Here is a 71,844-nt window from a genome sequence, read left to right as displayed (position 1 = left end):
TCATTGTTATGTTTGATGTCCACAGGCATCTCACCTGGTACGTCACTCATTTGCTCCTTTGTCTAGTACTAGTAACGTAGTCTACTTAAGAGCATCGAGTGGTGGGCTTACTAGAATCTCACCGAGATTGTCTTTAAGCTTTGAAACCATAACCCAATGGAAATTAGAGTTCCCTCAAACTTAAATGTCTATTTTGTAAATTTCTGTGTTATTTGTATAGTCCGGATTCAAGAGTTGTACGCTTGATCACATACATGGGAGAGGAAGCAAATCCGAAACAAAAACGCATTTTATGTATGAACAAAGTTGATTTGGTTGAGAAGAAGAAAGATCTCTTAAAGGTTGCTGAGGAGTTCCAAAATCTCCCTGCATATGAAAGGTACATAGATTCATTTGACAGGGGAAGTCTCTTGAATTGCAACTGAAAGTATACGGTTGTAGGTACTTCATGATATCAGGGCTTAAGGGATCTGGAGTTAAGGATCTCAGCCAGTATTTAATGGATCAGGCAGTAAAGAAGCCATGGGAGGAAGATCCATTCACCATGAGTGAAGAAGTCATGAAGAACATCTCTCTTGAAGTTGTTAGGGAGAGATTACTAGACCATGTTCATCAGGTAATGATACTAATAATAGTCTAACCTCTTCTTGCATATCAGTTTCTAAATCACACGACTGTAAACAAACCATAGGAAGTACCATATGGCGTGGAGCACCGTCTAGTGGACTGGAGAGAGCAGCGAGACGGGTCTTTGAGGATTGAACAGCATCTCATCACTCCTAAACTTAGCCAACGCAAGATTCTTGTGGGCAAGGGAGGTGCTAAAGTCGGGTAAGAGCAAACAAGATCACTGGCTAGTTCAACTAATCTCATGACTGATCTTTTTGTGTTGGTGTGGTAATTTTGCAGGAGGATAGGAATAGAGGCAAACGAAGAACTTAGGAGAATAATGAACCGCAAAGTTCATCTCATTCTCAAGGTGTTGCTCAAGTGAAAACCGTTCTCTGAAGACCTTTAGTTTTTTGAGTTTTGATTGGTTTACAGAAATCGTTTGTACACGGTTTTGATATCTGTCTGTATATTTGATGTTGTCAAAGATTAGACATTGACATTAGAAATATAATCTTATACAAACAGGCAGGTATCCCATGAATGAAATGAAGCAGCAGAATTTTGAAAGAAAGAACAGCAAGCAGTCTTAACGCCACAAGTGGAAACACGTTGTCCATCTCCTAAACGTTTAAATGATCTGAGAATATGGATAGTGTGATTATGTGAAAGACCAACTGGATTCTTACCACGGTTCCTAATCCACAAACTATATAGTATAAAGACATGTATTTAGTTTGTGGATTAGGAACCGTGGAATATGTCTATTAGATAAATTATTGTAGAAAAGCAACTTGAAAAAAAGAAATTATAACATCATATTTGTATCAAGCACCCAAAGAATCATAACATGAAATAAATCATCTTCATGTGAGATACTCTTGTGGTGATGTAGGATTAGCTTCAATTTGCTCAACTTTTGGTTGAGAATTCCTATTTATCATCATATAAAAACATATCCATCCATGAGACTCTGACCATGTTAATGTGTCAACACAGTGTATGCTTTCATATGTTCCAAAGCCTTCAGCATCATAAATCTAATGGTGCAAATGTCTGACATTGGTGAAGAGAAGAGAGCCTCCATACTTGTTGCATCAATTAATGGCGTCTTGATCTCTCATACACCCTCCTATTTTAGTTTCATTCCGTGAAACAGTTGAAGCTTTTGTCTTTTGGGGTTCAGTTTTCTGAGTTTTGAGCTAAACAGCCGTCTCCAACTTGTCTGAGCGATAGATTCCCTTAGATCATTCCAATCCTGGGAGTGTGACATGTAATTCCTCAGCCTCAACTCAATTGGCTCCTTGAGAAGCTTATTCAGGGAATCAAGAGAAGTGTGTAAAACGTTATGATACTATTTAGAGCAAAACCTAAAATGCATTAACTGAATATGATTCATGTTTTCTTTCATGGTGACTGATCTGTGAACACCTCAAAGTGACCAAACACATAACAGCCAAACATATAATCTCGTTAGTAAACATGACATTTTCTATCAAATACAAGTAAAGCTGTAAGACTAGGAAATGAAGAAAAGTAACCAAAGCTTCCAGAGTTACACTCAAGACATAAATCATTCTCTATCTCTCTTTTTTTTTTCTCTAGCGTTCTCCTTGCAGCAATAACGAACGTAATCTCATATATGATCTCAAATTACTTAGGTTCTTCGATTTAAAACATCAAAATTTATTCATGACAAAAAGACCATACTCTGTTTCATTTATACCAAAGTCCCAACCAATTTTTTCAGTTATTTACAGATGACCAAAGAGACCCCTTGTTGTTCACACTTTCAATACAAACTTCCTTTCAAAATGTAACCTTGTAAATTTCTTAAGCATATATTTATCTACAACAACGGAAAGAGTAGGGTAAAGGGTAAACATGACCAAAAGCGAAGTCGGTTTTTTTTTTTTTTGAGGATAAACAATAAGAAGTAAAGAAGAAAATAAATTTTTTTCTTTAGCTTTTGAATAAGACTTTCCTTGAGGTTGTCGCAACAGCAAATTAGCTTTTAAACAAAAGTGAAAAATGAATTTTAGGCTGCAGAAGTTAATCTCAGTTGTTGAGATTCACCAGTCATTGGATCAGTAGTGTTTTGGCTCTCCAATGGCATGTACTGAGACATAATCGCCATGATTTCTGAATCCATGTAAGACTGCATTTTGGTGTTTTCACACACATAAAAAGAATTATCATCAGAGAGATCATTATGTTTATGAATTTAAATATTTAATAAGAGAAGCAAACGTGTAAAACATACCCTGAGACGATACTTGTAGAACACGTAGCCCCCTACACAGATACCTCCAACTGCAGCTAGTATCACAAATGTAAAGAACCATCCAATTCCTGATCCGCTTTTCTCTGAAAAAAAAAAACGAAAAACAAAATAAGAATACGATTAAGGTTTTAGATCATGATTGTTTGTTTAGTCATTTTACCGATACAAGTGTCCGGTTCTTTCATGTAGAGACGATTGCCAGAGCATTTGCATTCGAAGCTTCCCCATTTGTTGTTACACTTGCATCCATCACACTGACAAGCTGATTTCTCCTTACATTCATCAATGTCTAGTAGATATATTATGTATACAGAGCCAAAGATGAATCAGTTTAAGAAAACAAGATGAGATAATATAAACATTATAGACTTATAGTGGGTGAAAAGTTTTCACCTTCACATTTAAGACCATCTCCTTTGAAACCTGAAGGGCAACGACATCCAGATGTCTCGGTGTTCTGAATTCAACAATAGGAAAAAATGGTAAGAAACAATGTGAAATTTGGATGTAAAGTTTCAAACTTTATAACATTATTACCGAACAAGCAGAGAAGGTTAGGCCCTTTTTGGTTTCAGACCAGCAGCCTCCTTGATTCATTGAACATCTCGCAGGTCCATAAGCTGTTAATAACATTCAAGCAAAGATGTATTTTTCAAACCAGAACACAAAATGTTTTTTTTTTTCAAACGATATAGAAGTTGAAGAACATACGTTCACATGAAGTATAGCCATCTCCTTTATACTGCACACCATTCACAACAGGGCATTCACAGACTCTTCCCCTAAATGTGTCCTGATATAATCCAATTTTGGTGAAAATCCCATCAATATATATGAGAAAAATAATTAAATAATCAGGTAAAACTAACATTTTATCGGTATATAATTAAGTACCTTGCAAGCTGTTACATTAGATTTCTTGTCTTGCCAACATCCTCCATTTGCTTCAAGACATTCATTTGTTTCTATATCTGTTTCAAAAGTGTATATAATATTTCTTTTAGTATTCTATTACCAGAAGATGGCCAGGTCAGTTTACAAGGGAAAGTGGTTTAACCTCCACTTAGACAGATCCCGGGTTCGGTTCTCTCCTTGAAACCTGAACATATAGCCTTTAGTACCGAACTACTCTCGAGTTTACCTGAGCAATGAATCAGATTAACAACTTTAGAATTTGTAACATTATCTCAACATATTGTTCTAAACAAACATGTTACAATAAGAAGGAATGAAACAAACCGCGGTATTGAGCATTGTTGATGATCAATGTTGGCAAGATTGTGACATCCCCACGGTCTCCCTGTCCAACCTGAAGTGCTTGCTCACCTTTTAAAACCTCATTCTCCACATCAGCTGCAGGATCACCCATACATTTCTTGATCTTGTCAAGTGGCAAACCTGAGAATAAGATAGTTTTATACGACCCGGAAATGTGAAGAAAGGGATAATGAAAACGATTGTAATCATGTCTTTTACCTAGAGATTCCACAACACTCTCTGCACATTCTTTAGTATACTTCTTCTCCTTCATGGAACACCTGATGTGAAAATCAGTCACATAGTCCCACCAAACCCAAGACTTGTTAATCTCTTTCCCTACTCTATGAACACATAACTGTCTCAAGTTCTCGAAAACAATGTCTTTCCCATCGTATCCATCTCCAAAGTCTTGTTCAGGGTCAGGAGCACAATACCTCCCTTGGTTTATACACTGAGACTTACACTGATTGCTTGAAACATAATCTTTAGGACAAAACCATGTAATGTAATGAGGTGTGAACAAAGAGTATCCTCCTTTCTCAAGAATCTGCGCGTGCCCTTTAAAGTTTTTTACAAAATTCATCTGCTCATCGCACCGCGCACCACACTCATCGTTCGTGTTAGTCCATAGCTCATACTCAACTCTCTCATCCGGATGAGGCAGTGACTCGCTCCAGTCTATCTTGAGGACTACTTCCTCTCCTTTCTTGAGAGCTTGCTTGAGGGTGTTTGCGAAAGAAAGGTCGATTAAAGCAGATGGAATGGTGAGTTTCTCTATGAAGTCATCAGCTTCTTTTGATTCTTCAGGTGAATCCATTGTTATCAGTGACTCGTCTACGTTATCTGCTATTAGAACTGCTGCTGCACCGGATTTTTGACCGTTCCATACCTTTAATGCAAAGTAGCACTCTAATGCAAAAAAAAAAACAAACCACAAAAACAAATCAAAACCGAATCTTTCCCATCCATAATTCTTCAGTGTTCAGTATGCCAAAGTAAACCTAACAAATATCAGTTCGGTATTCAATTAGTTTAGTTAATGAAAAATTTACCAAACTTAACTGAAGTGTTTGTTTTGGTTTAATCTCTCTTATAGATTTGGTTATAGTAGTTCAAAATTTTGCTAGTTCGGTTTAAAATTTTGGTTAAAATTAGTATTGTAGTGATTTTTTAAAATGAAGTTTGGCTGAACAATTTTTTTTTTAATATGGCCAAATTGAATCGAATTATAACCAAACTTGAACCGAAAATTTCAGTTTGCTTCGGGTCAAAATGGCAAAAAAAAATGTGGAAGTTGGACCGTTCTCAAATTGTAGAGCGGTTAGGATAAAAAAAACGAGATAACAAGTCTCACGGAAATGAAATAGTTACCTCCACGATCGATGATCAAGATGGTAGGACGAGGGAATTTGGGTTTGAAAGACTTGTCAAAGGAATCGCATCCAAAAGCTCCTTGACCGGCGTAGACGACCGAGCCGATCATGTAACCACCGTAGTTAGGCACACCGAAGTTAGCGATGGCTGCGTCGTGTTTCGACCGCATTGCCAAAGGGCTTAAGATCGTGACGCTGCTCTTCTCAACGATGAATCTCCCGAAAACGCCGTTGAACACCATGGTCAACGCTAGAAACAGAGCCAAGGTGGCTCCTTTATTGATCAAAGACATTTGTTTCTGATTAGACAAACAAAAAAAACAGAGTTTCCAAATTATTTTGTTTTGTTTCCCTTAGAAAGTGAAACTGAGTCGGGAAGTAATGACTTTTCGCAAATGGTGTCTCTGTTTTTCGTTTTTTTTTGAAGATTTTCCAGAGAAAACAAGATGTTAAAGAGAATTAGGTGATGCTAACTGTTTATTTTCTGTGTGTTTCCATGGGAAATTAGAGAAAGGCTTAGCTTTGATGGGAAAAAAAGTTCAAGACGGAAAAGAATTGAGTTTGCAGGAAAGTGGATGTCTCTGTTTTCTGGAGGAAGAAAGAGATCTTAACGTAAAGTAAACGAGAGAGAAGATGACTTGACAGAGTCAGCAGAACTAACCATGTCTCTGCAACTACTGTTTCAACCAACTTCTCTCTTTCATTCTTTCTTTTATTTTATATAATTTCTAAATTATTGACCAAAAAAAAAAAAAGATTTGACGTTAACTTAGAACGTAAGGCAAACGTGAGATCCTATCATCTTTTCAAAGCTCTAATCTTTAAGCTTAATCAAAGTGGAGAACGTTACAAAAACTAATCTAGTGGAGAACGTTACAAGAATATGGTAGCTCAAGTCTACAAGTTTTCAATCTTTATCTACGACAATAACTTTTCAGTACTCAATGATTTACAAAAATCAAGACCATTGCATACTTCATTGACTTTTGAGAAATATTGAAGTGCCATATGGGTTAAGTTAGAGAATCATCCGAATCACCGATGTGACAATTACTAGGAGACATGAATTATTGCATAATCGACATTAACTTGTTTAATTAAATGTCCAACCTAATTGTTAGCTTTACCATTATTTCAAAATTATTTAAGGCAGACCTTCAATATGATGTGTGTTTGTTTATAGGTCATCATGACGTGTTTGTGTTTTTAATGAATTCGGAGAAATGGCAACAAACATGTATTTTTATTTAGCAAGAAAAAGTCTCTGATATATATTAAGGCTATTTACAAAAAGAAAGTCTGATATAAAAAGAATGATTAGAGAGACTAGTTACAAGAATATTTTATATGTGGTAGGAGAGAAAATGTCAATCCATGATTTAAAATTGTCCCATTTGCGGAATCTCTCATGCCAGTTTCTTTCATATGCAGAAACAAGAAAATTGTTTCTTTTTCAAAACAAATATTAGTTGCCACAAGCACATAATAATATAGAAGAGAAATTGGTAAAAAGAAGTAGAAATAAACTTAAACAATAATGTTCAAAATGACACTTTCTTTCTTCACCACATTCATATGAATAGATCAACCTGCATTGCCAATAAATGTTCAGATTCTGCTACAAGTACCAAGAAGAATTCACAACAAAAACCGTATATTGCAACAACAAAAAAAGAACACATATTCAAAAAGGCTAATCAACACTAATGTTACCAAACCATACCAAAAGAGGGAACTGGACCAAGGCTAAAAACAGCAGGAGGTACTGATGTTTGCTCGAATCATAAGACCTTACCTGAGCAAACAAAACATGTTTTATCGTCTTCAAGGGATGTTAAAACGGGGACCCGGCCTGCTTATGTCCGACCTGTTTATTGTATATGTTCCTTTGTGTTGTTCACCAAGAATATCCCAGTGCACAAACACGTCAATGGCATCAACACATAATAAGAGTACCCCCACATAGGGGATTTTCGTTTCTCCATGCAGATGTGGATGAAGACGAGAGTTTTGTTCGTTTAAGCATTAAAAGTACAAGTCATCTGGATGGCTCGTCTGAATGAGTTATGAAAATTTAGGCTTAATTTTGAAAATCAGTTGGCTAATCTAAATTGGATCATCTTGATGAAGATGAGTTTTCAAAATGGTATAATGTCTATTATACCCTCATGTAATTAACAAATTATAAACTTAAACCTAATATCATTTTGTCACTCATGAAAAATGACAAAACTACAAAAACGCATTTTTCCACCAAAACCACAAAAATGCATTTTCCCACCAAAATCACAAACAACATTTTTCGCTAAAATCGTAATTTTCTCGTAAAAATGAACTTTCTCGCCAAAACAGATTTTCCCGTCAAAATCACAAAAATGCACTCACATCAAAACATGTTTTTGCGCAAAAACTGCAAAACACATTTTTCCGTTAAAACCGCAAAAACGCAAAACACGTTTTCCCGCCAAAACCGTAAAACCGCGGATTTAAAAAAAAAAACGTATTTTCCCGCAAAAATCGCAAAATGTATTTTCCCACAAAACCATAAAAATATGTTTTCCTGCCAAAATCGTAAAATTGCGTTTTTCCGCAAAAACTGCAAAAACACGTTTTTCCGCCAAAACCGCAAAACGCGTTTTCTTGCCAAAACCACAAAAACGTGTTTTCCCGCCAAAACCGTAAAAACATGGTTTCTCGCCAAAACCGCAAAACGCATTTTCCCGCCAAAACTGTAAAATTACGTTTTCCCGCCAAAACCGCTAAAACGCATTTTCCCGCCAAAACTGTAAAATTAAGTTTTTCCGCCAAAACTGCAAAAACACGTTTTCCTGCCAAAACAGTGAAAAAGCATTTTCCCGCCAAAACCGCAAAAGCGCATTTTCCCGCCAAAACTGTAAAATTACGTTTTTCCGCCAAAACCGTAAAAAACGCGTTTTCCCGCCAAAATCACAAAAACGTATTTTTCACCAAAATCGCAAAAGCGCATTTTTCCGCAAACCGTATAACGCATTTTTCCGCCAAAATCGCAAAACGTGTTTTCCCGCCAAAATCTTAAAACATGTTTTCCCGCCAAAATGGCAAAAACATATTTTTCGCTGAAACTGCAAAATTTGAGTACATCATGCTCTTACCATTGCTTTCATCTTTCAAATTTTAGTTTTATTATGAGTTTTATTAAAAGTTATAGTTGTAGTTAATTTTAATGCAAATTTAAATAAAAATAAATAAATTTATATGAAATAAAAATTTATAAATGTCAAAATGCTAATTTTAAAATAATTTCAGTGTAAATATATTTTAGACTAAATAAAAAATTTAGTATAGTTAAAATTAATATCAAACATATAAGTAGATCAAACAAGGGTATATTTGTAATTTGTTTATTACACTCATCTGAAAGGAAATGAAAAACAAGAAACGAACATAAAATCCATCCAAATGATTCATTTAGATGGTTCGTCTGGATAGAGAAACGAACAGCTCCTAAAATCTGAATTGATCATCTAGATAGATCACATAGATGGAACAGCTGAATGGAGATGAGTAACAGAGAAACGAACAGGCCCATAGTCTTGGAAAAACCCGCAAACCCGCAAAAACATACATAGCTTCGAGATATGCCACAATGTCTACCAAGTGATAGAATAGAAGGATTACTTTTAGGAGCATCACTTATTTGGGCCTATAAATATTATTAACGGGCCATTAAGAAAAGATTCTTAGGATATGGGCCATACAACTGGACAGGATACAGCTATTCTTGTAACCAAACAAAATACGAGCAAATTTTCCTCAATTAGGTTTAGACGATATAACCCAATCCGACACCCAAATCTCATAGTCCCTTCTCCGCCAAAACCCTAATTTCTCATCACCTGGAACTTTGATTACAATGGCGAAGTCAATGAGATGCAAGAGGGTGAAGAGATTGAGAGCTATTAGAAGAGAAATAGTAGAGAAAGAAGCATTCACTCTAACGAGAGACGACGCCAAATCCGCCGCCATCGAAGCCGCACTCGCCGCCCCCAAATTACCTGTTCGTCAGCCACCTCCTTCTCCGTTCATGGAAGTTGCGGCGCCGACTCCTGAGTCTATCTCTGCCTCCGGCACTATCGTCAACGATATGGGTACGTTCGATTTCTACTGTAGGTAGCTTCAAGGTTCTCAATGTAGGCTTAATTTGTATGGGTTGATGGAACCGCTATTTAATTAGAGTTTGCTATGTCTGTTATCTTTGAAAGTGTTGGTAAAAACGTAGGTATGTTTTGTAATTGTTATTGTCGTTTGTTTTTGCAGATATGGAAATGGATGGTGAAAAGCATAGCAAGTCTCTTAAACCCATCGGGAGGAAGTTGAAGAAGAGGTTTAAGATGGGCATGAAGAATCGTCGCAGCAAGGGTTTCCTTCGAGGCAAGCGAGTCTAAGTTCCCAAGTTGCTTTTTTTTTACTTCTAGTTGCTCTAAATTTTGGTCAATATCTCATAACTATGTTCCCTAAATATTTCTTAATCGTCTTTGAAAATGTCTTGTTTTGTACTTTTATTTTTAGCTACTTTATTATAGACCTAAAAAGACATGATTTCGATTTGAAACTAAGGATGTCTGATTATGCCTCCCATGTTTAATTTTCTTGCACCAAGCATTGCAGCTAATTTACTTGGCTAGATAGTTAACATTTTAGGATTCAATCAACTTTGTAAACCTTTTGACATCTTGATTTCGAGCCGAATGCAAATCACAAACACGAATCTTAGATAACTTTTAACATAACAATAATTCTCAGTATAAATCAAGATTCACCTATTTTTGTTGTTCAGACAACGTATCATAAAATTAAAATTGAAACAACAAGAAATTATTTGTCAAGAAAGATTCGTTTACAAACTCAGCACCGTTTGTTTTTATTTTTGAAAAAAGAATCAGTAACGTTTAGAGTTAGATTTGCTACAAACCCTCCTGATCTCTCCAGTACGATCTTCACCAGTGATGACGCCAACATTGACCAGCTTAGCCATTGACACACCAAACTGATGTCTGAACATCTGAGGCGGCTGCTCCGCGAAAGCTTTTACAAGTGGAGCGGTCCTCGGGTCCTTCACAAGCTCCGCATCAGTCGTCAAAACTCCCATATTCTTCTGAAGATTAATGTAATACTGATTATCGAATACCACCGGAGTCACGGCGTCTAGGTAAACCGTCTCTGAGGCCCAACGACACTTGCGGCGCAAGAAATCTGCGTATTTGGGGTCAATAGACGGATCAGTTCCGTGGGTCGCGTTGAAATTGTAAAGCCTTGACTGGATGGTTCCACAGTAGGCTTTTCCGATGGTGTGGGCTCCGGAAAGGACGACAAGGTCGAGAATATTGAGTCCGTAAGACTGAAACGTTTCGAGGAGGCCGGTGATGTCACGGCGGCCTGAAGGGACTTTCTCGACGTCTCTAGCGTAAGAGTTGGTGGAGTCACGACGTCCGTAGGCGTTGGGCCAGTAAGGACCACCTAGTTGGTAGGTTGCACTGCGGCTAGCTGAGGTTAGGATGTCGGCACATGAGACTAAACCGGGGCAGGACTTCTCGATCTCAGACTTGATATCGTCGATTAGCTCGAAGCCTCTTAGGGTTTTGCTTGCTGGAGATCTTCTCTCCGATCCTTTGTGGTCTAGAAGAACCGATGCATCACATCCCTGAAAGATGTTACCCATTCACACACACAAAAAAAATTATCTTCTCATTTCAAATGTACTATATAGATATTGACATGACAATAAGTGGGTTATGCATAACCTAAAGAAAATGGGAAGAACAGTTCCTACCTAGCAAGCAATACATCATTTTGGTTAACCATCAAGTACAGATTTTGTAAAATAAGAAAGGTTTAGGTGGTTTACTAATCACATGATTAGGCTGATCACTACTATATTCATCAATTCATCAAAAGAAAATAAAACTTGTCAAAAATGGATTTTCATCTATATATCAAGTTTTTCCTTTTTCTTTCGGTTTTTTCCATCTAAATCAAGTTTTTCGATTTGTTGGTTTTGCCATTGTATTCCGTATATTTTATTTTATTTTATTGGATCCTAAATTGTTACCAACACAAACGCTAAGTTATTAGAAGAGCGATTTTCAAAACTATGTAAAATATACACTATATTTCCTCCGTTTCAAAAAAAAATGTATGCTCTAGTAAAAAAAATTGCTTCAAAAGTATACATTTTTTATATTTTCAAAGCAATTTTTATTAACTAATAATGAAAAATTATGAAGTTCAAAAACATTAATTGCATTTTTAAAAGTTTTATTGGTTTAAAAATATAAGAAATATAAAATTACAAAAAAAATTATGCATTTATAGCTAAGTTTTAATATGTTTTATTAAAAAGTGCGAAAATTCTAAAATATGCATTATTTTGAAATAGATGTGTATATTTGAACAAAAACATTTGGCTATAACATGGAGCTATGAGGTTAATATGTATGCTCTGAAATTGAACGATTTATGTAATAAATATCTAAGGAAAGAAGGTATAATTGCAATACCGTGACACCGCAATCGTGGAAGAGAAGACGGAGGAGGGCTGGACCAAGGGAAGGATCAGTCTTTGTCCATTCCCTCACTTTTGTATCGACGATTTTCTCAAAATTTGGACAAATCTTATCATAGTAACTCAACGATAACTGATTGTCCAAAGGAAACCATGTCTTTGTGTCCTCTTCCTCATCGTCGCCTCCGTATCCTCCCGCTCCTGGCAAGTCTTTCCGGTCAGCCGATACTGGCCAGGCCACAAGAATCACGAGTAGGACGACTGAGACCACGGCCGACTTCATTATTTTGCCTTTTTATATCTTTCTTGAATTTGTTTGATATAGTCGAGAGATGTCTGCGAGTACTTTATATATGGGGTTTGGAAATGAACGTGATGGTTTTACGTGGGATGCACACCTTTAGTATTTTAATGATTCAAAATGACTTGCTTGCATGTCGTCTATGTGATGTTTTTGATATATAATATATATATGCCCCCTTTTTATAAGAGAAAACAAGAATTTGAATATAGTGATCTTGACATTATTGAAATCGGCCTTTTGACTTATTGGGATTAGATTGTTATTATAATTTTTTCTTCAGCTTGAACTGGGCTATTTTATCTCGTTCATTGGTCGGTTATCACTTATATTGATATAATTTTTATAATGTCCATCTATAAAACTATGGCTATGCTTGTTAGTTCGGACAAGTATCTCCTTGTTGGTAAGGTGAAATTGGCGATCTTGAAGAGAACAAGGTCCATAACTCACATTCATTAAAAAAAAAAGGGGGTCTATAACTCGCATACCTCCTATATGTAAACCCGAATTATGATACGGTTGCGGTATCTTAGATTCGTAATGAGTAATCTGTAAACCGGTGAAGCAATAATGTGAGAAAATTAACAATTTCATTGCACAATCATTTATGGGCTTAGTAACCCTCGTTAATCGTGGGTCAATTTTGGTAAGATGCTTATTAAAGGGCAACGTCTATTGAGCCCTACCAAAATTATACCTTTTTTTTGGGTGCAACTACCAAAATCTCCTATATATATTAATCCTATAACATTACAACATATTTTCGTAGTTACGTGTCATGAATAATTCTTAGAATCTTTAGAAAAATAAGTTGATCCATACAAATATATATTATATTTTTTATTAAACTAACTATCAAATTGGTTAGTAGTGTAAATTCTTTCCTTAAATAAAAACTACAACATTACCTAATATGGTTAACATATATATATGATAATTGATAATTATGAATAATACATATTTGATAACAATTTTTGTATCATCTCTCTTTTTTTATTTAATTTTATATTATTAAAAGAAATTAAACAATCATATTAAGCATATAATAAAAAAATTTAGATTTTTTCTTATCTATTATATTTTGAATTTTTCAAAATGATTATAAATTATTAAAAATGAAAAAAATTTCACATTGAAAATATTGTGATCAATGGTTTAACTTTTCTTTTGTTCAAACAAGATACAAATGATCATGAATCATATTAATATGAAGTCTCATTAAAAAATATTCATATATATATATATATATATATATATATATATATGTGTGTGTATATATATATCATTTAAATTAAATTATATACTATATAAAAATATATAAATATGTTAATTTCAAAATTTGCATCGAAAAATTATTGAGATCTTAATATTTTAATTTTGAAATTTGTATTGATAAATCCCACATTAAAAGTTTTGTGATTAACAGGTTAAATTTTTGTTACAACAAATATACAAATGTTAATAAAATCATATGAGTAGTAAGTGTCAATAATAAATATTTATATTAAAATATACTTTATATATATATGTCAATATCATTAAAGTTTAGTTATATATCATATTAAGTAAATAAAATGATTGTTTTGATTTATTTAAAACATAATTGTAAATTAACAAAATGTATTAGTTTTGATTTATGTGTTTACTCTAATGTATATACTTTTATGTATACAGATTATTTTTTAAATATGTGGTTTCTAATATGTTATTTAATCCTCACAACCCCAGAAATACACTTTTTCAAATTGAAGTGATTTTTAATATTGGAAGCAATATATATATCATTTCATTTAGATTAAATATTTTAATCTTGATTTTTATTCCTAAAAAGCTCTTAATGAAATATCATGACAAGATTCCAATCACCTCCTTTTGAGTTTATTTGAAAAATGAGAGATTTGACCATTCGTCTAATATTTGTTTCTCCTTAATACACTATCTAGCTATTATAATTGTAAGAATGATAGATTTAAACTATTTATTATAAATTTTCTGGTTTATCATTTAATAAATTAAATAGTTCTTACTTTATTCATAGTTTACATATACTAGAATGGTAAAGTATTATATATATTTTTTTATCGGTATACTCTTAAGTAAATAAACCTCAAAAGCATAGGTTAATAAAATAAGTAATTTGTTTTGTTGTTCGAGAATTTGATGATTTTTAGAGCGAACTGGTGAATATATACTAGGCAGACATTTTATTTCGAGTATGCATTTATATTCTATGACAGCTTGATATATCAGATTTTAACACTAACCTGTGAATAGAGTTTGCCGGTGATTTTCTTCAAAAATTTGATTGTTAGATATGTATCTGGAGTGGAACTAATTTTTACAGATATCCATATTTTTAAATTGACATTTATGTAATTCACCGAATTCAGAAAAGAAGTTAAAAAAAAGAAACAAAACTCATATCAGTGAAACAAAAACAAGAACGAAAGCACAATTTTATATAAGTAGAAAATGAAATCACTTATGGAGAGTTAATAGTAAACAAACCGAAAGCAGAAAACGTAATCCTATTTCGTCATTTTACAATCAATGTTGCTTATCTGGTTTTTGTGATTTGCGTCAGCGGCAAAACTTAATTGTATTTTGTGCATATGAAGTCTTAAAAATAATTAAAATGAGCGGTAATACGTTAACTTTTCACCAATAATGATATATTTAATAGACCAACATTTGTTTTCGTCATTTTACAATCGATAAATATTGTAGTGTTGCAAAAAATTAAAATCATTTAATGAACAAAGATTAATATGAAAAAGTTAAAATCATCCGCGTATGCGCGCAGGTTGTCACCTAGGTCTATTAGTAAGCCACGACCAGTGAAAACTCTCTCTGTCTCTTTATAAAATGTATGGCTGATTCCAGTCTTCCTCATTAATTTTAGCTGTGGATTATAAAGTTTTGGCTTCAACTCTTTCAAACTCTAATAAGAAAATTTATAATTTATAAAACAATATTTTCACAAGAAGACATATTTATAGGACAAAATAGCAAATAATATACCATCATATGTTCAAGCAGTCACAAATTTCACCATCACCATACTGATATCAAAATACAATTTCAACAAACTTTCTACATATTCCAATTTTTTTTTACTTATTTTAATCTTAATCTATCACTTTATTTATCCTTTTATATTTCCAGATTAATATAGAAATAATATAACATTTTTATGTCTTTCTGATAGGTATATCCTCATCCTAAAACTGGATTTTTAATATAAAATAAGCATATATGTAATGCATGTGATTTTTGAAAATTATTTTCTGTTTCTTTCTAAAAAAAATTTAATGTATTATTTTTTCTATTTTTATAAATTTTTTAAAACTGTTATCAAATTTATCTACAATTTTCATCTGTCCAAAAATATTTTTAAATGATTAATAAAATTTATTTTTAATTTATATACCAAAAGTTATATTTCAAGTAAGTGAAAATTTGATATAAACCTAACAAATATATGCTATAATTATAACAAATATATGTATCCCAAAAAATTAAACTGCTAATAAAAGCATGGTAGACATGGACCGGACGGCATGACAACTCTTTTTTTCCAACACTCTTGGCATATTGTTAAGAAGGATTTGGTAGATATGGTGAATAATTTTTTGGTTTCCGGAATAATGGACACAAGGTTAAATATTACTAATATTTTTATGATTCCAAAGACGGAGATGCCTACAAGGATGACAAAACTGAGGCCAATCAGTCTATGTAATGTTGGGTATAAAATTATCTCGAAGGTTTTGTGTCAACGATTGAAAATATGCTTACCCTCTCTCATATCAGAAACTCAATCAGTATTTGTGCCAAGATGGTTGATTTCTGATAATATTCTTATAGCTCAGGAAATGTTTCATGGATTACAGACTAATAAAGCATGTTAAGAAAAATATATGACAATTAAAACGGACATGAGCAAAGCGTATGATAGAGTGGAATGAGATTTTATGGAGGCCCTACTACAGAAGATGGGTTTTCATCTTTATTGGATTAAATTAATGATGGAGAGTATATCATCGGTTCAATATCGGGTTCTACTAAATGGTCAATCAAGTGGCCTCATTGTTCCACATAGGGCTTACACCAAGGAGATCTTTTATATCTTTATTTATTTATTCTGTGTATTAAGGCTTAAATTGTAAACATTAAAAAGGCGGAGAGAGGGCAGCAACTAACGGGAATGAAGGTAGCCAGAGGATGTCCATCGATATGTCATTTGCTTTTTGTAGATGATAGCCTTTTCTTTTACAAAGTTCAAAAAGAATAGTGTCAAATCATTCTCAGAATTTTAAGGGAATACGAAGTAGTCTCAGGTCAACTTATAAATTTTGATAAGTCTTCGATTCAATTTAGGCACAAGATTGAGGAATCTGCCAGATAAGAGTTAAGAGATATTTTGGGCATCCATAATTTTGGAGGAATGGAATCTTACTTAGCTTTGTGCAGGACCAGCTAGATAATAGGGTTTACGGTTGGACTTTTAAGTTTTTCACAAAAAGAGGAAAAGAAGTAATCATAAAATCAGTGGTTACGGCATTACCAAACCATGTGATGTCTTGCTATCGTATACTAAGGCAACCGCAAAAAAATGACAACCGCGGTCGCACAATTCTGGTGGAGTCATGGGGGAAGCACAAGAGGCATGCACTGGAAATCATGAGACAAAGTATGTGTAAATAAAGATGAAAGAGGGTTGAGATTTAAAGATATCATTGATTTCAATACAGCGATGTTTGGTAAATAGTTATGGCATCTGATAGAAAAGTCAAATACTTTATTTTCTTGATTTTTCAAAAGTCGGTATTTTAGGAACGCCTCACCCCTGGAACCAATTCATTTATATTCTCCGTCATATGGCTGGCGGAGTATCGTTTCTGCTAGATTTCTGGTAAGCAAATGACTAATCAAAAGGATGAGATCAGGATCATCTATATCTGTATGGAACAATCCATGGCTCCCAACCACTCGCCCGAGACCAGCAAATAAAAATCAACACGATTTCAACCCAAACCTCACAGTGGGTTCTCTAATTGATTCTACTTCACGAACTTGGAACTAACAGGCACTCCGGACTTTGATGGATCCCCAGGATGTGAAAATCATAGAAAACATACCACTGAGTAGAACCCAGATGGTAGATAGGGATGAATGGCATTTCAAAAATAATGGGAAGTATACGGTTAAATCATGATATCAGATAGAACGGGTTTACCCAGACAGGGAAATACCACCTTTAATGTTTGGATCAACAGTTGATGCATTGAAGGCATTCTGTTGGAAAATACGGTGTCCACCAAAGATAAAATATTTTCTATGGCAATTGGTGACATGGTGTATAGCAGTCAAGAAGAATCTGAAAGCGCGAGGGATACAAGGGGATATATGTTGTGTACGATGCAGAGGTGATGAGGAGTCGATAAACCATGTGTTTTTTGAATGTCCTCCAGAACTTCAAGTTTGGGCTTTCTCAAAGATACCACCTAATTCTGCTACTTTTCCAACAAGCTCTCTTTTCACAAACATGGATCATCTCTTCTGGAGAGTTTCCCACATATGGATGATCATCAGTGTGCGTGGATATTATGGTATATTTGGAAATAAAGGAATAATAATTTTTTTAATAATCTGGACATTGATCCTAGGGACATGCTTAAATTGGCAGAAACAGAATCAACACTCTGGGCTGAGCCACAAGTATTGAACGGAAACTGGATAGCACCAAAGGTTGAGGTTACGACTCTCCCATCAATTCCAGGAAGATGGTGTTTCAAAGATGGTTCCTGGAAAGAGAATGATATTTACTCAGGAGAGGGTTGGCTAAGTACTCTAGAAAGATTTGATGGGCTGCTGGGGCGAGGAATGTCCGGCCTAGTCTATCTCCTCTTCATGCGGAGAGAGAAGATGGTTTTGGAACCAAAAGAATGGCCAATATTTGCAAGTTATTTGAAAGATATTAAGACCCTAAAAGAAAGGTTCCTCCGATCAGAAATTATCTATGTACCAAAGACGCAAAATTCAAAGGCGGATAGCCTAGCACGTAGTGCCAAGAAGCAACCGTCTTTCATCGTTCACATGGATCAAGATCTCCCGGTTTAGTTCACAGAGTCAGTATGAGTGTGTATAAGTTGATGACAAAAAAAGAAGAAGCTTTACAATCATTTGGATGAGGAAGCCACTTAAGTATGATGACAATTTAATCACCCTCAACAAGAGCCATTACGTCGAGTTCTTAAAATATATATTTATTAGATGATAATCCGCATGGATGCGCGGATGAGTTTTAATACTAACGTTTGTTCATTAAATGATTTTAACATCTTGCAACACTACAATCTTTATCGATTGTAAAATGACAAATACAAATGTTGGTCTCTTAAATTTATCATTGTTATTGAAAAGTTAGCGTATTACAAATCATTTTAACAATTTTTAAGATTTCATATGCACAAAAAGAAATTAAATTTTGCGGCTTACACAAATCACAAAAACTAGATAGGCAACATCGATTGTAAAATTACGAAAAGGGATTAGGTTTTCTGCTCTCGATTTGTTTACTATTGATTCTCCTTAAGTGATTTCATTTTCTACCTCTATAAAATTGTGCATTCGTTCTCGTTTATGTTTCACTGATCTGAATTTGTTTCTTTTTTAAACTTCTTATGTGAACTCAGTGAATTACATAGGTGTCAATTTAAAAAAGATGGACAATTGTAAAAATAGTTCCACTCCAGAATCAAATTTTAGAAGAAATCACCGGCAAACTCTATTCACAGGTTAATGTTCAAATCTTATATATAAACCTGTTATAGAATATGAGTGCAGACTCAAATATAAATGTCTGTCTAGTATATATTCACCAGTTCGGTGTAAAAATCATCTAATTCTTGAACAAAAAACAAATTACTTATTTTATTAACCTACGGTTTTGAGGTTTAGTTACTTAAAAGTACACCGATAAAAAAAATATATATAATTTTTTAGCATTCTAGTATATGTAAATTATGTATAAATGAAGAATTGTTTGATTTATTAAATGATAAACCATAAAACTTGTAATAAATAGTTTAAATCTCTTCTTCTTACGATTATAATATCTAGATAGGATATTAGGCAGAAACAAATATTAGACGAATGATAAAATCTTTCATTCTTCGAACAAAGTCAAAAGGAGGTGATTAGAATCTTGTCGTGATATTTCATTAAAAGCATTTTAGGAATAAAAATCAAGACTAAAATATTTAATCTGAATGAAATAATATATATATATAATGTTTCCAATATTAAAAATCACGTCGATTTGAAGAAGTGTATTTCTGGGATTGTCAGGATCAAATAACATATCAAAAACCACATATTTAAAAAATAATTTGTATACATAAGAGTATATACATTAGATTAAGCTCATAAATGAAAACCAATACATTTTGTTTATTTACATTCATGTTTTTGGTAAAATAATCATTATTAGATTCATCTTTTAAAGTTGTATGAGATTTCATATTCATATGATTTATGATTATATAGCACCCACTAGCTTTTTGGTAAAATAACCAAAACAATCATTTTATTTAATTTATATTGTATATAATTAAACTTTAGTGATATTGATTATTGACATAGATATATACAGTATATTTTATTATAAATATTTAATATTGACACTTCTTACTTATATGATTTTATTAACATTTGTATATTTGCTGTAACAAAAATTTAAATCGTTAATCACAAAAAAATTAGTGTGAGATTTATAAATAAAAATTTCAAAATTAAAATATTAAGATCTCAATAATTAGTGTGAGATTTATTTCAACTTGATTAGAATCTATGCATATATTTAAAGTTGAGTTTTGAGCTTTCTGTATTTCAAATTTTTTAAATAATAACGAACTAATTCTATTTGATATATGTATATTAATGTTGAGTCCACATGAAAGAAAATACTTTAAATACTAACATGTATCATATTTTATGTATCAAATACATTTTGTAGTAATAATAAAAAAAAGTAATATTGTTAAATAAACTACATAAACATAAAATATTATAGGATTAAATAATACATAATAAATAACACCAAAATTATTTATAGTTTAATTATTAAATTTTTATTTATAAACATAAATATTATATATATAAAAAAAGTAACCCGTGCGAGATCTAGTAATAATTAATCTGAAAGTTCATATATAAACGACACATGTACCATGTTATTAAGCAACTTCTCGTTTGATATATGATATAATAGGACTAGGATTAGTGGTGTGTAGAGTATTGTTGAAGAGAAACGTTTGTGGTACTGCAACAACATTATACTTGTTATAACATATAAGATATCAATTTTTTAAAAATAAAATTTGTTATAACAGATTAGGATAAAATAAAATAAAATAAAAATAAAAATAAAAATAAAAATAGTAAGTATATAAAGATATATCATGAGATAATAATTATACTTACTTATAAATCTAAAGTAAACAAAAAAATATCAAGATTATAATAAAATATCAACAAAAATAAACTAATAACTAATTCCATCAACAGTTTTATTTTATATTTTATCATCTTCACATGGTTTAGTGAATTTTCATCAAAATCTAAAAATCAAAATTAAAAGCTTTTCCAAGTTTTAAATCAAATATCTAAAATTATTGTAAATGATGATTCTTGGTCGGTTTGGCAAATATTCAGATCACAAATTGTTAGTTTTTATAATTTTATGAGTTTATAGTGTTTTCAGTTAATAGATTTTTACTTAAATCTAAACCAGGTTATATGACATGTTATTGTGTTTACTGGTTCAACTGCAGATTCATACCGGATTTGAAAACATCAGGAAAGATATATAAATCTTTAGGTTTTAAATAGGACACTATTTGATGACCAAAAAAATAGGACAATATTTATGAAAATGACTAACTTATATCAACCTTGTTCTAAAAATAGGACATAAACTAAATTTTTTGTGTATGTATTGCCCACTAAGTTTGTGGGTATGTATTGCCCACCAAGCTTTTTTATTAACTCAATCGGTTTACCCCCATGCCCATGTCCATTTGCAATATACTTTATTTTGTCAAATATATATATATATTTTTTGTCGACTTTGTATAAAGGCTTAAAGTCAATTTAGAGTACAAACGGTTCAAGTCCAAGAGCTAACAAAATTACATTCAGTCCAATGAAACCCGTACAATAAGATAAGGATGATTGCATGATCTCCACGTGTTGCTACGTGGCTTCTCCTCCCGTGAAACGAAGATCGAGAGATTCACCGGTCTCTAGCTGGTCAGACGTCCCCGTTCTCCAGCCATCGTTTCGCTTGAATACTGTTTGTAAGCTTTTCCTTTATCATTCGCTGCCAATTCGATGGGTTCTTCATCCGCTTGCTTGATGTGAAAACCAGTGGAAAGCTTCGATTAAAGAGAAACAAAACCTTATTGGAACACCTTCATAGAAAGCTCCATCTTATCTGATTCTGTTTTTCTTCAACAAAGCATAAACCAAACTCACACAGACTTGATTTTCGAGGATACTCTGTCAATACAAAACAGAGATTGATTCATCTACAACTGTTTGATATTTGATATTTTTACGCCTATTTCTAATAACTTTTTTCTATGCTACTCTGCTAGGACCATCATCATTGGTCTAAAGGCCTGAGTTGGTTTCTCACATATTAAAATAAAAAATAAAATAAAAACTAAGCAAAAAAGTACAGAGGCACAATACATCAGCAATTTCTCAGCTTTATTATTGGTTGCTATTTTAATCATTAAACATTTTTATTGAATGACTTTAGTGGGTTTCTACTTTCTACTAATGTGGTGTTTTAAATACATCTCCCAATTATGTTTTTATCAAATTGACTATTAACAAATCTTGTTCTTTCCATTTTCAAAAGAAATTTATATAATATTCACGTAAATCAAAATATAATTAGTATTTACTATTAAATTTGTTAATTATATACAGTTTCCAATAACTATCAATTAATAATATTCAATCAATTCAGGTATATTCAATCAATGTTTCTTAAAAATTTATAAAAACTTTAAATATATATATATATAAAATATTTTTAAAATCTTATTTTTGAAAACAGTGGTAATATATATGTATTAAATATTTATGACTATTAAATATAATAAAATTAGTGAATGAATTGATGTTTGTTTTTTAACTTTGATGTTTGTTTTTATGAACGATTAGACTATAAATATGTCAAAATAAAGCGATGTAAAGATGACCAGGAAAACCCCCAAACTTTTCCCATATCGAGTATGTACGTCAATATGGACTACCTTTTCTGGAGAAAAAATATAATTAGAAGGCCAGAAGATGATAGAGACTCTTACCCCTAGATAATCTGGTACATATGGAAGACGATGAATGATAAGCTATTCAGGGAGATTGACAGGGACCCTTTGGAACTGGTCAGGTACGCAGAGAGTGAATGTCAGGCTTGGTATAATGCTAAGGAGTCTATACCTAATCCCCCACAGGCACCAAACACTGAAGTGGTACAAGCCTTAAGCTTGAATAATATGTGTATTGTGGATGGCTCTTGGACATCCACAGATCTTTTCAGTAGAATTGGATGGGTATGGAAAGATAACACGGAAAAGATCCAACTTATGGGAACACAGAACTTAAGGAGGCGGGAGACAGCAGTACACTCGGAATTGGAAGAATTCAAATGGGCACTGGAAAGCATGCTTCAACATTCAAACTGCCAACACTTTGGAACAGATTGCAAAGACCTGATAGCCATGATAAAGGAACCCCAAGCCCTGGCCAAACTTTTCAACGGAACTGGAAGCCATTCAAATTATCCTCATGTGTTATTCGGATTTCAAGATCACCTACGTGCCAAGAACACATAATGAAATTGCTGATTCTTTAGCTAGGAATGCTCGATTTTTTCATAGATCTCTTTGTTTTATTGGTTGTTCTATTCCGGTCTGGTTACCCAGACCACTTCATGTTTGAGTAATAGAATAGCCGTTTGTTAACGAAAAAAAATAAAAAATAAAAAGATGACCAGGCAAACATAGCCATATTTCATGTTACCGCTTTAAAGTTGCACACTGTTTCCCGACACCATCGCTATAGGATCAACACCAGGCTATTAGAGAATATTCATTCCTTTGAGCTTGCCAACGCTATGTGGCTGAAAAGCTTAATCGGATCGGAGAAGCTTATCGACCTCATTATAAGGGAAACAAATCTCCATCAAAGTTCATAAAATTGCAAATTCATCCTTCTATCTGTAGTTTCGAGCTTTATTGGTAATATTACCGTTTTTCTGCCAAAATAACATACAAAAAACTGAAGAAAATTTAATAGATTATTTTTTTTGACAATAATGGAATTTAAAAAAAAAAAAACTACTTCGGACTAGATACCATTTCAGAAGTTTAAAGTGGTGTTGTCTCACCAACATAGTACACAATAGGATAGAAAATTTTAGCACATCGTATAAGTTTGTCCACCATAGTATTTTCTGCAAGGATGACTCAACGTATTAATGCCTTAAGGCAAAAACAATTTGGATCCTTAAAATTATATTTTATTACACTTTTTGCTAAATTTTTACCTTATAAAATTTTATGAGTAGTATTTTTATATATTTATGATTAAAAAATATAAAATTTTCTAGGCCCTTTTGTTTTGTTAAAGATATATTTACATAAAAGTGTGTATATATATGAAAATCAGAACCTTTACTTACTATTACACAAGGTAATTGGATTGGATCCATGGCAATCGTATCTATTGCCCCCTATTAGGCTGGTATATTTTTGCTATTGGAGTATGTTGAATTGAGAACCGAAGAAAAAACGTCATTTCGTTGGTGTAAATACTATCTTCACCAATTAAAACAGTATGTTGAAAACTTCGCGTCCGGTAATTGTAGAGTCATTATCCACTCCATCGCCAAAATCAAGATTTCACATTTCGCATGGAAGAGAAAAAAATTTCCGCTGAACGGTCGTTGATGCCATGACCTTATTGTTGAAACCCCATGTGAACGAATATCATCTTTGTCTTGAGTACATATTTTTCTTTCCATTAGCAGTCCACATAACATCATTGTACATCAATCTGCGTTTGATCCGGTGTTACCTACATATTACATTTTAGAGATTTTAGATCAGTAAGTTGTGTTTCAACCCACAAAATACTCTCAATCTTTGCTACCTGCAAGATCTTTTTAAGATTTCCATTTTTATCTGTGAATTTAAGAGATTAATTAAAAATAATATTTTCTTTGTCCAGTGGAAATTATACTTGTACTAAGTTCCTTGCTAACATCAAAATCATGCCGGATACCGGCTGCTACTAGAAGATAAAAGCTTATTGGGAAAATTGTAACAAATATGTGACGAGAAAACTAAGATAGAGATGTATCTTTTTTTTGAGTAAAGAAGATAAATAAATATTTTATTTGTTTTTATAGTAGATTTAAATTTGGACTATATTACACACGTAGACACGTGAGCCCAAACCATCACGTATCTGATCGTTATATATATTATTTCTTTAATGTTTTATTTTACCCTACTAGTTATTTTAAAAAGAAAAACAATGCGAATAAAGACGTGGAAGAAATCAAGAAAGTTGCATGGTTCCCACTCGCCAACGGCTACATCTCCAAACGGCTCATTTTGACTCTCGCATTTAGGAGCCTTCTTCAACATAATAATAATTTAATTACTAGTAATTAAATGCGTTTACTATGAAAAGCGACATCTGTGCTCAATTACCATTTAATTTAATATCCGAAACCACAGCTTTTTATGACCTACTAGTATATAACCATTTCGACGCTTAGCCACGAAAGCTTTTTCTTTCTCGAGAACCTCAAACATCTCTCATTTTCTGTTATTACACCTCATTTCGTTATTTCTTTTATTTTACAGACACGTTCCAACGTCCAAGGGACAAAACAGAGCGATTTAAGGACACATTTTATTTTAGCGGTGGAGGCAAAATTAAAAAAAGAAAAGTCTCTTACTACTAAAACAGATAAGCACATTACTGTTTCATTGGTTTTGTTTTCTTCTTCATCGTTCTGTTCCTCGTATCTTCTCCACCGCTTGTTTTGTCCTGTTTTTTCTTTTTCTCTGTTTCTACGAGAAAATTCAGTGTCTTCAGTAACCAAAAACGATTTTAGAGACGGAGAAATAGAGAGCTGTTCTTGTTCTGTAACTCCTTCGATCGATTAGATAAAACTCGAATGAGTATTTGATTCGTAGAACATATGGAGATATCAGCCTTGTTCGTTTGGTTGCCGCAGGTTTCGGCGTCAGCGGCAGCGTCAGCGTCAGCGGCGGCGGCAGCGTCAATGAGGACAGTTGTTGTTCGTTTCGCAGACGCTGACGCTGCCGCTGACGCTGCCGCATACTATATCGCGACCGCAGGTTTTATCGGCGTCAGCCGCAGGACGCGGCGTTCGGACGCGGCGTCAGACGCAGCTTCCTGCGTCAACGAAACGAACAAGAGTTGACGCAGAATGTTGACGCTGCCGCTGCCGCCGGTACCTGCGGCAACCAAACGAACAGCCCTATCGTCTTCGTCCCAACGTTTCGGTTGTATCCTTAGAGATCGTAATCAAAACGCTTTCGTTTGCAAGAGGAATATGAAAGCTCCCGTGAAAGACCGCCATCATCATCATCATCACGAGCTCTTTAAATCTCACGTCTCCGACGAGAATTCCGAGAACTTGGTCGATTCTTGGATCGAGACTCTTAATAAAAAGAACGATAGCAACAATGATGATATTGTTCGGTTAACGGGAAAACCAACCGTTAGAAAGTCGCGTGTTATTGCATCTCCCGTAGAAGAATATGTTTCGAGGAAGGAGAAATGTGATGATTCGAAGAGGAACGGAGCTTCTTCTTTGGTACAGATATGGGAGGCGAGGCTAAACCCATCCAGCGGCGGAAACTCGCCGAGCCATAACCAATCCACGGTGGCTAGTAGTATCCGGGGCGATTCAGGAGTCACTGTTCAAGATTCCTGTTTTTCAGAATCTCCGTCTGATGAATCGGACGCTGAGAATGGTCATGTGGAGATGGAGTCACATGGTTCGGTTTCTGATTCCGGTCGAGTCGCTGACTTAATTAGGAGGCTTAGCAATGAAAAGAAGCTAATCGCCGGCGGGGGTGGACTCTCGACTATCAAAACGCCGAGACCTTACATTTCATCCTGCTCGTCGTCGGAGAAAAGCAGTTTTCCGATGGTTAGTTGCTCGCCGAGACTCCGAGGACGACAAGCGTTCACTGATCTGCTTATGCGAATGGAACGGGATCGCCACCGCGAATTGGATTCGCTTCATCAACGCAACGCAGTTTCTAGGTTTACTCAGCGTGGCCGCCTCCAGGTAAAATATGTTTTTCACTATTTAATTTAATTGAGGTTTTTTATAATCCCCCAATACTTTCTTTTGTTACACTGTCATCTCAAATCCTTCTTCTTAATTCAGTCAATGCTAAGGCTAAGGAACCTCAAACGCTGTCTACCAATTCAAGATCAATACCGGTCTAACGAAAAAACGACCAGATTGAACCGTATTGAATCAGGCCCTGCAGTTCTACGTTTAAGGTTTTTTTTTTTATTCAAAGTCTCTTTTTCTATTTTTATTTTTCAACTTCTCGAGTTTAGTTCTCACGTTTACTTTTTGTGATCCCAACGCAGGGAGAAATTTCGTGCTAACGCAGTCAACGCTGCGGCTGCACCTGCAGCAGATCAGAGGAAGGATCATCATCAATCCGCTGATACGAGTAAAGAGACAGAAGCAGCTACAGAGGGGACAAGGTTGAAGAAAGGCGGTATTAATCAAGAAGCTTCTTTCGCTGCAGCAGACGCAAGGTTATGTAAGGAAGAAGAAACTGTAAATGGAACAGTTGAAGCAAACGTGGATTGCCTTGAGCTGCAAGAAACAGGAGGTGCAAAGACTTGGAATGACAACAAGTTCGAAGATAAAGAGGAAAAAACAAGTCAGATCGAAACTCCAGAATCAATCCAGAATAAACTTGAGATCAAAATGGAAAATTGTGTGCAAGAAGCTCCAGAGACGCAAGGTGTGGTACATGAGAGTAACGAGATGGACCAGTGCCTTGAGCAACAAGAAAATTCTTATCTGAATGAATGGGAAGATCAAGAAGAGTATGAAGAGGAGCAGTATTATTACGGAGAAGCGAACAACAACGACTGGCTTAGCGAAATATCACGGCCGAAAAGTTACTGGGAGGAACTGAGGAAGTCGCGGTACCTGGAAGTAATGAACACTCCGTCTGATAAAGAGGACATACGCAGACTCCTTGAGCGGTAATTAACATCATCAAATCAATCAATTCAAGTTTGTTTATGTATTAACTAGTCTAAGAGAATGTGTTTTCTTGGTATTTCACAGAAGAACGGTAACAGACTTTCTTGAGAGCGGGTTAAGAGAGGAGATCGATAGGCTCATGATGTCCCGTGTGCAGACACACTCGAGTAAACACTCTGAAAAATGGGAACATGAACAAGAAGAAGAGGAAGAACAGAACAATGAAGTTGTGGAAGAAGTTGATGAAGAAGAAGAAGAGCCATTAACAGAAGGCGAAGAGCAAGACGATAGAGATGACTCTAGCCGAGCTTCTTCCCATATTTTTGCATCGTCTCATGCGGGATCATGGAGTTCGCAAGACACTGAAGTAACTTCTTCCACTCCTGTCTTGTCTGTCCATAATCCTCGTTCACCCGTAAGTATTTTTGATTTCCTGTTGTTAGCAACCGCACTAGTAGTACAAACCTTTGAACCGCTTAAAAAACATTTTCAGGAAATGGAGCTTATAAGTGACATGAGAGCACAGATCCAACAGCTTCACCAAGAAATGTCGTTACTGCGAGACTCTGTCAAGACATGTTTGGATGCTAACGGGAGCTTGCAACAGTCATTCCACGGAGAAAACCAAATGAAACGCAAATGCTGCGTCTGCGACCAAACGCAGGTCGAAGCGGTTTTGTATATGTGCGGACATATGTGCACGTGCTTAAAATGTGCCAATGAACTACACTGGAGTGGAGGGAAATGCCCGATTTGTCGAGCTCAGATTATGGACGTTGTTCGTGTCTTCTTCGATACAAGAAACTGAAGTAAAAAAAGGGTTCCTAAACGCATGACGAGTCCACTAACCCCATAGGCCCTATGTTTTTCTTATCGCGTTTGCGTTATTTGGCGTTTTGGGTCTTAATATCGTAATGTTCTCTTAATATTAGGTTAATGTTACCAACATTGTAACGAAAGGTTTTGTTTAGTTTTATAAAGTTTTTGATGTCCTAATCCAACCATAATAATTAGCAGAAAATTAACCAAATAATTCTAAATGAATCTGGATATACAAATCAGAAAGAAAACTGGTTTTTTTCAGTTTCTCTAGATCATAAAATTTTCATCCATTTTGATATCTCAATGGTTCAACAGGCTAAAAGAAACTCTACAAATTGGAGATTAAAGTGAGACTCTGACATCTTGAATCTAGTAGAATTTGTTATAGTAATTAGTTGGAGATCTTAATGTATCCAAAAAGTATTTTATTTTTTATTTTTGTCCATGAATTAACCAATTTGATAACCCAAATTAATTTAGTTTGTCTTCTAGTTTATTATTTGTTGTCGTATTATCTTTTTGCATATGTTGTATCCATTAAAAAACAGAGTATTTAAGCAAACATGAAAAATGTAAGAAAGGTTATTAATTTTGATATATTAAAGACCCAAATGACTCAAATAATTTGTACAAAGGTTGAAATTTAATTTCTCTGAAACAGAGCTTTGACCGTATGCCGCAAAGATGAAACTTTTTGATTATCATAAATGGTTTCTCAAAGATTAAATACTCTCTCTCTCTTGATAGATATTTACACAGCATCCGTAGATACATTACATACACATACATATATGAAATACAGGTAACATATTTTCATATTAAAAAAAAAAAACTCGTGGTGTCGGTTTTTCGTTTCTCAAGCGTTTTGAGCAGACAAGAAGGTATTAAAATCATCCCTAGCCTTACGCAATCGAGGGGTGATACAAGATCGCGGCGAAGTAGGGCACGAGACCGACGCCGAAGAAGAATCTGAAAATCTCACACGGCGTAGTGGCGAAGTCTCAGCTGATCTTTGGTGATCTCTTCCCGACGACCGTGAACTCCTCGTCTTCAAAACACTTCTAAGAGCCATAGTCTCTGTCTCTCTATCGAACAAGAAACCAGAAGTCACCGGTTCTTGCACATCTCTCCCTCCGTTTCCACGGCTGTTGCACTTCATCATCTCCACGGGGAATTCGAAATACATACGACCGTGATCTTGGGTTAGGGCCGTGGTTGATGCCCAAGAACTGCATTCGAACTTCTCCAGCGAGGCGCGTATCGAAACAGTGGAGTAGGTGAAGGAAGACGTTTTCATCATCTTCTTCTCCATAGAATCTTGGCGTTTGGAAGAAGATCTAACCGGCTTGTGTTTACCGAATCCAGGTAGGGCCAAGCAGAAGACGTTGCATTTGAAATCTTCTTCCTTGTAGAGGATTTTCTCCGAGTAGCGAGATTTCCTCATGAAATGGAATGATTCTTGGCGGCCAAGTTTCTTTTGGATTCTTATTGGCTCAGGGAGCATAGGAAGCGGAACGGCTGAGTCTCTGGGTGGAGGCATCGCCGGCGGCAACACGATTCTGAAGCTGTCGTCTGTTGCCGAAGAATGGGAGAGCATAGGACCGGTTGATTTCTCGCTGTCCATAATTGCCTTCTTCGCCAAGAAGTTGAAATTAGGTTTAGGGTTAGGGCTAAGGTTTTCTCCAGGGAAAACCGTGAAACCCTTCCATTCGTTGTCTAAACCATCATCAAAAGCTAGCATTGCTGGAGGAGGCATATGTAGATTGGATGTTTTGGAGTTTGGTTTGGTAATTTTCCGGGTAAAAAATGGGCAGGTGATAGATATATATATATATGTAGTAGGAAAAGATAAGAGAAAATGGGAAGCACGTTCATGGCCGCGTGGAGAAAGTTGTTACTTACATGTTTGTCGGTTCTGTTTTCTGACTTGAGATTTGACATGCGGTTACTCTCAGTATCACGTTACACGTGTGCGTAGATGCGAGGATCCTGAAATAAAATGAGGAGCTAAAGATAAAATAAAGATTTGACTTTTCAATTTTAGGATGTTTGATGGAGACAGATAAAATGGTTTGCACGTAATTCTGACCTGATCCTTTGAGTGTGTTGGCCGCTGAAAAGAGTTCATCTACTTCCATACTAATCAAATTCCAAGCCACATTTGAAGTAAATATACTACTTCTTTTGATTAATTGGAATAAAGAACGACAAAACAGATGTGTTTTCTTAAAACTCAAGGAACAATCCAATTAGATTAGAATTTTTTAGATAAAACAATACTAACTAAAAACAAAAGAAATGCAAAAATATAACTAAACAACTTAAAATGGAAAATGTTGAAACAAAGATACAAGTGGCCGGATTTTGAAAATAAAATCGGACTTTCTCTCGAGAGCACACAGCCACAATTCTTATTCTCTTGCGGTGACCGATGATTTTCAATCTACGGTCACCGTATTTCGGTTTTACATAATTTGTTAGCGTTCTTCTTTGTATCATCCCCATCTATGTTCTTTACGAGGTGGCTCTGAGTTTGTTGGGACTCTCTCCATCGTATCTAAAGGAAAAACCATATGTGTCTATGGTTTTTCCAGAACTCCAGTGAGGCGTGATAAAGTCGGGGTATCTTTGGGGCCTTCCATCTTTCTTTAGAGAGTTGATCTCCTCATATCTGAGACTCGAGATCCGTCAGAATGTAAAATGCGTCACTGCCGTCTCCGTTCCAGCTCTTTGTCTCTCGCTCCAGTTAGTCTTCTCTAACGGCCAACTTCAAGGTTCATCTAGAGCTTCTCCTCTCAGATCTCCTCTCAGATCTGAGTGAAAAGTGGAGGTGAGGCTCACCATTGAAGACTTTTTTTTCCTTAGTTCATAGAGAAACTCACCCCCTATTTGAACGAAGTCTCTGGCCTTCCCCGCTATGACTTTAGAGTATCTTTCACGTGTTATAAGTCACTTAAAATGAATGGGGACAACAACCATGACGTACGATGAACGCTTAGGGCTTTCCTTCTTGATCTCGATGTTGATTCTTAAGGTTTTGAGGACGACCTGTTGACATGGCGTTTTGGCTTGAAGGCGGAGCTCTTGATCAGTGGTTCTCACTTCTCTAGTCATTGCACATGTTGTAAGCTTTTTTGTTATTCTCGACATCTCTACCGAATCCCCTGAGATCTTCCCTAGTATCGTGTGGCCGGATGAGGAATATATTACCGCATGCACTTGATCAGAGTTATCTCATGTTCTGTACTTTCAATGGCGGCGCATCGGGTTAGCACTTTCGTCTTCAACTGTGTTAACTGGGTCTGCTTCTCGACGTCCTCCTCATGTAGTGTTATGGGATGGGAGGCAGTCACTTCCATCGAAGCTGCTTGGAGTCATTTTTGGGTGAGTACTCGTATGAATGGCTCGTCTAAGCTATTATCTTGTTCTCTTTGGTCTTTCCTGGTAGAATAAGAAGATTGTGGTTTCAACTAATCTTATAAAAGAAATTGTTAAGTCCAATCCTGGATCGGCCCGAAGAATGTGTGAGGTCGATGCTCAAATTTCTTGGCTTCGACCTGGGAGAATATAGAATAGGAAGTCAACAAAATGAATCCCCCTCAAAATTAAATCAATCGATGAATACTCAGAAAATCCCAATATTCACAGTAACAAGAACGAGAACGGTTCCCAGATCAGGTGGATCAAGCGAGCAAGTGGGGGGGAGGGGGAGGAGATATCGGAGATGAAAACGGTAGAGGTGAGTATAAAAGGAGGAAGACGATGAGAAGAGACAAATATTCATACGCGCAAACACCAACTTAGACATCAAGCCCTCCATAAACACATCGACTTCTCTTAGTTCTTTGTCCTTAACGATTATATTTCGATTCTTATTATCACCAATTTCTCATGTAACCCAATTATGCCAAGTGGATGAATCCTTGGGTGACAAAATCGACAGTTTCTGGAGGAGGTTTTGTTTTTCATCTGGCAAGAACACATATATAGTTTCATCGGTATGGACCAGTTTCTCTCTTCTTTGCATGCGGAGTTCACTATGTTGCTTTCCGCAATGAGAAGCTCCTTGCAGCTAGAATTGACATCTATGTCCTTTGAATCGGACTGCCATGAGCTTGTTAAGCTGATTAACGGTGAAGAAGATTGGCTATGGCTTCAGAATGGAATGAATTAATTCACATATTATCATCTTTTATTGATTTTTCTATTTCTTTCATTATCGCTAAGGAGCGTAATGTAAGAGTGGACATCCTTGCACAAGGAGCTCGCTCCGAAAACTCTATTTTTCTCCCATGTAGACTCTGAAATTCCGAAGTGATTAGCTTAAAAAGTTAACATTTTTCTTTTGAATTAACTATACATGGCGTTTGCCTTCAAGAAAAAATCTTTATTTATCATCAATATAATCTATTTTTGTCAATTTGAACATGATTAATTGTTGTTGTTCTAAAGAGTTTGTGCCGTAATTCTTTTTTTTCTCTGATGTTTTACTTACAAATACATTTTTTCTCTAATGTGATACATACAAATATGTGAGTTTAATGATCCACACAAACCTTCATTTAAGTAAAGATATTGACAATTTAGTAAAAAAAGAAAAATATATAAGTAACCTTCATCACATGAATAATTGACTCATCAATGCTTTAGAGAACAATGAATTGTTGATTTCTATAATATCAGTAGCGTCGCAATTTCAATCTAATGGATGTTTCATGTTACTTTAACCATCCCTGAAATAATATTTAGCGTTCTCTACGTCTAAAGAAAACTCGCAATCATTGTATAACAGTACTTACTCATTGTTTTGAAAATTTCCAGCCGTACCACCATCCATCCTCGGGATGACGGATTTATTGTTGTTTCGGTAATGCCGCATCTTGCAAAATCAGTCTTTCATAGTTGTTTCAGGGTTATATGAATTGTCCATTATTATCTTGCCGAGTTTATTAAGCTGCACGCGAATCTATGTTAATAATTTATTTTAATTTTATAATAATTTAAATTAATTAATATAATTGATTTATATACATTATAAAAATGTATGCAAAACATGATTTTATATTTTTCTATTTAAAATTTTATAGATTATACCTTTTAAATAATACTCTTCAGATTTTTTTTGTTCATATATGTATAAATTGTTTGATGTGTATTAGTTGCTACTACATTGTTATAAATATTTTTATTATATTTTCATCGATTTTCTATTTGAATGAAACAAATGATTAAACAAGGGGGATTTGCCAAATATGACTCAAAACTTGATTTTAAATATAAAATTATACCTAAACTTGAATCAAATGCAAACTAACCTAAAAGCCTTGTGAAATTACAGTCAGTCCCTTGTGACCAAACAAAAAAACAGAACTCATTTTTACGAATATAGCCCCGAAAAGTCGTCTGAAGTTTCGTCAGAGCTCTCTATCTCTAGCCGGACCTCCCTCACGCTCCCTCCTCTCTCTTGCTCGCCGTCTGGTCTTCTCTCTAGCCAGATTCTCTCTCTATTGTGCCTCTCTCTCTCTCGCCGGACCTCCCTCACTTGATAGCAATGAAAAGCATGGTCTCACGTCTCCAGATCTACGCCGCCCTTTGCCCAAGCTTGCTACCAATGAGACCAGAAGCTCAGTATCATGCATACTCTTCAACCGCTGCTGTAAGTGATTCTTATCTTCCATGTAAGTTGTCTAGGTATAACAAAATATTGACTTTTTAATTTTCTACTGGACGACTTACGTGTAAGTCGCCCAAGAAAAGTCAAATTTCTGACACAATCCGGTCAAATGCAAAACTAACCCGTTTACCCTAGAAGACTTACATGGAAGTCGTCTCCAATTTTTTTTTTAACAAACAAAGATGGACGACTTCCATGTAAGTCGTATATAAGAACACATTTAAAAGTCTATTGCAAAACTAACCTCTGCATTGACCAGAAGACTTCCATGTAAGTCGTCTACAGCCAGACGACTTATAGGTAAATCGTCACAGATCTGGGAAAAAAACTGATTTCATAGTTTCAACCAGTAAGATAACTTGTTTAACACACATAGGTCTTCTCCAAGCACCCAGAATCTCAAACAAAAGTGACCCACCAAGAATCGTAAGTTTCAATGGCTCTATGAACCATAAAAATTTTAGAATCAAAATCTTGGGTTTTTTTGGATGAATATGGAGAGAAAGTGAAAGAGATGTTGTTTTTAGTTCATAAGAATTGAGAAAGAAAGAGTGTAAATCGATTTTTAGGTGCATTAAGAGCTTCAAATTGGTTGTTCATAGTGGCTGGTGTATTGATGAGAATGACAATATTGTGAATACTTGAGGAAGTTGAGGGTGATAGAGTAAAATATGCATTTTCGAAAAGAAAAAAAAGTGATGACATTTTCATGAATAATCTGAACTTTAGGGGTGAAAGAAGCAAGTCAAAGTTCAAAAAAAAAAGGGTTAGTTTTGTGTTTGACTTCAAGTTTTGAGTTATATTTGCAAAAAAACTCATTAAACAATATGCATAATTTTTACTTTTTCTTTATATTAAGTAAAGTTTTACAATTTTTTCCGATCTGTTTCGCGAAGCTAAGCATGAATCTCACCGAATCTAAGAATGATATTTGATTTTTTTCAGATTTGTTTCGCGAAGAAGTCTTCTTGTCAATTTATAGATTAGTTTTGCAATTGCCTATTTTGTGTGTTTTCTTTCATAGAAGGTTAATTCATAGATTAGTTTTACAATTAACTTTTCTTTGTAACAAAAAAAATAGAGTAGAGTTCTCTAAAATTCTTTTCTGATAAACAAGTTAGTTTTTTAACTGAACGAAGTTTTGCAGAAAATTTTGACTTCTCCAAAAAAGACTTCTAGATAAGTTTTACATTCGCAAGTCTCCAAAATCTTGCAAGAAGTCTGCACATGTTAGTTTCACGATTGCCAACAAATAATAATACATTTAGTATTAAAATCAAATAATTAGAAGAAGTAGAAGTCTTCTTTAATTTTATTCTAAGATTTTCGTCAAATTTTCGATTTTCAAAGCATACTTCTACAGAATCTTTCCGTACAAGAATTATCTAAAAATCTTCTATGTGCAACATCGTTGAGTAGCATCTGCCTTTCTCGAACCCAGTTAGATTATGCAGTCAACTTAACTGGATCAGATCTACACCGCATCAACAGTAAGGCGTTGTTATTGGGCAAAGAGCAGATGCTGATTTCACATTTCTATCTTTGTAGTAATATATATTTTTATCTTGTCCATATGATTCTATTGATTACGATGAAGGGAACGAACCAGATTAGTTGTGAATGACATATTACAATTATGTAATATTGTTATAATAATAAATATCATTTCTTCTAACATTTTCTTTTGGTCGACAGTTTCATCTAATTATTTGCTTGTAACACAAATACTTTCAATCAGGAAATAAATATTTATTTAGATTGAATATTGTAGTGATACAAACTATACCAGTTCATATCTTTTATTATTTAGACATGGATTCTTTTATCAAAACAAGAATAGATAATATTAGTTTTAGTTCTTGTTGGAACATTTGTCTGAGCATGAATCCACACAGTCCGCAACATTGTCTACATCTGCTCATTCCACAAACAACAATAGCATTCATCAATTATATAATTTTCAACCAAAATCTATAATAGTAGATATTATGTTTTGACAACAAATTAAGATATTAAGTGCATTTATATACATGGTTATCTATTAATAAATATCTTATACAATAAAGTTGCCTTGTCTCTCTCTTTATGCATCCACATCATCGTTGACATAGGGGCATTTACTGCCACGTGGCAGCTTAACTTCGTTAGTACAAATAAACAGAATTGTGTTGTGTGTTATTTAATGGGCTTCTGTACCGTAAGTTCCATTTGATTGCATACACTGAGCCTTATATAACCAGTTATGACCCATTAATTTGTGATCCTTTATCAGACCTATTGCTTCCTGACGCAGAGATCTCCGCCTGAGCTCCGTACCTTTTGAACTTCCGATTTCATTTCACATTTGCCGGCGACCAGTTTCTGTGTATATATAGGCCGTCTGAGAAGCGTTGGTAAATCATGCTCTTCTTCCAGGTTAGTAGCTTACTTTCTTTCTCAAACAAAATCACAATTGCATTCCTCTAAGTTTAGACATATCTTGAAAGAAGCTTTATGAACCGAGTGTTTGATGTTACAAGAAGCAACCTGAGTTTTTGGTTTGATGATGCCCCTGTGTCTATCAGATTTTAGAGATGAAACTGTGTTCGTTGAAGTTGCAGAAACTATTCACCCAATCCCGACGGAGGGCTTCCGGTTCGGTAATTCCGACCAACTCATGCTCTTGCATAACACGAACACAGAATCGCAAGGTCCTTTTTTTATTTTCTAACCTTTTAACAAATTTATAGAGTTATTTAAAAGTTAAATCATGTAGGAAACTACCTGAAATTATAGTTTGTGGTGTTATATTTTGGTCAAGTCAGTTTGAGGTAAGAAATCGTCTCCGATAGAGCTTCATCGAGATACCTTGGAGATGTGTCGAAATGGAGATAACCGAGCTTGATGGCGTCGAGGACCGTCTGTGGAGATGCGGTGGTTCCGAAACCTATAACCGCATTAGGTGATGATCAGATCCGATTGGGAGGTTGGAGACTAGGACTGTGATCAGAGCCATTAATTGCAAAAAGGTTCAAAAAATTTGCGAAAGTTTTTTCCTATAGAATCGTTTGTCAATTTGCCCAAGCTATACTGAGTAGCCACCTTGACTGATGCTAATATTATTAATATACTCACTTCTACTTCTTTATTTTTTTTAAAGACTATGAATCGAATCTTCATGTCTGGTCTATGTTCAGTGTTTGCTTCAGTGTGATGCTGTGACAAATGTCGAGTCTTGCTACAGCTTGTGCTGCTGTGTCTTTCCTTTTCGATTCTTTTGATGAAGACTCTTCTGTTAAACCTACGGACTTTGGCCTCTCTGTTTTCTGCAAACCAGGTTTGATTTTTATTTCATATTCTTGCCTAATCTTAACCTGATTTTCTTGTCACTATTTTAGAGAAAATCTAGCTTGGTAAATGATGTTATGAGTATCTGGTTAGCTGCTTATTTAGTAACATGTATGTATTTCAGTTGTTTACATGTTCATTGTTTTCCAATGCCGTAATTCCAGATCGCCTTTTCGTTAAAGCAACCTCTGGAACTAAATTTTATTTCGACCATGAATTTGTTACAAGCCAAAGTTACCTCAAAAAGTAAGGTTTCTATCTTTTATTTGCTTTGTTAACACTTAACAAAAACGTATCAGTGATCTTCTGCAACCATTGGTATCACCGGGGTCTCTTCAAGTAAAGAAGGTTCCATTATACCAATTGTTAACAGGTCTCTTATATTTCAGAGAACATAAACCTAAAGGTTTCAAACACCATATGCAAACAGCCTTGGTTAACAAGTCTCTTATATCCACATGGTTAAAAAGTCTCTTATATCCACTTTATAGGAGTCTCATCGTTGAAAAATCACTGGATGTTTAACAGTCTTAGAGATGTATACAAAAAACTGGTGGCCAAAAAAGTGACAACCACAAAGGTTGCCGGTGTGAGAAGTTTTGTTTCAGTCTTTGTACATGAAAGGAGAACAACAATATAACAACAAAACTAGATTTCGTTTGCCTAAACGGTTTATTGTTGTTAGATCATCTGTGTAATCAGTGCTGTATCAGCTGTAAATATAATATTAAATTGTAATAGATAAATTGTTAAAACCAAAAGCTAACCAAAAAGATCTGCAAGACAAAACACTAATAAGTGATATATCGAGAGTGGACCAGTAGCCTTGACAACATGCACATCATTAATACTCAAATTAACAAACCTTAAATCACAACATATATACTAAGCTTCGTCTTCCTAGCCACTCTCATATCTATTGGACAATGTTGAAAAACAAACAAACCGAGTCGGAGAACAGAGCATAGTGAAATACTAAAAGTTAGAGAAGTTAGCTCTTTGTCAGATAACTTCCCCCCGATGCACTACAACTCAACCGTTTCTTATAAATAAACATAAACAACTAAGGTGGGGACGTTAGATGGCCATGGTTAAACAACAGCTACGTGAACTCAAGTGGCAACCACCCAAACAAGTTCAAAGTCATGTTGAAGTCATCGACAACTTAAATCCAACACACATTATAATCAACAACAATCCGCGCGAAGCGCGGACAAACCACTAGTCTTTTCATATAATAGAAAGAAAAAAACTTACTCAACCTTCTGAGAAAAGAAAGAGAAGCACAATGATGAGTAGCACAACCAAGTTTGCAAAAATAATCAATATGATCGATTTTTTTTGGAAAAATCATCTGAGAAGGAGGAGGAATATTTGATGTTGGAGGAGCAAGACAAGTAAAGAGACAAGTGAATGGACACAACAATAATTTTGGGAACTGTTTCTCAATGGCACAACCATTAATACAACCTGGATAACAAGTTCTAAAAGAGAGTGTGTCTTGAGCTTGTGTCTGAACCACAAAGTTCTCCATTACCATCACTACCATCATTGTAATGAATATTATGTTCACTCTTTTGCTTCCCATTTTCTTTTACTTTTTTTTTTGGTTCGAAGAGATGATTATTTATAAAATGTGTGGTATTTTGTTTGTTGATCGTGGATGTTGTTGCCTTATGTTGTTAATGTTTGTTTATATAGAGATTGTAGAACCATCTGTATCTGAACTATAGACAGAAAATAAAGAAAAAGATCTTTTGTAATAGTTAACATTTATATGGTCAAAACGTTATTACATATTAGGTGTAATTATGGAGCAGATTACATGATAAACTTATCTTTTTATTTTATTTGTTTCTGGTTAGTTGATTATATCATTCTGTTTGTGAGGTAAAAGTTTTCATTAATGTAAATATGTGCAAGATATTTTCAGATATACATCTACTTAGATACATGAATCTATTTTTTTCTTGTTCTTACGTCTAACGCATTTCTTGTTGTTACATCTAATGCGTCTGTATAAAAGTGTTTAAAAAAATGTGTATTAATGTGTATAAATTCAGTCGTTTTACAATAGAATAGTAATAGTATAATTTCTTACGAGAAAAATGTGAAGCTAAGTTATATTTTATTATATTCTACAACCTCTCACTAAATTAATAATGATTTACGAGCATGATTTCCATATTGTGCCATACATATTTTGAACTAAAAATTGTAAGTTGCATGCTAAAAAAAATATATGTATTTAAATTTTGAGATCTAAAATTATCAAAATTCTTAAAACTTAGTATATTACTGCTGTTATAACTTATTTCCGAATAAGTTTTGACCAAATTAAAATTATATGCCTGAATATGTTCCGGTTTACAATTTTATTCACTGATTTTGTTTTGTAACAGAAGATGAAAAAAACATCGAATACAACAACAAAAAAATAATTTCTTGAACTAGATATACTAAATACTATATAAAAATCAATGCTTAAGGTAATTGTGAGATTGGCAACTGATGAATAAATTACATCAAAGTCGTAAAAAGTGATCGGAATGCAAAGTATTGGATCTATATATGAACATCAAAACCAGACTATAAATTACAACAAAGTAGTAAAAAGTTAATGGAAATGCAAATTATTGGAACATATATAAGAGACTATGTTACATTTCCATTCAGGCCTACCACTGCAAGCTATCGGGATATAAGATTACGTAGATGAGTGCGTACTCTACAAGAAAAACAACTAAACTTAACGTACATTACACATTCACTCACTGTTTTGAAACCCGACCCGGACCCGCAGTTGAACCGGTAAAACTAGTGATCCAGAATAAATCCGGTTTGAGTTTTGCGAAAAACACAATATTTAAAAACCCAATAAAACTCGCAAAAACTCACTAAAATCCAAAACTCAATTACTAGTTGAACCACTGGTTGAACCAATTGATAATTTCTACTCCTTTTTTTAGTTTTTAACTATACATTTAGAATTTGTTTTGTATTCTAAATTTATGTTAGGTTTTTAGTTTTTTTTTGTTATCGACAATTTGTTACAATGATGTTTTACTTTTGGTTTATTTAGATTTGAAGTTTAATTTTATTATTCACATTAAACATTTAGATATTTATGAAATTTAAGTCTTGATATTTTTGTTAGATGCCATAACTCTTAACTTGTTAAAAAAAACTAAATAGTCTAAATTATCTTTTTAATATTTTGTATGTCAAACGGAAATAAAAATATAGAAACTAAAGGTAAGTATTATCTAAATTTTTTTGAAACATAAAATATATACATATCCAAAATATTATTTTATGTTTTAAAAATATTTAGAAAATAGTTATTTTAGTTTTATATTTTCATTTTCATAGCTAATATATTATTGTATAATAAAATTATTTAAATTACTAACCGTTGGTTGATCCAATAACCCGGTGATCCGGTAAGTTGTCCGGTTCTGTGTCCGGGTCGGGTTTCAAAACATCGATTATTCACTCCACCGTTACTGGAGCGAAAAGAGCTGATGTTAAATATAGTTAGTGTCCATGAATAATTGTATCACTACCTGTCTTAAAACCAAATAGGCTTGTGTTTTACACATTAACTAGGTAGAGATTTGAGCAAGGTGAGATTAATATTATATTTATAAAAACATATCTTTCTTTAATAATAGTTTCTAAATTTACAATATAAAACTTTAAATATTAAAACTAAATTACATGGAATAATATGTAAAACAATCAAATATGATACAGGCTAATTAATGATTGGGATGAACTGCATATATAGGCTGATGTTTATATAGAACCAATGGTGTCGAAAAAAAAATATATATATATATATATAGAAGAACCAATTAGTAGAACCATTAATGCAAAAAAAAAAATTGCTATAAAATTGGGTATATATGACACCAAATAAATAAAATCTTTATAATTGCGGAAATTTGTTCTAATTTACATGCCTGGCTATAACTTTCCTTTAATATTTCAAAGAAATTTTAAAAGCAAATAAGTCTTATAGAGTCCTGTCATACATATGCACTATGTGTTTGAAATATTATGGAAGAACTTTTGATCTCCAGTTTACGACTCTGAAGCCAATAATCTATAAATTAATATCTTAGTTCCGTCATTCCCTTTTTTAGAAAACACATAATTTAAATTACAAAGCAAGCATTCGTGTTAACCAATCACATAATAAATAACTGAAATTTTCAAACTAAATGAGAATCCCATTTAATGGAGTACATAATAAGTAAAAACTTTTATGGGAACTAATCTTAAACTGTATAGCTTATTAGGAATATCAAAATTTTGAATACAATAGGTATTCCCATTTATGACCAAAATTTCGGTTGATCAAGCATATCAATTTTATATGTTTATCCTAATCTTAAGACTTGCGTGAACACTGAATGTAGCCTAATTTCTTTAGAGCATGAGTACAATGCAAGCAAAAATAAAGAGAAATCATTTTCATTTACTAAAATTACGTTTTTGTCATCGTTTGTCTAAAACGGTAACAGTTAATGTCTTGACTTTGATCTTATCAGTTTGATATTTGCATACACTGCTTGTGTTAATACTGAAAACTGCATCATATAAATTTTATAAATTGTATCAAAGCATTAACAGCAAAGGGGAATAGTGCGGCCTGATTTTTAAAGAATTGGCGGCAATATATAAAATTCTTAGCAAATTCGTATCTTCAAATTTGTTTAAAAAATACCCAGAACATAGAATATAAATAATTATTTGATAGTTCTTGGCTTCTCCTTTAAAAAAATACCCAGAATTGTTCTAAGTAGACTGCTCAGATACTTAGAATTTGGTATCATGTTTCACCTTAATACCGTCCCTTGCAGTGTTTCTCTTCTGATTTTCCTCGCATCGTAATACCCTGGTTTCCGATTTCGTGAGCATCACGTCAACGAAACTACATTAACAATTCTACTCCCCTCTAATAGGGTGCTGTACCATCCTTACCGGTCTTTGCTGTCATGATGTACCGGGAAAGGAATGATCGATCCAGAGCCGGGAGCTCTCGACAGGACCGCAGACGCAGTCAAGACAAGGAAGAGATCATAAAAGTTCCAGAATTCGACTACACAGACCTTGTCAAAAAGTATAAACTGTCCCTTGTTGGGAGGATGTTCCATCGAGATGGTAGAAGTGTTGATGCTTTAATCAAACACATGCCGAAACGAAGTATCTGGAATGTGGAAGGCAGAGTACGGGGAACAAACCTTGGGAATAATAAATTCCAATTTGATTTCGACAAGGAGGAGGATCTCCAAAAAGTTCTTCTTCGTAGACCAGGTCACTTTAACAAGTGGACCTTTTCCTTAGAAAGATGGATACCAACGATAAAGGAGGACTATCCAAACTCGTTACTCTTGTGGGTAACTATCACCGGAGTACCGACGCATTACAAGAAAGATGAACCATACAGAAGCATTGGTAGTGCTTTGGGAGAGGTAGACACGGTGGATGTTGAAAAGGGAAGGGTTAGAGTTGTTGTTAATGCTGATGAACCCTTGCAATTCGAAAGGAAAGCTGGATATGCGAACGGTGATGTCATCAAAGTATCTTTGATTTATGAAGAGCTACACCGCTACTGTTTTACCTGCAAAAGAATTTCACATGAAGAAGGTACGTGCCCTGAGCTGACTCCAGAACAGAGAGAAGCCAATCACATTGCCCGTTTGGAAAGTAAAGAGAAAGAGGAGCTGGCTGCCAGAGAGGCTTTCTCTGCACCAGTTAGAGGTCGCGAACTGCATAGGGGCTTCGAGAGCCACGCAAGGACCATCGATACCCATCCAAGACTCCCCCGTGATGTGGACACTGATAGGAGACGTCAGGAACAACCACAAAGAAGAGAGGAGAGAACCAGATATGGACAAGCTCAGAGAAAAGAGCATGGTGATCTAAGATCAAAGATTTTAAGAAAAAGAGAAGATCTCGCAAAGAATGTTTGGAATAGAATTGATCATAGCTTTGAAGAAAGAAATCCCTGAGATCGGGAGAGATATCATCCCTACAGAAGGGATAGACATGAGGAGTCGAAATATAGCAGCAGAGACTTTGAAAATCGATCCATGAGAGGCCGTCATGGCGATTTGGCCTCCTCCTCTAGTTGGAGAGTACTTTAGTCCAGAAAGCAGGGGTCGAAACCAGGTGCAAACGAACAAAGATCAGCAATATATGCGCAGCAAAGTGGATCTTCCATCAAAATCAACCAGGAACTCACCAGACTCCCAAAGGACTATCTCTGAAACTCATAGATATAACAGAGGGGATGGCGCAGGAAGAAGACAACACTCGCCTAGACTGCAGCCGCGAATGGAATGGCGACCGACTCGAGAGCCAGAGAAAAGGGGAGATGAACAGAGGGCTCCCTCTCCTAACCGAAGGAATGAGAGAGAGGCGGTAAGGGATACTGAACATGAAAGTAGACGAAAGCTTAAGGGGAAGGTAACTGCAGAGAACACAAGTGAAAAAGAAACAAACTTAACTCCAATTCGCGAGGCAAGTGGAATCCTGAAGATTTTTGACCCAGTTCAAACTAAGCTCCCTGTTAATCAGGCGATCATGGAGAAAGAAAAGGAAATGGTGACCTCTCCAGAAAGAGTGATATCACTGCGAAGCTCTGTTGAGACTGGTGCTCCGTCCCTTAACAGGCCAAGTCTAGAAGAACTGTATAAGCCAGCGGATGACGAGCAGGACATGACAGAGGAGGAGCTGAAAGAATTTGATGAACATTATGCCAGCGTGCAACTCGAGATGGATGAGGACATGATGGACAACGATGACCTGCTTGATGAAACTATGGTGGAAGAGACGATGGTTCCAGAGTCACAAACCGCAGGTATACAAAATTTGGAGCTTCAAAACGAAGACAGAAGAATCCTAGGAGGAGAGGGAAAAGGAAAAGGAGAACAATGCAGAGACAGCCTACCTACTAGACGAGAGTCGGAACAGGGCAAGAGGCTGCATAAGAACCTCCTTCCCCCGACAAATTCTAATAAGCGCAGGGGTACGCGAAGCCCAGACACAAAAGGTTTAGCTGCATCCAAGAAGCTTGCGAATAGAGGTTGAGCATCAACAAAAAGCAAGCAGGCAAAACAGGGGCGTCTCTTCGCGACGAAAGCCCCAGGCTCGACGGTGGTCCCTCGCATTGAGGTGTATCCTTCGGTTACCAAAGGCCGAAAATCTACTGCTGCATCAGGTTCAGTGGGGTCCCAGAAACCACCCAGTACTCAGATATGAGTGCAATCGCCTGGAACGATCAGGGGGCCGGAGCCTACCTGACCAAGCAACATCTCCGGGAGTTGCATCGTTGCTTTAAACCTAGTTTTCTTTTTCTTTCAGAAACTAAAAACAATTTTTCTTTTATGCAAGACTTTAAGTTTGAATTTGGTTATGATAATTTGTTCACCGTGGACCCTGTTGGTAGGGGCGGTGGACTTGCTTTGTTTTACATGGAGGATTCTGCGGTGGATATTAGTTTCTCTAATGATCGTATGATTGATATTAAAGCGCAGATAGACGGACATGAAGTGTTTATCACGTTTATGTATGGAGATCCAGTGGTGGAATACCGTGCGAATGTATGGGAAACGCTGTTGCGGATGAGTGCAAACAGGACAAGGGCATGGCTCTTGATGGGGGAGACGAGTGCAATGTAGACTGGACAGAGCAATCGGAAACGAAGACTGACATAATCTATTTTCCCACACTTATGTGGAGTATTTGTTGCGCTGGGGATCGGACCACCGGCCCATCTTGGCGAGGTTTCAAAACAGAGAAGTTCGAGGAAGAAGGAACTTTCGTTTCGACCGGAACTGGTTTGGTAAGGAAGGCTTCATCGATACCGTTAAGGGAGAATGAGAGGCCCTAAAGATGTAACCTGACCTGGAGCTTTACGATAAAATCTGTAGGACTCGCAGGTCCATCTCAAGGTGGAAGAAACGGAACCCCACTAACAGCGCAAAGCTTATTGAAAGCTTAAAACAAAAACTGGATCAAGTGCAGAATGACGAGATGATCTCTAGCGAAGAAGAACTAGAATTGAGGAGCTTATAGGGAAGATGAGCTTTATTGGAAGCAAAAATGCCGAGTTCTATGGCTGCGAGGGGGAGACAGGAACACCAAGTACTTCCACGCGAAGACCAAACAACGACGAGCACGCAACAGAATAACCCGCCTGAGAAACTCGATGAATCAATGGGTGTACAAAGAGGACGACATAGAGGCGGTCGCTGTTGACTATTTCCAGAATTTGTTCACTACGACTAACCCAGACACCATTGAAGAATCCCTCCGGTTTATTACCGCGACAGTTTCAGAGGACATGAATCGGAATCTACTTCGTATCCCTCAAGATGAGGAGATTAAAAATGCTACTTTTGCGATTAACCCGGAAAAGGCGCCTGGTCCAGACGGTATGACTAGCCTTTTTTACCAACGCTTTTGGAGCTCAGTGGGGAAGGATGTCTGCAGTATGATCAGGGGTTTCTTTGATACGGGGGAGCTTGATGAGAGATTAAACAAGACTAATATATGTCTGATACCAAAAACTGAAAGACCGGCGGCGATGATTGAATTTTGGCCGATCAGTCTCTGCAATGTGGGATATAAGATCATCTCAAAAATCTTATCGTCTAGACTGAAAAGCATCCTGCCGAAGATCATCTCGGAGACGCAATCTGCGTTCGTGGCAGAGAGGCTCATCACTTATAATATCCTTGTGGCCCGAGAAATGTTTCACGCGCTTCGTACAAATCCTAGCTGCAAAGGGAAGTTCGTGGCGATTAAAACCGATATGAGTAAGATAATATCCTTGTGGCCCAAGAAATGTTTCCCGCGCTTCGTTCAAATCCTAGCTGCAAAGGGAAGTTCGTGGCGATCAAAACCGATATGAGTAAAGCATACGATCGCGTAGAATGAAGTTTTATGGAAGCCCTACTTCTAAAATTTGGTTTCGATCATATATGGGTGGCAAGGATAATGAAATGCATTACCTCTGTCTCGTATCAAGTCTTGATAAACGGAGAGGCTAAAGGGACTATCATGCCGTCACGGGGTCTCCGGCAGGGTGATCCGCTGTTGCCGTTTCTGTTTATTCTATGCACGGAAGTTCTGATCTCGCATATAAAACAGGCGGAGAAAGACCAAAAGATCACGGGTATTAAGATTGCGAGAGGAAGTCCCGTCATTTCCCACTTACTCTTTGCAAAGCAGAGCAATCTCAATGCAAGGAACTGGTTCGAATCATTGACGTCTATGGGAAAGCCTCAGGACAACAACTGAATAATTCAAAATCTTCAGTTCTGTTCGATTCTAAGGTCATAGCGTCCAAAAAAACCGATCTGAAAAGATCACTTAATATAAACAATGAAGGAGGGATGGGAATGTATCTGGGAATGCCGGAAAAGATTTGTGGATCAAAGAAACAAGTTTTTTCTTTCGTTCAAGAGAGAGGATGAATGTCAAAATCAACTCTTGGTCAGGTAAACTTTTATCAAAGGGTGGTAAAGAGGTGAAAATTAAATCAGTAGCCCAGTCAGTACCGACGTATGTGATGTCATGTTACTTGATACCAATAGATATCTGTAACAAACTTTCCGCCGCAGTGGCGCGTTTCTGGTGGAGTACAAGCAACAACAACCGGGGGATGCATTGGGTGGCATGGGACAAAATTTGTGTACCAGTAGAAGAAGGTAGGCCTGGGCGTTCGGGTACCCGTTGGCATTCGGATCGGTTTTTTCGGGTTATCGGATTTTCGGGTATACGCTTCTAGGTCCCATACTAAAATTTTATTAGTACGGGTCGGGTTCGGATAATAACACTTCGGGTTCGGTTCAAAATTGTATTGCATCATAAAACCCATAAAGTAATCATATATCGTACGGATTCGGGTTATATCGGTTCGGTTCGGATATAACTAAAGTAAAAAATAAAATTTTTGAAGTAAAACATAAAGAAAAACATCTATTAAATAAAAATTAATCTATTATCCGTTCGGGTTCGGTTAATAACACTCCGGGTTCGGATATTTTTTGTACCACCCTACAAAACCCGTTCGGGTATTTTTACGTTTCGGGTCGGATAACGGGTCGAATTTTTCGGTTCGATTCGGATTTCGGGTTCCGGATTTTATGCCCATGCCTAGAAGAAGGAGGTTTGGGTTTCCGAGACTTCTGTGATTTCAATCTGGCCTTTCTCGCTAAATAAGTCTGGCGTCTGCTCACAAACCCCGACTCCCTTTTAGCAAGAGTGCTAAAAGGTAGATATTACAGACACTCGAATCCGCTTGTAACAGGAAAAGCAAATTCCCCATCTTTTGGGTGGAACAGCTTGATGGCAGCAAAACCAATCCTCATCGGTGGAATTAAGAGGACGATTGGAACAGGGGCAGACACGAAAGTTTGGGAAGATGCATGGATCCCCACAGAGCCTGCCCGTGCGGCGAAACCAAAGGCAGTGATCCCAGATACAGACCTCAAAGTCTATCATCTTATTGATGTCGACAAGGAAGAATGGAATATTGGAGTTATAAACGAATTTAGTGCCGCTGAAGATGTTCCCCGTATTTTAACGCTTAGGATCAGCAAAACGGGACGCAGAGATGGCTATAGTTGGAAACACACAAAGTCGGGATGTTATACGGTGAAGTCTGGATATGCCATTGCAGTCGATCAACGAAAGAAGCTGCGCGGGGACATGAGCTTTGGACCGAGCTGCAATAGTTTAAAAAAGAAGGTTTGGAGACTCAAAGCTCCGCGGAAAATCAAGCATTTTCTTTGGCAAGCTTTGTCTGGATTTGTAGCCGCAGCGAGCAAGCTAAAAGAGAGACATTGTGGAAACGACTCGGTCTGTCAACGGTGCGGTGCGGAGAGTGAAACAATTAATCATATCATTTTTGAGTGCCCGCCGGCAGTCCAATGTTTGGCGCTATCGACAGTTCCAACATCTCCGGGGGTATTCCCGAGTTCCTCCATTTTTGTCAATTTTGATATGCTTCTCCATATGCAAAAAGACCCTATCAGCGCAGAGAGCACGTCCTTCTTCCCATGGCTGATCTGGTACGTATGAAAGGCGCGAAACGATAAATGTTTTAATAACAAGGATACATCGCCTTTAGATACTCTGCAACTTGCGGCCTTGGAAGCTACAACATGGAAACTAGCACAACTCTTGCAGGACAGCGTGAAAGAAGACGATGGGAATGAGAGGAGAGCAGAAGTGGAAGAGCAGGAAACGTTGGGACGATGGAGATGTCAACTCGATGCGTCTTGGGTTCTAGAGGAAACTGGAGTGGGTCTGAGCTTTATTGTGTTTGATGGCAACATGGAGGTAATGCGGGGGCAAAGGAAACACACCAACGTCCCATCTCCACTACATGCAGAGGCGGAGAGCTTAGTTTGGGCTATGGAGGAGCTTAATAGTCGCGGGTTCCAACAGGTGCGCTTGGAATCGGACTGTCAACAGCTGGTACACATCATCAACTCTGCTAAAAAATGGCCAGCACTGGATCCAGAGCTTGATGCCATTGAAACACTGAGAACATCTTTTACTTCTTTTTCATTGAGCTTTATATCACGTTCTTTGAATTTCCGTGCGGACGCTCTTGCGAAAGAGGCCCGATCACGTGACTTACACTACACGTTTGTTGACATTTTGGTTCCTGTTCCACTAGCTCATGAGGCTAGTACGATAGGACCGGTTTAAGTTTGAAATAAAGCTTTGGATGACAAAAAAAAAAAGTTTCACCTTAATACCAGAAACCGATGAACATTCCTAGAGCTCATTGTTGTGTTACCTGAAAAACAAACACATGGGTTGACTCTAACTGTACTATTTGCCTCTCTTCACCTCAAAGATGAACATTCCTAGAGTTCATCGTCAATCCATCTTTTTCTCTAGCTATATCTGATCCTCAAAATCTCAAACCTAAAGTCAAGGTCTCAAACCTAACTACTCCAAATCGTTAGAGTCTCACCATTCACTGGATAAGCCGCCATTGTTGATAATCCGTTTTGCCAAATACAGACTCAACGATATTAAAAAGCTTAATGACAATGGTGGCAACACCTCTAAAGAAGACAACACCTTTCACAGGTTTAACTCATGCAAGCACTATTATAATTTGGTATTATTTGAGTCTCACCATTCACTGGATAAGCCACCTTCCACTTATGACTATAATGGTTCAAAGTATTATTAAAATATCAGATTTAACTAACAGTGATTCTCCTTTTTAGTTATTGTTCTATGTAGGCTGATGTATATAGGCTGATGACGAGGACATATATGAAAGGTTAAGGTCATACCTATTGTTTGCATGTAATGGAAAGCATGATTATAATAAGGTGTAGAAGACCTCGCATTAAATAAAGTTAAACCATACAAAACTACATGAGTCGTCAAATTATTCAAGAAGTCAGTCACTACAATGGCATCCTTAGTAAATAGTCTAGTTATGGAAAGGTTAAGGTTAAAAGAGACTGAAAAAAATTCTCACGATGACACATAAGCAAAATGACACAAATGTAAATAATTTACATTTTAAAAGTTACTCTTCTATTTTGCTTCTCCTTTAATAATATGGGGATAATGTTGATGTTAAAACACATCAAACTCATATATTTACAAAAACATTTAAAATGATAATTTTGAAAACTTAAGTTATTAATTTTTAGATAATATTATAAAATTTTGATTTTTTTTTTATTTTTTTAAAAATTTTAATGGTAAAACTCCTCAACTATGTTTCATTAATGTATAAACCCCTAAACTAAAGATTTGCCGGTAATATTGGTAATTATGACCTGTTAGGATTTAATTCATTAAATAGAATTAGTTTGTGAGTTTTTTCGTTAAATATTTAGTTGGAGGTTTTTACCCAAAACAAAATTAGTTGAAGAGTTTTAACGTTAAAAATCTTTACAAATATATAAGATTGCCACAGTAATATTAAATGTCCTTCTTTTTATCATTTTGTTTTTGGTTGGTCCACAATTTCATCTGTTGATTTGCTTATAGCACAATATTTTGATTGAATATTGTAGTGATACAAACTACACTAGTTCATATGTTATGATACTTAAACATCATTTTTTTTTATCATAAAATAACATGTAATAAATTTGCTTCTAGTTCTTGTTGGAGCACCTGTCTGAGCATGAATCGACACAGTCCACAACTTTTTCTACATCTGATCATTCCACGAACAACAGAGAAAAAACATCAACTAAATAAAATAAGATCTATAATAGTAAATATTATATATGACAAAAAGAAAGATATATATATAGTTATCGATTGATAAGATATTTTCATATAATCAAGAATGAAAATGTGTTTGTGCTAACCAAACAATATATCTTTCTTAGAAATAATAAAGAAACTTACTGGGATTTTGGAGAGAAGAAAGAGGAAGACAATGATGAGTAGCACAACCAAGTTTACAGTAAAAATCATTATGATCAATTTTTTCGTTTGCCGAAATCATTTGAGAAGGAGGAGAAACAATATTTGATGTTGGAGGAGGAAGACAAGTCATGAAACAAGTGAATGGACACATCAAACCAGTTGGAAACTTCTTCTCAATGGCACAACTCACAATACAACCTGGGAAACAACTTCTAAAAGGATAAGCTTGAGCTTGAGCTTCTGTTTGAACGACAAAGTTCACAATGACTATAATGAACATTATAGTTACTCTTTTGCTTTCCATTTTTTTTTTAGTTTGAAAAGATGATTACAAAATTGGAGGTAACTTAATTTTTTGTTAATCGTGGTTGTTGCTAACTTATATTGTTAATGTTTGTTTATATAGGTATTGTGGACCTTCTGCATATATTAACAAAAAAGAAAGAAACAAATATTATGTAATAGTTAACATATATACAGTCTAAAAACGTTACATATCAGGTGTATAATTATCTTTTAGTTTTATTTGTTTCATACTTGGTGATTATATTATTCTGTTTGTAGTAAAAGTTTTCATTAACGTAAATATGTGCAAGTTGTTTCAGGCATACATCTACTTAAATACATGAATTCTATGTATCATGAAGATGTCATATGTGTAATACTCTTTTAAAAATATGTGTATTAAGGTTTCTGTTTTGGTGCTTATACTTTTCCATTTGTGAGGTAAGATTTTGCATCAATGTAAATATGTGCAAGTTGTTTTCAGATATATCTCTACTTAAATACATGAATCTACTTCACGCGCCTCTAGATTAAGATCCGTGCCTTGCGCGGGATGAGCATTATATAGTTTCAAAATTAACGTGGTTGTTTAATATTTTTTAATTTATTATTCATAATCATTGATTGTCATAATATATAATTTATAATCTTTTTAAATTAAGTTCTATACCATATAAAATACATAAATATTTTAATTTTGAAATTAATTTTGAAATTAATTTTGAAATGTTTTTTTAATAAAAGCTTTGAAAAAACATTGAGAACTTAATTTTTAAAAAAATTATAAATTACTAAAACTATTAATCTAACAATGAAAATTTTGTTCAGTAATTTAAAATTTTTGCTATAAAAGATACAAATGATCAAAAAACCATATGAGTAGAAATCATCATTTAATAGACATTAATATTAAAAATATATTATTCATGTTAATATCATTTAAATTTAATTATATATCCTATCAAATAGAAAAAAATATTGTTTGGATTAATAAAATTGATTTATATGTTTGCAACAGTTTAATTATATATGGAATAGTTACTGACTTTTAATTATTCAATATATATTTATTATTTCATAATATATAAAAAATATAATAGATAAAATAATTTATCTATATAATGTTCATCCTGCCCAATAATCTAGTTTTGTAGTATCATGAACATGTGTAATAGTGTTTTAAAGAAATGTATTAATGTCTATGCAAAACAATACGTTCGCTGATTGTCACGTATTATATATTGCATTTAGATTCAATCGTTTAGAGTAATGAGTATAAAATAATACTAATTCCTAAAATATGCATATATCAGTTTTAAAGCAGTAACAGTGATAATATATATAAATATATATATATATATATATATTTTTTTTTTTTTGTAACAATGATAATATCTGTGTGGGTTTCTCAAGAATGAAAAACTTAAAGTTAATTAAAAAAAAGGGTGAGTTTTCTTTCACGGAAGACTTTAAAATGTTTTTAGAAACTGGTTCTAGAGATGTTAATCTGTTAGGGGATGATGAAATGATCTTTTGTTTGATAACAGAGAAAATAGAAAAAGCAAAAAAAAAACACATAAACTAAATTTGTAGATAATATAAGAAATTATAATGTAACCAAGTAATTGTGTCTCCCGGGCCAATGGGTGAAGGCTTTAGGCACTCTAGAAGCAAACCCTATAAATTCAACCAAATAGTAGCTTCTTCTCTCGCCTTGGTGATAATCTCAAGCGCTGACGACTGTACTTGTTCAAAACAGAGCTTATTTCTTGCTTTCCAAATGTGCTACAACACCCAGGGAAAAGCCAGACGAACCAAACCACCTATGGTCTATCTCTGACTGCAAGATATGAGATGATGTATGTTCAAGAACACTGAATTGGACGACCAACCCGCAGGAGGGACGGGAACTTGCGATAATTCCCATATTTCTTTGGCTGCTTGACATTGAAAAAGCATATGACATATAGTCTCTTGACCTTGGTGACATACATGACAAGTGTTATCAACCGGAATGCCTCGAGTCTGAAGCTGAGCTTTCACAGTCAAAGCACCAGAAACCACACGCCAGAGAAAGTGACGAAGTTTAGGTGAGGTTTTGGTCTTCCAGAGTTTGGACCACAGTTGTTTTTCAATAGGAGGAATAGTGACAGGAGCTCCTGACCTGATATTGCTAAGAGATTCCAAAAATTTATAGCCACTCCGAGAGTCATAGCGTCCGTTCTTTGAGAGGCCCCAAATGACAGAATCCCCTCTGGACATAAGGATACTCGTATTTAGAACCAACTCAACATCTTCTTCTGCAATCAATTGATGGACCAACTGCACATTCCAAGAGCTCGTTTGTGGTATCAATAGATCATTCACTGATAACGTGAGATCCACCACTCCATCATGGCGATAACGTGGAGGTCTAGGAACCAAGTCCAACAACCAATTGTCTAGCCACACTTTTGTGTTCCTTCCATCACCAACCCTGTGAAACAAACCCTCCTTTAATAACTCACGTCCATGCATTATACTGCGCCAAGCATACGATGGCCGCACTCCCATGCCAACCTCCAGAAACTCAGACCTCTGGAAATAACGATGCTTCAAAAGACGGGCCAGGAGAGAGTTTGGTGATGACCATATTCTCCAAGCTTGCTTAGCCAAGAGAGATTGATTAAACTTCTCAATGTCTTTGAAACCCATACCACCAATTTCTTTCTCCGTACAGAGTTTTTTCCAGGCTACCCAAGAGATTTTCTTCTTGTTGTTACCACTGCTCCACCAAAACTCAATCATAGCACTTGTAAGCTTCTCGCAGACATCTTTCGGAAGTTTGAAACATGACATAGCAAAGACTGGGAGAGCCATTGCAACAGATTTCAACATTATCTCCTTCCCACCCTGAGAAAGAGATTTAGAAAACCAACCTTGTAGCCGGCCATGGAGTTTTTCACGAATAAAGCTCAGAAGTTTCCTCTTTGAGCCGCTAAAACATTCCGGCAAACCAAGATAGGACCCCTCGCCTCCTTCTGTATCAATTCCAAGAGACTGGGAGAGCCATTGCAACATATTTCAACATTATCTCCTTCCCACCCTGAGAAAGAGATTTAGAAAACCAACCTTGTAGCCGGCCATGGAGTTTTTCACGAATAAAGCTCAGAAGTTTCCTCTTTGAGCCGCTAAAACATTCCGGCAAACCAAGATAGGACCCCTCGCCTCCTTCTGTATCAATTCCAAGAATCAACTTCACCTCTGTTTTTGTATCTTACGGCACAAGAGAACCAAAAATTACAGAGGACTTCAACTGGTTAACACGTTGGCCTGACGCATCACCGTATAATTTAATACAATCCAGAATTTCTTTGGCCTCTTCAGCGTTGGCTTTACACAGTAATAAGCTATCATCAGCGAACAGCAAATGATGAACTAATGGGCACGCTTCAGTAAGCTTGATACCATGGAGACGACCAGCGGTTTCAGATGAGTTGAGACAACTAACCAAGGCCTCAGCACAAATAATAAAGAGAAATGGAGACAGAGGATCTCCCTGTCTAATCCCTCTCTCCGGTTTGATGTGTCCGTGTGAATTGCCATTCAGTAACACTGAGAAGGAGACTGAACTTACACATTCCATAATCCACCGGATCCAGATTTGGTCAATTCCCATACGCTCAAACAGAACCTCAAGAAAGGACCATTCGACCCTATCGTATGCTTTCGACATGTCTGTTTTTATTGCCATCCATCCCTCCGCCACCTTAGTGTTTGTACGCAAGCCGTGGATCATCTCATGGGCGATGAGGATATTATCAGAGATAATGCGTCTAGATACAAAGGCTCCTTGAGTTTCTGAGATAATGTCCGGGAGAATCAGTTTCAAGCGATTGCACAATATTTTCGAAATGATTTTGTACTGAACAGAGCACAAGCTGATCGGCCTCATGTCCTGCATCCGGCTTGGGTTAGTAATTTTTGGCAAAAGACTGATATGCGTGTGATTCCAACCCCCTGGCATGATCGACGTCTGAAAAAAATTCTGAATCTCAGCTACGAGACCCGGCCCAACAATGTGCCAAAATCTCTGGTAGAAGATGCCAGTCAATCCGTCTTCGCCTGGAGCACTGCTACCTTTAACATCAAAGGCTGCTTTCCTGATCTCTTCGCTGGAAACCTGACGTGTTAGGAGCTGATTCATCTCACCAGTAACTCTGCTTTGAAACCCAAGAAACAAAGAGTCAAGATCAACTGGATTTGAACTCGTAAACAGGTCACGAAAGACCTCCACTGCAAGATTTCCTTTGGCCCCTTCAGAGAAATGCTCCTGACCAAGATCATCAAGCAACATTAAGATACGGTTTTGAATTCTTCTTCCTTTAACACAGTTATGGAAGTACTTCGTGTTACGATCCCCCGCCTTAAGCCATTCTTCCCTACACTTCTGTCTCCAAAATAATTCTTCTTCACGTAAGGCCTCAGCAAGCTCCTTCTTTATACGATCCATGGTACCATAGGAAGGACATAGTTTCGACACCTCTGCTTCCAGAGCACCTCGCAAGCGAGTAATGCGGTCCCTAGAATTCAAATCAGACCTCCTTTTCCACCCCATAATTGAGCTCCGATAACGACGTATGCGATCCATAGTGCTACTGCGATCTTCTGTGCCTCCTTCCCAACTCATACGAACCATGTCCTCAAATCCTTCTCTAGACAACATCCTTTTATCAAAGAAAAACCTTCCCTTCATCGGATTATCCCTTTCCAGCGAGAAACAGACCCTAATAGGGCGATGATCTGAGGCCCAAAGATCCAAATACTCCACGTTAGCACGAGGAAATAATGAAAGCCATTCACTATTCCCAAATCCTCTATCCAGACGACATTGTACCCAGCCTGTTTCACGTCGACCTGCCCAAGAGAAACTGTTACCCGTATGTCTCAACTCTCTTAACTTGCAGTTTTGGACCATACTTCTGAAATTCCAGAAAGAAGATTCCTCTCGCACAGCTCCTCCACTTTTATCCTCATTCGAAAGTAACTCATTAAAATCTCCGACTAAAACCCACACTTCATCTCTTCTCTGACCCAAGTTTTCCAAACGATCCCAAACTACCTGGCGTCTAGCAGTTACTGGGTCTCCATACACACACGACATAAAGAAAGAAACTGATCCAAAGGAAACCTTCAGATCAATTATTCGCTTATCGCTGGACAACACAGTAACTTGGTAAGTGTCCTTCCATAACACCGCTAATCCCCCACTTAAGCCCTCAGGCTCAACTGTAATCAAATGATCGTAACCCAACTGTTTCTTCAAACCAAGAACGTACTCAAACTTCTGCTTAGTCTCCATTAAAAAAAATAAAATCCGGGTAATGCTTCCTACGAATGGCCCGGAGGTAACGAACTGTCTCCTCGCTTCCTGCGCCTTGACAGTTCCAGGAGAGAATGCTCATTAGGGAGGCAGCGGCTTCAATACGGAAGCCACCGTAGGATCTGAAAGTTTCTTGTTTTTGGTTTCTGCAATCTGTATAGAGGACACAACTTTCCTCTTTGAGCTCAAAGTATGGTCCGAAGTCTGTGGAATAGGCTGAGAAGCTCCTGCAACCAAACCTTTCCCTGCATTCCTTCTCTTCCAAGAAGAAGGACGTCTCCTCTGAATCTTGTTTGCTCCAACATTCCCATGGACTCGCCCCTCCGAAGAAGGGCCAAGCTGAAAACCCGACCCCAACAAGAGCATAGGTGCTGAACGAGCTGGGACTTTCGAAGCAGAAGACTCCGACTCATCATCACTCTTATCATCTCGTATCTGCCGAGAAACTTCTTTTGACTTAGCAGATGGCGTACAATGCTGCGCCTGGAGGAGCTCAGTGTAAGAATACACATGACCTTTCCCTTTGTCAAGCTCCTTTGTGATTCGCGTCATATGTATAGAAGAAGCTGCTTTATTCTCTTCAATTCCTTGTCTAACTCTTTCAATGCGAGCCAGTCGTTCCGTTTCATCTGAGTGAGAGATGTAAAGCATAGCCATTTTGCGATCCTCCTTTGAGAGCTCAGGAAACAAAACCGGGAACCCAGGCGGGCCATCAACTGGTTCCTTAATGATCGGACCACCAAGTTGCAGTTTCTGCGCACCCACCATCTTAGTTTCTCTGGGAACTCCTCTCTTCAGTAGGGGACATCTAAACTTTTCATGGGTAAGTCGCAGACAATGGAAGCAACGTTTATGAATTTTTTCATATTCAAACTCAATAGTAACAGTTCCACCTTCTGGAACATTGAGTTTACGCGTTGCTTTCGCTGGGTTGTTGGTATCAAAGTGAACCAAAGCACGAATATACTCCTTAGTGTGGGACACCTTTGGGTCGTATGCAATCACTTCAACAACTCCCACCTCCGAAGCCAGTTTATGCATTGTCTCTGTCGTGAAGAAAATCGCCGGTATATGACGAATACGGATCCAGACATCCAAAGACTGCAAGAAGTTTTGTGGGGGATTAGAGGTCCACCGTTCCAACACCATAGTCCAGTGATTGTAGGACCACGGCCTATCTTTTAGCACTGTCAATAGATCCTCCTCCCGTTGGAATACAAATTGGAATCGATCCCGTGACAGCGCAATGCCACGAACTATGCCGTATACTCTCCAGGCCGTTGGCATATACTCAATCATTTTTGTCACAGATTGACAGTCCGGATTAAGCAAGGGACCCATTAAACTCAACTGGGTCTCATCCATCACTCTGAATCGTGGACTATCCGGCAAGGTCAATGGTTCCTCCTCATCCAAAGACATCGCTTGGATCGCTTTTTGCAACAGATCAGCCATGTTTTCTCGACAGTTGAAACTTCCGACGTCGGAGATAGGGATAATTCGCACGTTCTTGGGTAACAGATCTCGCGTAATTGAGGTAAAATTGCCCTTAATAACACAGAATTCAATCATGATTTTTTGGGAAATCATCAGAAAAGGAAAACCTTGGGCAGAGAAGAGGGAATTTAGGTAAAATTCAGACGCGAAAGGAAAGAAAGAGGAACGAAAAAGGAAAAGGCAATAATCTAATAAATTAGAAGGAACCACTTTCCAAAATAGACCAGACCGTAGCAATAGCCGGTCAATAAAAACAGCTCACAAAGAGGGAAATAAAATATTAAAAAAGGCAATACGCCACCACACAAAAGATCGCCGGAAATCTCCAAGCTAGAGAGAAACACCCTTGTATCTTCTCCAAAACTTCCGAGTTTTGTCCTATAAGAAATTATATAAGAGAACAAAACAGTTTGATATCGTGGTTACTTAACTTTGACGTGAACGTAATATTCTGAGAAAAATTAGGAAGGAGTACCTAAAAATTAGGGATCGAAAATGTTTTTTCTTTAGTTGATTATTTTTTATTTTTTTGTAAAATATTTTATATTTGTCAAAATTTCATTTGTCAAGTGATTTGTGCTTTAGTATATAACGGATTAACTATATTATGGACTAACATTAAGGTCAAGTTGAAATACACTTAAAATCACATAGTGAAATGCAATTAGAATCCCTCCATTATAAGGAAAAATATAAATTATCGCCACCAATTCATGATCTGTGATCTCATCTTTAGGACCTTTCATATTATGTATGCAATTTATGATTGAAAATTATAGAAAGTTATATTCAGATGATCTCCACACAAATTTAGGTTATTAATTTATAGGAATTTTATATGTGATATGAAAATCCTTGATTGTCTTCTTTACCTTATTAGGTTGATATGCAATTATTATAGTTTGACGGATTAATATACATTTCAAATCCAAGTCTCTGAAACGGAATCGTTGATATGTAATTCGAATCAATACTATTAAAACTGAATGGCCTTTTTTGAGTTGCCCATCTTTTTTAACAATATTTAAACCATTGTTTTTGTTTATTTTATATTCAACGCTTTTCTTTTTAATGCAACACTTATTTCTTTAAAAAAAATGTCTTTCCCTTTTTGCTGTAACTAAACGCGTGTATGCAATCTAGAACATTGATGGAACATTGTGTATGCAATCTTAAACCACCGGGACAATTTCTTGAATGTACCATTTTTTTTGAAACTTATATCATCATGTTTCAACATTTAAGTTTTTTAGGTACAATCCCTGTTCTAAAAATCGGCCGCCTAGCCGCCTAGACGCTACGCATCATTCTTCCGCCCCGATTTATGCCAAATCGGTTTAAAAAATCGGATATCCGATTTTTTCCGCCTAGACCGCCTAAATGACCGCCTAGCCGCCTAGACGGCCGCCTAATCTATTTTTTATTTTTATTTTTATTTTATTTTTATTTTTTTTATTTTTTTTATTTTATTTTTAATAATATTTTTATTTTTTATTTGATCTAAAATTTTATAAATATCATTTATATTCATAATTTTGATGAAAAATACACTATATTAAGTTTATATATTCTATTTGTGTGTTTTATACAATCTTAAACATGAAAATGTATTAATGTTATACACAATTAAAGATTAACATGTTTTATAACACAGTAAACCATCTAAAAATTCTGCTCCGCATAATTTCCGATTAATCCCCGATTTTCTCTTTAGGCGCTAGGCCCAACCCGACCGCCCGACTAGCGCCTAGCGCGTTCCCGAACAGGGGTTACAATCGATGTTGTGTTTTTTATTAGTCAAGCTTCGACATTTGAAGTGTACATTCTTAACTGTGAAACTATACATTCAGTTCATTTTTATTAAAGTATCATTTAGTTCAAATCGACTGCAAGCTTATCAACACACATGCTGCTCTATTCAAAATTATACATAATGTGATCACGAAAAAAATGTTCAGTCATTTTATATACCGAAGCTATTAAGTTTAAGATGTGTGGAGACGATCCCCAAATACAAATATGTTTAATTTATTCATTAATTTTTTAAAATTAACACAGCAGCCTAATTATATGGATAATCACTAAACAAAAAATATCGGCCAACTGTGCAATATACTCGGCGAATGTATTCAATTTGCAGATCTTTTGCAAATCACGAACCAAAAAAAATTACCATAAAATAAAAGGCTAATTAATATTTAGGAAACTATTCTATATTTTCTAAAGTCACGTAAATTTAGTATAAGAAACGAAAACTTTGCAATTTTTATACTTAACAATAACGAATAATCTAAATCATAATTACCCAGCCAATCATATATTCTCATATCTTCAACGTAACAATAACATAAAATCAAAACAAGAAAGCGTGAATTTGGTAACTGAAATATCGATAATAATATACCAGAAAATCTAATGTTACATAACTTGAATAAACTTGATTGTCAAGATAATAGGTTTTCCTAAACTCACGGCCTCTATTTTATAAATAAACTAAATTGGAATATTCTAAATCTGATGCTTTTACTTGCCTTATATATATTGAGGATCTACACTCAAACCAGACACGCCATCTAGACTCAAAGCTTCTTTTCTAATATAATGTCTTCTAAAACAACTTGGTTTATTGAAGCCAAAGTCATACACACTTGGAAACCATCAAATGTCGGTTTTGGTGAGGCTTTAGAGATCATATTTGCAGACAAAAAGGTAAATAAGTACTGCGACATTTTTAAGTTTTCGGTTTAAGTTTTTTTTACTGAGATCATGATTTATGTGTTATTTTAATATAATTTGTTCCAGGGGATAATATACTATATACTAAAATGATAAATATTGTAATATTCGTAAATTTTTTTTATTAATTCATTAATCTTCAAACAATATTCATATGAAATTAATTAAAATCACCACCATAATTAATATAGAACAAAAGGGAAGAGGTTGTTTAATATACTGAAGGGCCATATTTTTCAATTAAGTCACGAAAATATAATAACTTGAACTCATAATATGTTATATTAAAAAATCAAAAGTAAATTTCTAAATAAATAAACAATACTCAAAACATTCAAAACACTTAAAATATCTATTGATTCTCTATCTAAATATTCAATCCAAAAAAATTTATATGTTAAGTTTATATATTTTGACATACATTATTTAAATCTATATGTAATCTATTATTTTCTTTTCAGATTTTGAAAAAATTAAAGTACATATGAATTTTATGTTTTAAAAAAAAAATTAGACGGGTTTTTCGAACTCAAACCGAACTAGCAAAGATCCCAAGTATATCAAACCAAAATTTATAAATTCCCAAACGGGGCTGACATTTTTAACCCGAAAATCAAAACCGAATACCCATTCTTTGCTTTTAAATTGAAATAATTGAATCAGAAATTGTCCCGCGTCAAAATCTAGTATTGTCTTAAAATAGTCTTCTTTGAAATCTATAACTTTACATAATTTTCGTAAATTATGCAAGGCCCTTCAATGCGGATTGCCCATTATTTTAATAATTGTATATTAGACATACCAATCGCATTTGTGAGTTCATATCTATGAGTTCATTTGATATGAGTTCATTTCATAAACTTATTTTTCTTTTTTTCTCATAGATATGAACTCACAAATGATATAAAACCAATTTTTTTCTTTCTCAAAAATACACTTATTTTTACAAGGGATTAATAAAATGCATTAATGACATTTAAGTCTTTTGATTTTGGGTCTAGAGATTACGCCTGGGCGTTCGGGTCTTCGGGCCGGGTTCGGGCCGGTTCTTTTCGGGTCCGAGTCTTTCGGGTCATAAATATTTAGACCCAATAGGTACTTAGAAAATTTTCGGGTCGGGTTCGGGTCGGTTCTTTTCGGGTCCGGGTCGGTTTGGGTCTATAATTAAAATACCCATAAAATACTCATAATATTTCGGGTCCATATCGGGTCATGGTCGGGTTCGGGTATTTAGGATCTGAAAAAGACATGACATACCCAATTCCATCAAATTTAGTTGATATTTGTCATATATATCTAAAATTTTACAAAATAACTTAAATGAAACTATTAATAATTAAAATAAAACATTTTTAAACTCTAAATTTTACATTTTAAAGCTTCATATTACTTAAACAATATTACAAAATAATAACAAATGTTGTTAACAAAAAATATTTCAAATAAATCATAAAATAATATATATATAAAATAGAACACAAAAATATCATAGTTTTAGATATACATGTTTTTAAGTCTGGTACAAATCGGTTCTTATCGGGCCGGGTCTATTCGGGTCGGTTCTTATCGGGTCCGGGTCTATTCGGGTCGGTTCCTTTTGGTTCCGGGTCTATTCGGGTAAAAAAATTTAGACCTAAAAGGTACTTGTAAATTTTCGGTCCGGGTCCGGTTCGGATATTTTTGGGTCGATTCCGGTTCGGATCTTCGGGTCCAGGTTAAAATGCTCAGGCCTACTAGAGATGCACCTAAATGGATCTATAAATAATGGGCCTATATATATAGGGGGGGGGGTTGCCAAAAATGACTCAAAACTTGATTTTGATTACAAAAGTGTATCCCAAATTCAACCAAATGCAAAAATAACTCAAAAGCCAAGTGAAATTAAAACAGTCCCCTTAAAAATAATTTTATAATTTTGTAAAAAATATTTTGATGGGTAAAAAAGTGAAATCATGTAATAATAAACATTTCTCAATGATGTAAATTTAGTTCATCTGAAATTGAATTATTTTCAACATAGATGAGTGAATGTATATTGGCTCATGAGTCAATGGTTTAGGGTTTGGTAACATATGTTATAATATTGTATGTATCTTTAGGGTTAGATTCTGAAATTTACCTTCATTTTTTTCTTTTTCAAATTGACTCATATATATTTAGTAAATATCTAATAACTTGATTTAAACACTTTCTAAGTTTTTTTTTTAAGTTAGAAAATGTTTTTTTTCTTAGTTATTTGATTATAGGGTCTTGAAGGCTCACATAAGACTTCTTAAGAAGTCTTCTGACATATCCCGCCCAAATTTTAGTAGAATTTAGGGTTTCCGCCTAAATTTTAGAAGAACTAGGTTTCCCGCCTAAATCAAAGTATTCCATAAGTCCTCCAGATAAAGTCTTCCAGATAAAGTCTTCCAGAGAAAATCTTCTCATTGATTAGATCTTAAAAATAATTTAAATTTTTTATAAAAAATAATTTCATGGGTTAAAATTTGAAATCATGTAATAATAAACATTTTTCAATGATGTAAATTTAGTTTATCTGAAATTGAATTATTTTCAACATAGATGAATGAATGTAGATTGGTTCATGAGTAATTGGTTTAAGGTTTGATAACATATGTTATAGTATTGTTGGTATCTTTAGGGTTAGATTTGAAATCTTATCTTCATTTTTTTCCTTTTTCAAATTGATTTATATATGTTTAGTAACTATCTAATAATTTGATTTAAACACTTTCTAGGTTTTTTTAAGTTTAAAAAGGTTTTTTTGCATAGTTATTTGATTTTAGGGTCTAGAAGACTCACAGAAAACTTAAAAAGAAGTCTTCCGACACATCTCGCCTAAAATTAAGTAAAATTTAGGGTTCCCGTCTAAATCTTGGAATAATTTAGGTTTCCCGCCTAAATCAAAGTCTTCCATAAGTCTTCCATGAATCTTACATAACTCTTCCATGAGTCTTCCATAAGTCTTCCAGAAGTCTTTTGGGTCGAAAATATTTAACCTAATTGGAATTTTTGTCTCCATATGTAAAGAAAATTTACACATTCTCTTTTTTTCTCTCAAATGACTGCAACAAAAATGTAATGTTTCTCACTCTAAAACTCTCCAACCTCTCTTTGAACATCAAAACACCAAACTTTATATCAATTTCTCACTTTTTCTTATGTCTTCTCACTAATTTATCTTCTTTTTGCAGGTTTTTCATTACATGCTTCTCATCTTTCACTCTTTCAAATGTAGATCTCTAAATTTTGGATATGAATTTATGTGTGTGTTTATATGTTAGATTCTAAAAAGCTATAGATTCAACATAGTGTGACTGTTTTGTTTATTTTCTAAGCATAAAATTTTCATTTTTGAAGTTTTTCTCTGTTTTGAAGTCATTTGAATGTTTTTGAATTTGCAGATTTTTCCAGATCTGAGAGACTTTGAAAGACGTCTCAGAAGACTCTCAGAAGACTTTCTAAGAAGGCTCAGAAGACTTCTCAGAAGCCTTCTTAGAAAGTCTTCTAATGCATTTTATGCTAGAAGACTTCCCACGAAGTCTTCAGGAAGTCTTCCGAAGTCTTCTGCCCAAAGTGGTACAAAGAGATGATGTGAAGAGGAGTCCAAGCTTATCTATGTTGAAGAATAATATCTAGCTGTGTAATAATTTTGTTTATGGTCTTTTTATGATTTGTATGTGTAATATTTTAATTGTGAATGATTTTGTAAACTCTAAGAGATGTTAATCAAAAGAATGGTAAATATGTTCATGTTTTGCCAAAATTACTTGACTTCATTAAAGTTATTGATGCAACATACAAAAAAAATATTTTAATCATTCTACCCACAAATAACAAAGCACAACAACACAAAAACTTAGTAAAATTTTCTAAAACTAAGAGAGAAGACTTCTCAAGAAACCTTAGTCAAATTCACAAAAGATCAAAATTGAATTTTAAGCGAAAGTTGAAATTTTTAATCTCATGGAAGTTAAAAATTGTATCTTATGAAGAAGACAACACAAACACAAAACATCAACTTAATAAAACAAAATCATCGGAGAAGACTTCTTATGAAGTCTTCTCCAAGTCTTCTATGAGGAAGACTTACAGAAGACTTCTCCGTTTAGCTAGAAACATTATTAAACATCAATGTTTGTAACTTCATAATTATCACCAATCAAGTTATAAATTCGATTCAGTAGTCCCAATATTTACTAATAAACATGAATTAGCAAGAATATATTAAAAATTCATTTTAATTTTGGATAAATTTGAAGTTTAATAAAGATTTACGTAGAAGACTTCTTTTGAAGTCATCCACGGAAGACTTCAAAAGAAGTCTACTCTGTGTAGACTTCAAAAGAAGTCTTCTATTTAGGTCATTTTTGCAATTGCAAATTTACTTAAGAAGTCTACTCTACAGAAGACATCTTCAGAAGTCTTACTTTGTAAATATTGGCTTTCTTTTGAAATGAGAATTTTTTCGAAATTCCCAGAGAAGACTTCTTTAGAAGTTTTCTCGGATAAACATGTTACTTTTGAATTTGACCGAAGTTAGTCAGAATTTTGACAGAAGACATCTAGGGAAGTCTACCTTGAGAATACTTCAAAAGAAGTCTTCTCCAAGTCTTCAGGAAGTCTTCTCAATGTCGCAAGAAGTCTACTGATTTACTTTTGCAATTGACTATATTTGACTTTTCGAGAGAAGACTTCTCTAGAAGTCTTCCGTCGGATGACTTCTCTAGAAGTCTTCTCTGGCGGGCAAAGGGTTGACCAAAACCCAGAATTAAACTAAAGAAGTCTTCTCATTGATATTAAATGTTTTACTATTTTTTTTCAATTGCAAAAGTAACCCACGCAGACATCTTCCGGCATTGAGAAGACTTAGGGAAGACTTTCAGAAGACTTTTGTAGAAGTTTTCGCGAGGAAGACTTCCTTAGAAGTCTTCTACAAAAAGTCAAATTTCTGACCAACTTTGGTCAAATTTAAAAGTAACATGTTTATCCGAGTAGACTTCTAAAGAAGTCTTCTCTGTGAATTTTGAAATTTTTTGTTTACAAAGGAAAGTTAGAAGACTTCTAGAGAAGTTTTCTATTAATTGCAAAACTAACCTATGCATTGACCAGAAGACTTCTAAAAAAGTCTTCTTCGTCAAACAAATCTGAAAAATAAAATGTAGTTCGTGATTTCATACCTTGAACTCGTGAGATGACTTGCGTGGTTTCTCCAATCACCCATAACTTCACCACAACAACTACCTACTCGTTAATCACCAAGAATCGTGAGCTTATGAACCTTACATAATTTGTAATCAAAATCTTCAGTTTTTTTGATGAATTTTGAGAGAAAGTGTAAGATATGTGGTTTGTGTGAATAGGAAATGAGAAAGGATGAGAAAAAATGGAAACTTTAGGGCATTAACACTCTCAATTTGGTAGTTCATGGTGGTTGAGGTATTGATGTCAATGACAAAGTTGTAAATATTTGGTGAAGATGAGGATGGTAAGGTAAAAACCTTATTTTCGAAAAAAAGAAAAAAAAGAAGTAATAGCATTTTTGTGAATAACTAGAACTTCTAGGGTGAATAGGACAAAACAAAGTTAAAAAAAAAAACATAGGTTATTTTTGTGTTTGACTTGAAATTTTGTCACTTTTGAAAGAACTCCATATATATATTTAAAAGATATACTAACTTAAAATTTAATATAAGTATAAATATATTATGAACTATAAATAAATTAACAAACATGAAAATATTATTTTCTTAAATCTACGTATCAATATTCAAAATAGATCATTCGAATATAATATAGATTTTCAATACAAACCAAAACTCTATATCTTATACCATATATCATATATATATTTGAATATCATTTTTCCATTTATAATGTCATTTTTACATAATATTGATATGGCAATTACGAATGTTTAAGAATATTTTAAAAACTATCTTAAAATCATTTTTTAAATCTAAAACAAAAATACAAACTTATAATAGGTTATTAATAACGAAAATAAACTAATATTATCATATCAATGAGTTTTTTTATATTATCATTTTTTATTTGGATAACATAATAAAATTTCATCAAATTCTAAGGAATCACAAATATATGTAATATTAATAAATATATGAGTAATTTAATGTATTTTTTTAAAAAAAATACTATGAGATATTTTGTGTTTTATCGGATCAATAGTATCAGATCGCTGGTTAATAGTGAGTTTTTGGATTTTTACCGGGTTCTATTGAATTTTTAATTAACGAATTTTTCATTAAATCCGAACCAGATTATATATAATGTATCAGATCTATAGGTTCAACCACGAATTTAGGTTGGATATGAAAACAAATCTAAAAATCAAACATTATTATAGAACAACTATTATATTTCGAACAAATTCCATATTTTGAAATGAAAAAAAACAAATGATAAAAACCTAAAAACTCAATTGTTATGGTTCGAAAAAAAAATAATGGTAGTTTGTAAATCAACTTTCGGTTAGTAAACGAAAAACAAACATAAGTTTATCAAGTTAATATATCAATATTAAAAATATACGACTTTCGATCAAGAGACCCAAATCATCGAGATACACAAAATAAAAGTAATTTAAGATGAGGAATTTGTTTCTAACAGACGATTGTCGTAGAGCGACAACCGATTTTGATGAATCGAACAAATTGGATCTTTCTATAATAACCTTTATTCTCTCTTTCACGGAAAGTACTTGATGAACTAAAAAAGAACAATTTTTTTTCTCTTTTTGGTTTTAGACTAGTACGAAATAAGGCCCACCATATTTTTGTAAGGGAAATTATCTCAAATAGCCTTTTTTTTCTTTTAGTTTTTATCACAAAAATAGTCTTCAGAAAATAAAATGACAAAATAATTTTTTTTATTTTGAAAATTTTAATAGATTTCTTTTTAAACAATTTGAATTCGTCTCCAAAACCCACCCCTTAAATCTAAGCCCTAAGTCTTAGATTAATTAATCCTAATGGTATAAATGCATATTTACCCTTCAATAAATCCTATTTTGGTCATTTTCTTCCTTGAAGATCTATTTTAATGAAAATAAACTAAAAAGAGCTATTAAGAAAATTTATCTTTCAGTAATTCTAAAATACGCAAGGTCTACCAAATATGGTTTCACAAGTCTATGAATTATGAATTAAGGTCAATGAAATAAAATCCACTATATAATTAAGACATTGCATTCTATTTCAATTTGATTGAATATATACCGTTCAATTCTATATACATCACATTATATTATACTAACCATGCAAAGTACAATTACGTATTTTAAATATATTATCTGTAAATTTATCTCATCTCGCGCAAGGCGCAGATCTTATTCTCGTATATAGTGTATGCGAAAGTCAAATGGGTCTATGGTGCTCTAAGTTATTAACAGAAAAAATGTCTAAATATTTCTTGTTTACGTTTGCATTCTATATTATGCAATACAAGTTTTAAATTACAACTTGTAAATTGTGCTAAAATAATTAATTAAATGTAATTATATTTTGAGATTTAAACTCATCAAACATTCTGAAATTTAGTATACTACTGTTTTAAATTATTTGCTTAAAACTTCTGACCAAAATATGTATATGCTTGCAACTAGGGTTATGGCCTCAGAATAGCGAGTTTTGAGAAACATTTTCTTTTGCCTCCAAACTTTTGCGGCTAATATATATATATATATATATATATATATATAGATAATTTGATTTCCAAATAAATTAAAAATATATCTATTGAACATTTAGCTCATAATAAATATTTTTTAAAACTCCATAAATATCAGAACTGACCATGTTTGAGACCATTATTTATAGATAATCTATAATATTATTTAAGAAGTAAATTTACTGATATAATTCTAACGATAATATCATAGTTAAATTTATATTATATTTACTTTAGTAATATTAAAATATTATATATATATATATATATATATATATATTTGTTTATATTATATTTGGTTTAATTAAACTCTATTTTAATATATATATCACATAAAATAGAATGGATCATCTATCTTTTAAGATTATTTTTTTAGGACAATCAAAATTACTCATTGTGATAATTTCTGAAAAAAAATTGGCAAAGAATAAAAAATATTTATACTACTATTTGCAAAGTGATTTTTTTTTTGCTATCAGGTTAAAAGTTAGAGCATTTAAAGTCTTTATTACCCTTAATAAATAATTAGATTAGATTTGTTAATATATATATTTATCCATAAATTAAAAAAAAATTCATTAATTTGATAATCATCATTATCTAAAAAGATTATAGATTATGTTATCCAAAAATATTTTACATCATAATATTTTTAAAAGTAATTTAAATCCATGTATATAGCTTTATGTATATATGAATGTTTTCACGTTTATTTTATGTAATAAATAATATTTTATTAAAATACAAAAAAATAGGGATAATTAGGAAAGTACTCTGTTCATGTTATCAAATATGAAAAATGCATTGATTTTTTTTTTTTGAAAATTACACTTATCCTTATATGTAAAAAGACATTTTGATCAGATTTCAATTAAATATTATCTTATAAAAGAATTTAAATTTCAAAATTATTGAGGTAAAATATATTAATGATTTTAATAATTTAAATATGAATTTGATAAATAATTTAAAATTTCAATGTTTTTCTTTTAAAAAATATTAATCTTATATACACAGAAATTATTATGGAACAAAATTATCAGTTTCCTAATGCATTATTGAAATCCCTCAAATTATTCTAAGGAGTTACTTTTACTCTCTCAAATAAGATGTTCAGTTGTAGTACTTAAGGATCAAATCTACAAGGAGCGAGAACACAAAATAGATCTAAAGCAGTAATAATTAAGCTAGAGAAATACGTTTAAAAGCAGCATATAAATGAAAGAAAGCATGGCGAACAATCAATTTTTCAGTTGATTGATTTGAGGTTGTAAACAATTAATAGAAATATCTAGATCTAGGGTTTAAGGCAATCAAGATTATAGTGATATATAATACTTAGATTGTCAATCCTAGAACTCGAAGTCTAATTCAAAAGGTATCTAGCTTCCGCTGTAAATCAATTCTATTGACTAAGTCCAATATCTCAGCTGTCGTTTGTTGATACGGATCGAGCGTTGATCGATGCTATTGACTTAGCTTCGATCGATGCTTTCTTAGGCAAGTGTTAGCGAATTGATCGATAGGTTCACTAATCTTAACTAAAACAGCTATAACTTGTTTCTAGCAATCCTAGCTCAAGAGAACCTATTCTGGTGCAGAACCTACCGTCGTAGTTGTCCACAATCCTAAAATGAGAGATCTAGTTAGCTAGTCTAGAACACAAACATTGCAAATAATTCCTTGAAGGATGTCTATCACCTGAGCGATTCTATAGTTTTGGCTAATCCTTCATAACCCTAATTAAATCTTAAATCTAACATGTGAATTACTCAGACATAGCAAAACAAAACATATCAATAATCTAAATAAACTGCAAAAATAGAATAAGGTAGAAAAACTGGAGTTCCAATACGAAGCTCTGAAGGAGTCTTGGATCTTCTCTCCAAACTTGTAAAAACTCTAAACTGTGTGGTATTAAAACAAGAAAGCGTGTGTTGCCCAATACAATAGCAGAGCACATAAATATTATGTCAAAGTCGGCTAGAGGTAATTCGGTAAATATGTGGAATTTTGAGCTTCAAGTCGGTCATGAACAAGCGGCCCGCTTTCGCGCGTCGCTGTCGATTGATGACAATAGATGTTTGTCGATTGACGACTGACTTTGAATGTCGACTCTGACTGGTCCCATGAACAAACTACGAGTTTCTTCTATCTTTATTTCCAAAATGCTCTAAAATCACCACATTTCTCCAAAACGTATCTTAACCTGTAAAGACTCTACAAAAACTCTAAAACATAATAAATAGATTTTTAAACACTTATATACCATTTCTAAAAACTGATAAAATCCATAGTATATCGATTATATAAGAATTTCCATATTAAAACTCATTATCTCACTGAACTTGTTGCAATAAAAAAAATTGGTCCACTAAGTGATAAAATTCAAGAGGTCATAAATTCTTGCATTAGTCATGAGCATGTTTAAAATTTCAACAGAGGGAATATATTCAAAACTTATAAAGCACAATAGCACAAGATAAAAATTTGGTAAGTTCCAAAGTACATGAATTTTCTTAACACAAAAAATTGTGTCTTCATGTTGAAGACTTCAACGATGATTGTTTTCACTTTTTCTTACTATTTGTCATTTAAATTAAACAATTTCAAAGTATTTAATTTAAATTCTTAATGTAACTATTTATTTTTTAGGTAAGATAATTTAGTCATTTGACTTAACAAAAGTGTAGTTTTCAAAAGAATAAAACACAATGTAGTTTTCATAATAAAATCTATTTGAAGAGTGTTTTTCCAAATTTCCCTGGTATATAAAAATTAATATTTACTTAATTATTGAATATTTTAAAAGCATAAAAATAATTAATTATAATGATTTTTGAATTGATAATATATTTATTTACAAATATTTGTAAAATTATTTAGCCTACAAGTACGAGGAAAACACCTAGTTATAAATTATTGAGAAAATTGCCAAAACGGAACAAAAAAACAACATAGTTGTCCCTATAGTATAAAACCATCACTAAGTTGTCCCTATAGTATAATATTTTTCATAATCCCAAAACTAACATTTCTTTAATCAAATTAAACATAAATTAAAACTATTTTTAAAAAGTTTAATGGAAAAAGATAAAAAAAATAAGGTAATCCCGTAATGTTTTAGAAAGGAAAAAAATGTAAAAACAATTTAAAAAAAAGAACACATGACACAGATCAAAAATATCTCGTAACCTAACTGCATTTGGTTTCTAAAATCATCCAAAACTATTATTTTAAAATCCTTGATATACCATGGATTTGACTCATTTTC

The 71,844-nt window shown here is 34.5% G+C and overlaps 8 protein-coding genes across 8 annotated transcripts in view; 3 read left to right on the top strand and 5 right to left on the bottom strand.

The window, feature by feature from the left end:
• LOC106292568 (GTP-binding protein ERG) overlaps positions 1-1,129 on the top strand; it is a 2,009-nt gene extending 880 nt beyond the window's left edge. Inside the window, exons 3-7 of the mRNA XM_013728180.1 lie at positions 1-37; positions 221-379; positions 442-616; positions 692-831; positions 910-1,129. The exon at positions 1-37 is cut by the window's left edge and continues 109 nt beyond it. Coding sequence (XP_013583634.1) covers positions 1-37; positions 221-379; positions 442-616; positions 692-831; positions 910-994 — 596 coding nt within the window. The 3' untranslated portion in view covers positions 995-1,129. The remainder of the gene's footprint in view (positions 38-220; positions 380-441; positions 617-691; positions 832-909) is intronic.
• Positions 1,130-2,546: 1,417 nt separating this feature from the next.
• On the bottom strand, positions 2,547-6,217 carry LOC106343422 (vacuolar-sorting receptor 6). Its single transcript, XM_013782625.1, has 11 exons — positions 5,525-6,217; positions 4,370-5,062; positions 4,133-4,291; positions 3,951-4,034; positions 3,788-3,864; positions 3,605-3,686; positions 3,431-3,513; positions 3,287-3,350; positions 3,054-3,182; positions 2,873-2,976; positions 2,547-2,767 (listed from the first exon to the last, which is right to left on the bottom strand). Exons 1-11 carry the CDS (start codon positions 5,817-5,819, stop codon positions 2,648-2,650), a joined length of 1,890 nt encoding a protein of 629 aa, XP_013638079.1. The 5' UTR covers positions 5,820-6,217; the 3' UTR covers positions 2,547-2,647.
• Positions 6,218-9,333: 3,116 nt separating this feature from the next.
• On the top strand, positions 9,334-10,138 carry LOC106293234. Its single transcript, XM_013728888.1, has 2 exons — positions 9,334-9,653; positions 9,823-10,138. The coding sequence occupies exons 1-2, from the start codon at positions 9,419-9,421 to the stop codon at positions 9,948-9,950; spliced, it is 363 nt and encodes a 120-aa protein (XP_013584342.1). The 5' UTR covers positions 9,334-9,418; the 3' UTR covers positions 9,951-10,138.
• Positions 10,139-10,352: 214 nt separating this feature from the next.
• On the bottom strand, positions 10,353-12,367 carry LOC106293729 (peroxidase 7-like). The gene is made up of 2 exons (XM_013729385.1): positions 12,063-12,367; positions 10,353-11,206 (listed from the first exon to the last, which is right to left on the bottom strand). Exons 1-2 carry the CDS (start codon positions 12,348-12,350, stop codon positions 10,445-10,447), a joined length of 1,050 nt encoding a protein of 349 aa, XP_013584839.1. The 5' UTR covers positions 12,351-12,367; the 3' UTR covers positions 10,353-10,444.
• A 13,127-nt stretch (positions 12,368-25,494) lies between these two features.
• Positions 25,495-28,723, top strand: LOC106293144 (trichohyalin-like). The gene is made up of 6 exons (XM_013728817.1): positions 25,495-25,672; positions 25,970-26,787; positions 26,890-27,008; positions 27,102-27,734; positions 27,820-28,150; positions 28,229-28,723. Exons 1-6 carry the CDS (start codon positions 25,666-25,668, stop codon positions 28,541-28,543), a joined length of 2,223 nt encoding a protein of 740 aa, XP_013584271.1. The 5' UTR covers positions 25,495-25,665; the 3' UTR covers positions 28,544-28,723.
• Positions 28,724-29,305: 582 nt separating this feature from the next.
• Positions 29,306-30,341, bottom strand: LOC106294089. The gene has a single exon (XM_013729703.1). The coding sequence runs from the start codon at positions 30,311-30,313 to the stop codon at positions 29,414-29,416; it is 900 nt and encodes a 299-aa protein (XP_013585157.1). The 5' UTR covers positions 30,314-30,341; the 3' UTR covers positions 29,306-29,413.
• Positions 30,342-50,587: 20,246 nt separating this feature from the next.
• LOC106344746 (thionin-like protein 2) lies at positions 50,588-51,278 on the bottom strand. The gene is made up of 2 exons (XM_013784060.1): positions 50,978-51,278; positions 50,588-50,780 (listed from the first exon to the last, which is right to left on the bottom strand). The coding sequence occupies exons 1-2, from the start codon at positions 51,276-51,278 to the stop codon at positions 50,719-50,721; spliced, it is 363 nt and encodes a 120-aa protein (XP_013639514.1). The 3' UTR covers positions 50,588-50,718.
• A 5,448-nt stretch (positions 51,279-56,726) lies between these two features.
• Positions 56,727-58,100, bottom strand: LOC106344745. Its single transcript, XM_013784059.1, has one exon. It carries the CDS (start codon positions 58,098-58,100, stop codon positions 56,727-56,729), a length of 1,374 nt encoding a protein of 457 aa, XP_013639513.1.
• Positions 58,101-71,844: the final 13,744 nt, after the last annotated feature.

Source organism: Brassica oleracea, chromosome C5, assembly GCF_000695525.1.
Source record: "Brassica oleracea var. oleracea cultivar TO1000 chromosome C5, BOL, whole genome shotgun sequence".
NCBI classification, from domain to species: domain Eukaryota; kingdom Viridiplantae; phylum Streptophyta; class Magnoliopsida; order Brassicales; family Brassicaceae; genus Brassica; species Brassica oleracea.
The sequence above is the reverse complement of the archived record's forward strand: the minus strand, read 5'-3'. Positions and strand labels throughout refer to the sequence as shown.

Excerpts from the sequence above, each read along its gene's own strand:
- LOC106343422 (XM_013782625.1), bottom strand. The coding sequence starts at position 5,819 with ATGTCTTTGATCAATAAAGGAGCCACCTTGGCTCTGTTTCTAGCGTTG. Across the intron at positions 4,292-4,369 it reads GAGTGTTGTGGAATCTCTAG|GTTTGCCACTTGACAAGATC; the intron begins GTAAAAGACATG and ends TCTTATTCTCAG. Across the intron at positions 3,865-3,950 it reads CGGGATCTGTCTAAGTGGAG|ATATAGAAACAAATGAATGT; the intron begins GTTAAACCACTT and ends CTTTTGAAACAG.
- LOC106293234 (XM_013728888.1), top strand. The coding sequence starts at position 9,419 with ATGGCGAAGTCAATGAGATGCAAGAGGGTGAAGAGATTGAGAGCTATT. Across the intron at positions 9,654-9,822 it reads CACTATCGTCAACGATATGG|ATATGGAAATGGATGGTGAA; the intron begins GTACGTTCGATT and ends TTGTTTTTGCAG.
- LOC106293729 (XM_013729385.1), bottom strand. The coding sequence starts at position 12,350 with ATGAAGTCGGCCGTGGTCTCAGTCGTCCTACTCGTGATTCTTGTGGCC. Across the intron at positions 11,207-12,062 it reads TCCACGATTGCGGTGTCACG|GGATGTGATGCATCGGTTCT; the intron begins GTATTGCAATTA and ends AACATCTTTCAG.
- LOC106293144 (XM_013728817.1), top strand. Across the intron at positions 27,735-27,819 it reads ATACGCAGACTCCTTGAGCG|AAGAACGGTAACAGACTTTC; the intron begins GTAATTAACATC and ends GGTATTTCACAG. Across the intron at positions 28,151-28,228 it reads TCCATAATCCTCGTTCACCC|GAAATGGAGCTTATAAGTGA; the intron begins GTAAGTATTTTT and ends AAACATTTTCAG.
- LOC106294089 (XM_013729703.1), bottom strand. The coding sequence starts at position 30,313 with ATGCCTCCTCCAGCAATGCTAGCTTTTGATGATGGTTTAGACAACGAA.
- LOC106344746 (XM_013784060.1), bottom strand. The coding sequence starts at position 51,278 with ATGTTCATTATAGTCATTGTGAACTTTGTCGTTCAAACAGAAGCTCAA. Across the intron at positions 50,781-50,977 it reads TTCTTCTCTCCAAAATCCCA|ATGTAGAAAAAGTTGTGGAC; the intron begins GTAAGTTTCTTT and ends TGGAATGATCAG.
- LOC106344745 (XM_013784059.1), bottom strand. The coding sequence starts at position 58,100 with ATGGCTGATCTGTTGCAAAAAGCGATCCAAGCGATGTCTTTGGATGAG.